General features: G+C 44.0%; 1 protein-coding gene across 3 annotated transcripts; it reads left to right on the top strand.

The window, feature by feature from the left end:
- The first annotated feature begins 32,856 nt into the window (after nucleotides 1-32,856).
- Nucleotides 32,857-60,090, top strand: LOC123994706 (D(4) dopamine receptor-like). Of its 3 annotated transcripts, XM_046297627.1 has the most exons (6): nucleotides 32,857-33,329; nucleotides 43,769-43,956; nucleotides 48,340-48,671; nucleotides 49,242-49,354; nucleotides 52,027-52,737; nucleotides 58,980-60,090. In XM_046297627.1, exons 3-6 carry the CDS (start codon nucleotides 48,387-48,389, stop codon nucleotides 59,188-59,190), a joined length of 1,320 nt encoding a protein of 439 aa, XP_046153583.1. In that variant the 5' UTR covers nucleotides 32,857-33,329; nucleotides 43,769-43,956; nucleotides 48,340-48,386; the 3' UTR covers nucleotides 59,191-60,090. The 3 variants fall into 3 exon arrangements, with proteins under 3 accessions (XP_046153583.1, XP_046153582.1, XP_046153584.1); XM_046297626.1 differs by lacking the exon at nucleotides 43,769-43,956; XM_046297628.1 differs by lacking the exon at nucleotides 43,769-43,956 and having other exon boundaries at nucleotides 52,027-52,733.
- Nucleotides 60,091-69,085: the final 8,995 nt, after the last annotated feature.

Genomic DNA, 69,085 nt, shown 5'->3' on the forward strand with positions numbered 1-69,085 from the left:
CCTGCCTGTCCTCTCCCTCCCTCCTCCACTGAGAAAAGAGGACACAATTTTCCAGCTGAAGACGAAACTTATTAAGTCGCATTGCATTCGGCCTCATGCACCAATTCATGCTGTTACTCCTGTGACCAGAGAAAGTGAAATATTCCTTGCAGCTAATAATAACAATGCAAGCACGTTATCGAAACACTGTGAGTGGAAGGAGGACGCCATTGTATGGCTTATTAAAGTGTTGAACAAAGTGTTGACAGTGCTGAATAACTTAAAAATGAAACTCACTCGTAAAAACAGCAGATCTTTAGCTGTATTCGTTGAGTCTCTTTCTAGTCATGGTTTTAAAAGTTTAGAAATCACACGTGATCAACTTTGCTATGCTTTCCAGGCTTCTTTTTACAGCCTATTGTGTGAGAAAGCTCAGATCACTGTGCCTTCACAGCTATCTGATTGGTCAGAGGTAGGCCTTTCCGTAAAGCCTTTTTGAAATCTTACACAGCGGTTGCATAAGTGTATCTATAATTCCATGCATAACACTTGTATCTTTTATCAATGTTTATTATGAGTATTTCTGTAAATTGAGGTGGCTCTCTGCAAAATCACCGGATGTTTTGGAAGCAAAACATTACTGAACATAACGCGACAATGTAAACTGAGATTTTTGGATATAAATATGAACTTTATTGAACAAAACATAGATGTATTGTGTAACATGAAGTCCTATGAGTGTCATCTGATAAAGATCATCAAAGGTTAGTGATTTGATAAAGTTAGTGATTGCTTTTTGTGACTCTCTCTCTTTGGCTGGAAAAATGGCTGTGTTTTTCTGTGACTAGGTCCTGACCTAACATAATCGCATGGTATGCTTTCGTCGTAAAGCCTTTTTGAAATCGGAAACTGTGGTGGGATTAACAACAAGATTATCTTTAAAATGGTGTATAATACTTGTATGTTTGAGGAATTATAATTGTGAGATTTCTGTTGTTTGAATTTGGCGCCCTGCACTTTCACTGGCTGTTGTCATATCGATCCCATTAACGGGATTTTAGCCATAAGAAGTGTTTAAAGTGAAAAGTATGTCCATAGGGCAGTAGCCTCTTAGGTGCATGGTAGAGTAACCAGGTGGTAGCCGTCTAGTGACAGTGGCTAAAGTTCAGGGCAGGGTATTGGGCGGGCAGCCGCCTAGTGTTGACAATTTAACTGTTTGATGGCCTTGAGATATAAATTTTTTCAGTCTCTCGGTTCCCGTTTTGATGCACCTGTACTGATCCTGTCTTCTGGATGGTAGCGGGGTGAACAGGCTGTGGCTCAAGTGGCTGAGGTCCTTGATGACCTTCTTGGCCTTCCTGTGACACCAGGTGCTGTAGATGTCCTGGAGGGCAGGCAATGTGAACCCGGTGATGTGTTGGACAGACCGCACCAACCTCTGGAGATACCTGCGGTTGTGGACCGTGCAGTTACCGTACCAGGCGATAATACAGGATGTTCTCGATGGTGTATTTGTATACGTTTGTGAGGGTCTTATGGGCCAAGCCAAATTTCTTCAGCCTCCTGAGGATGGGGGTGTGCTCCCTGTGCTCCTTCATTTTGTTGAAGAAGAGGTTATTTTCCTGGCACCATTCCGGCTAGGCCCTCACATCCTTTCGTAGTCTGTCTCATCATTGTTAATAATCAGGCCTAGCAATGTTGTGTGATCTGCAAATTTGATGATTGAGATGGAGATGTGTGTGGCCTCGCAGTCATGGGTGAATAGGGAGTACAGGAGGGGGCTGAGTAGGAACCATTGTGCGGTCCCTGTGTTGGGGGCGACCCATCAGGAATTCCAGGACCCAGTTGCACAGGGAAAGGTTCAGACTCAGGGCCCCGAGCATAATGATAAACTTGGAGGGTACTATGGTTTTGAAGGCTGAGCTGTTGTCAATGAGCAGCATTCTTACATCGGTATTCCTCATGTCCAGATGGGATAGGGAAGTGTGCAGCGCAATGGCGATTGCTTCATCCTTGAATCTATTGGGGTGGTATGCAAATTGCAGTAGGGTCTAGGGTGTCAGGTAAGGTGGAGGTTGATCCTTAACTAGCATCTCAAAGCACTTCACGATGACAGAAGTGAATGCTAGTTATTTAGCTAATTTACCATAACTTTCTTGGGTACAGGAACAATGCTGGACATCTTGAAGCAAGTGGGGACAACAGACTGGAATAGGGAGCGATTTAATATGTCTGTAAACACTCCAGCCAGCTGGTCTGTGCATGCTCTGAGGACACAGCTAGGGATGCAGTCTGGGCTTAAATGTCTTATGTCTGCCACAAAGAACGAGAGCTCACAGTCCAAGGGAGCCGTGGCGGCACTGTCCTCCCTCAAAGAGGGTGAAGAAGGTGTTTAGCTTGTACAGGAGCAAGACTTCAGTGTCCAGGACGTGGTTGGCTTTTCCCTTTATAATACGTGATGGTCTGGAGTCCCTGCCACATATGCCTCATGTCTGAGTCGTTGAATTGTGACACCACTTTGTCTCTGTATGGACATTTTGCCTGTTTGTTTGCCTTACGGAGGGCATAACTGGACTGTTTGTACTGAACCATATTCCCAGTGACCTTGCCCTGTTTAAATGCAGTTGTTCACGTTTTCAATATTGTACAAATGCTGCCATCTATACACAGTTTTTGGTTTGGATAGGTTTAAATTGTCACAGTGGAAACAACATCCCCTGTACACTTCCTGATGAACTCAGTCACCGTGTCGGTGTATACTTCAATGTTGTTCTCAGAGGCAACCTGAAACATACCCCAATCCGCGTGATCAAAATTATCTTGAAGCATTGATTCCGATTGGTCAGACCAGCGTTAAACAGTCCTTAAAAAGGGTACTTCCTGTTTGAGTTTCTGCCTATAGAAGGGAAAGAGCAGGATGGAGGAGTGATCTGATTTGCCGAAGGGAGGGCAGGGGAGGGCCTTGTCGTCAACAGTTACTTATGCGTGAGTGGCACAGGCGATGTGGTAGCGATTTCTTCAGGGTTTCTTTATTAAAGTCCCCAGCTACAGTAAATGCGGTTACCAGTTTGCACAAAGTCCAGTGTAATTCCTTGAGAGCCGTTTTGGTATCGGCTTGAAGGGGAATATACAGAGCTGTGACAATGACAGAAGAGAATTCTCTCTGGAGGTAATGCGATCGGCATTTGATTGCGAGGTGTTTTAGGTCAGGTGAACAAAAGGACTTGAGTTCCTGTACATTACCACAATCACACCATGAGCAGTTAATCATGAAACATACACTACTGTTCAAAGGTTTGGGGTCACTTAGAAATGTTCTTGTTTTTGAAAGAAAATTAAATGTTTTGTCCATTAAAATAACATCAAATTGATCAGAAATACAGTGTAGACATTGTTAATGTTGTAAATGACTATTGTAGCTGGAAACAGACGATTTTTAATGGAATATCTACATAGGCGTACAGAGGCCCGATATAAGCAACCATTCCTCCTGTTTTCCTATGGCACATTGTGTTAGCTAATCCAAGTTTATAATTTTAAAAGGCTAATTGATCATTAGAAAACCCTTTTGCAATTATGTTAGCACAGCTGAAAACTGTTGTCCTGATTAAAGAAGCGATAAAACTGACCTTCTTTAGACTAGTTGTGTATCTGGAGCATCAACATTTGTGGGTTTGATTATAAGCTCAAAATAGCCAGAAACAAATAACTTTCTTCTGAAACTCGTCAGTCTATTCTTGTTCTGCGGGAGGGATTATACGTGACAGTGAGGGAGTACGAGGGAGTATACGTGTATGAGGGAGTATACGTGACAGTACCCCCTCCCTGAGGCGTGACTCCAGCTGCAAGGACGCTGACCAGAGGAACGTCCCGGGGACCAGGAGCGGGCCGATCGCTTCTGCTGAGGTGCAGGAACATGTCAAGCCAGCTGAGGCATGGGAGCCTGATGAACCGACTGAGGCATGGGAGTCTGACAAACCGGCTGAGGCATGTGAGCCTTATGAACAGGCTGAGGCATGGTAGGCTGATGAACTGGCTGAGGCGTGCCGATCCAACCGAGTCTTATGAACCTGATGAGCCAGCTGAGGCATCCCCAGTAGCTCCGGTAGCGAAACCCAGACCCGAGGTCATCAACAAAACAAAAACAAAAAAATACTCCTTGATGCTCCCCTTTGGTGAGGTGTTCTTCTGTATGCCATTGTAACGGGTACGCAGGGAGTCGGGAGTCGGGAGGCAACATGGAACAAAACAAGAAACATGAAAAGTGTACAGACATGAAACAGAAACAGATTCAATAACACCTGAGGAAAGAAGAAAAGGGAGTGACATATATAGGGGAGGTAATCAGAAAGGCGAAGGAGCCCAGACGAGTGTCATGAGGCCATGGTGCGTGTAACGATGGTGACAGGAATGAAAGGTGAAAGGTGCATTGCTTCTATGGTATTTTTTAAAGGGTTGTTTATTCTACATGGACATGTTACTACATTTAAAAGTCATCAAAATACTTAGTTTAGAATATCTACACAAATTCGGCAATTGCATTTCTCATATATCTCTGTAGGCTACTGACCTATTCAAAGTTTCCTGTGGCATCTCACCATACATCTGCCTGTAGTCATTGATCTCAACCTGCTGGGGGTTTGTTTGTTGTGATTGAGTGGGGGGAAACAGCTGCGAGCAAGGTTCTGACAGATGGGTGTGTCTTGGTGGTGGCAAGAACACACCCAAGAAACACCCACATCAAACCACATACCCAAGCCAACTCACATTTGGCTTCTGTTATGGCTGCCAGTATTTCTTGAGGAGCAAGCCAAAAATGAGGCCAAATCCGAGTGTGCATTTCCCCTTTAAATTAAGTCACTCAAAGAGTTCCTGCCTGTCAGCCTTGCCGTCACTATGTATCCCTCCACCCATGTCCCCTTTCCCTTTTTTTATCCTCACCCAGACTATGATTAAGAATGGGGAAATGGTGCTCAGCAGTTGACTGGGCATGAAGAAATAGGTAATTAGTCCACTGGGCTGGGAAATAAGAAAAATGGCCAGCCACAGCCATCACTTTCTAGCTGCTTAAACACAAGGTACGCTCTGTGTAGTTGCATTCCACCTTGTGATGTGCTGTGTTCCACTGTTTTTTCACAAGCCAGGTAAATAAAGACAAGAGACATAGCACAGAGCACAAGCAGGAAATGGTATTTCATCAAATCAATTCAAATGTATTTATATAGCCCTTCTTACATCAGCTGATATATCAAAGTGCTGTACAGAAACCCAGCCTAAAACCCCAAATAGCAAGCAATGCAGGTGTAGAAGCACTGTGGCTAGGAAAATCTCCCTAGAAAGGCCAAAACCTAGGAAGAAACCTAGAGAGGAACCAGGCAATGAGGGTTGGCCAGTCCTCTTCTGGCTGTGCCGGGTGGAGATTATAACAGAACATGGCCAAGATGTTCAAATGTTCATAAATGACCAGCATGGTCAAATAATAATAATCACAGTAGTTGTCGAAGGTGCAACAAGTCAGCACCTCAGGAGTAAATGTCAGTTGGCTTTTCATTACCGATCATTGAGAGTATCTCTACCGCTCCTGCTGTCTCTAGAGAGTTGAAAACAGCAGGTCTGGGACAGGTAGCACGTCTGGTGAACAGGTCAGGGTTCCATAGCCGCAGGCAGAACAGTTGAAACTGGAGCAGCATACTTAAATTCACACAGGGCCCCGGATAAGACAGGAGAAATACTCCAGATATAACAGACTGACCCTAGCCCCCCGACACATAAACTACTGCAGCATAAATACTGGAGGCTGAGACAGGAGGGGCCAGGAGACACTGTGCCCCATCCGATGATACCCCCAGACAGGGCCAAACAGGCAGGATATAACCCCACCCACTTTGTCAAAGCACAGCCCCCACACCACTAGAGGGATATCTTCAATCACCAACTTATCATCCTGAGACAAGGCCGAGTATAGCCCACAAAGATCTCCGCCACGGCACAACCCAAGGGGTGGCGCCAACCCAGACAGGAAGATCACATCAGTGACTCAACCCACTCAAGTGACGCACCCCTCATAGTGACGGCATGAAAGTGCACCAGTAAGCCAGTGACTGTAATAAGGGTTAGAGGCAGAGAATACCAGTGGAAAGAGGGGAACCGGCCAGGCAGAGACATCAAGGGCGGTTCGTTGCTCCAGAGCCTTTCCATTCACCTTCACACTCCTGGGCCAGACTACACTCAATCATATGACCTACTGAAGAGATTCAGTAAAGACTTAAAGGTTGAGACCGTGTCTGCGTCTCTCACATGGGTAGGCAGACCGTTCCATAAAAGCTCTATAGGAGAAAGCCCTGCCTCCAGCTGTTTGCTTAGAAATTCTAGGGACAATTAGGAGGCCTGCGTCTTGTGACCGTAGCGTACGTGTAGGTATGTACGGCAGAACCAAATTCGGAAAGATAGTTAGGAGCAAGCCCATGTAATGCTTTGTAGGTTAGCAGTAAAACCTTGAAATCAGCCCTTGCCTTAACATTTCATCCTGGTTTCTGCTCCTGTTTGTGTGAGTCACTCACTCTGTGGGCTAATGGATCAATTGTGCAGCAGGATTAGTCATAAGAATGGTAAATAAGAGATGTGATCTCAGACAGAGCACCCTATTCCCTATATAGTGCACTACATTTCACTAGAGCCCACAGGACTGTAGTCAAATGTAGCGAGCTATATAGGGAGCTATATATATTGCCTTCTCAACATTGCCACGACATCTCTAACAACTCACTCTCCTCCTCCTGCTGTGATAGCAGGGTTGTTGTGACTCAGTGCAATCAAACAAGTCAAATACTGTACAGGAAAGATGTACAGAAAAACAACATATTGCACATACTTGCTGAGGGAAATTTAAAAATCTGCTTCCCAAATGGCACCCTATTCCCTATAAAGTGCACACCTTTTGTACACTATATAGGGAATAGGGTGACATTTGGGACATAGCCCCCACTCAGCACAGACAAACCCAATGTCATCGATTCCCATCAGTGTGGCCTTTGGCAAACTGCCAGTCCCAATGAGAGGGCTCTGACCCATTGAGTGATCCATCGTTCGTGGCGTCTATTAGGTCAGTCTCGGGACATCAAAATGGCAATGAAGCTTTAACCTTTAGCCCTCTTCCTGTCTTGGCTGAATTGAATTACAGCGCTGAATTGAAGTTGGGAAATGTTATTCACAAGGTCGACAGGGATGGAATATCTGAGGTTCTAAGGTGCAGAAACACTTGTCTGTCTGCCTCTAACTCCTTCCTGTCTGTCTGCCTCTAACTCCTTCCTGTCTCTCAACCCTTATTTTTCCTCCTCTTTTCTCTCTGGTCTGTGTTTCTTTTTATTCTTGTCTGCTTGTCTTTGTCTGTCTGTGTCTTTTTTGTCTTTATCTTGATCATCTCTCTCTCTCTCTCTCTCTCTGATGACATTGTGTGTGGGTATGATGATTGTTTATCTCAAATAGACAGCCTTGAGGTCCAGATTAATCTTCTGCCCAGGGTGAGAGAACAAAGCGGAATAGGGGAGAAGATGAGGGAGGACGTAAGGGGACACTTGGGGGTCAGTGGGGGAAGGAGAGGGGAGAAGGCGAGAGGGGACAGGATGGGGAGGAGAATGATGGTGTATGAGGGTCAGTGAAGGCTGTTAGGGGTCAGGAGGGTTGAGTGAGTGAGCACTTCAAATCTGCACTAAATCAAGAGAGTGAAGCAGAATATACTGCTATTGCCAAAGGGTCAAGTTGGTTTTATTCAGATTTGATTCAGATTGTCAAGGTTGCGAACCTTCTTGCGCATCAAGAAGGACACAGGAAGATCAGAGCCATGGACGACAGGCACATGAAGCAAATGATGAAATGTGATTACATTGTGAGAGCAATTTCACAGAGACAGAGGAGAGAGAGAAACGGAAGACAGAGAAGGAGAAAATGAGAGGGAGAAAGAGAAGGGGGCAGACAGAGAGCGAGTGAGAAAGAGAGATAAAGAGAGAGAGAGGAGGAGGTGAGACAGACACCTGAGATGCAACTGAAATTTTGCTGGTGGGGAGAGAGCGAGAGAGGATGGAGGAAGCTTGCCTTGAAGTGCTGGGCATCTTATTCTGACCTGCATTATCTGAATTAGCCCATCAGAATTATACCTACGGAGTAGCGTCTTCTATGGAGGAACTTTGAATGTCTTTTAATGTTGTACTAGAGAAAATGTTAGCTAGCTAACAAGCTTGTGTGTGCAGAGCAGCACTAGAATTCAAAACCATTATGTAGTTAATAAATACAATGAGAAACGTGATAACTATAGTGTCCTTAACTAGCATTGGAGAAGTTAATGCATTCTCTCCCTAATTTCTGAATCATGCTTGTACAGTTGTCAGTAGGCTACAGTAACCTATGCTTCGAAGGGGAGGGGCAGGTACCCTACATACACCTACTAGGAAAGTGTCATGTTTTGTCATTGATTATCATGTCTTGTCTCTGTGCTTCCCTTCTATTCGTTTCCCTCTGCTGGTCTTATTAGGTTCTTTCCCTCTTTCTATCCCTCTCTCTCCCCCTCCCTCTCTCCCTCTCTCGCTCTCTCTCTCTCTATCGTTCCGTTCCTGCTCCCAGCTGTTCCTCATTCTCCTAACTACCTCATTTACTCTTTTCACACCTGTCCCCTATTTTGCCCTCTGATTAGAGTCCCTATTTCTCCCTCTGTTTTCCGCTTCTGTCCTTGTCGGATCCTTGTTTGATGTTCGCTGTTCTGTGTCCTTGTTCCGCCCTGTCGTGTTTTACCTTCTTCAGATGCTGCGTGTGAGCAGGTGTCAATGTCAGCTACGGCCGGTGCCTTCCCGAATCGACCTGCAGTCTGTGGTCGCGTCTCCAGTCATTCCTCTCTACTGACGAGTGGATTTCAGTTTTCCTGTTTTTGCTTTTACCTAGATAATATCCAGGATTATCGCTTTTGTTTAAGACTGGAATAAAGACTCTGTTTCCGTTAAGTTGCTTTTGGGTCCTCATTCACCTGCATAACAGAAAGATTTCCAGCTGGCAGGCAGACGCTGGAATACGTTTCTGAGTGACAGAGGGAGGGCTTTGCATAGTTTTTTCCCCCCCATGGAACGTTTAAAAAATTTATTAACCCGGTTCCTATGCTTTTAAAATAACGGTTTGGTTCCGGAACAGTATAGATCACTTTTGTTTCCGGTTCGGGTTCTGTTCCTCAAATAATTTCGTTATTTTCCTGTTTTCGGGTACTGTTCCCTGAACCGGTTCCAACCCTTGCAATGGACCAAGGAGAAGTAAAAGACTGAACCTCTCAGCTGTCAGCTCCGACACCTGAGGGTAAACACGATGCCAAAGACTAGGCTTGACAGCTTCGCCACTGGAAGGACATAAGTACAGATGTAGGCCCAGTGGCAGTGATCAATGTGAAGAGCGCCAAAGCGATGTGTGGTACTGTGTGTGTGTACCGTATGTGTGCGTGAGCGCGTGTAAGTGCATGTGTGTGAATGCGTTTTAGAAGTAGTATAGTGAAGCGAGGGAATTGGATTCCACTTTTTCATTCAGCCGCAGCACACGACGTACTGTAGGGCAGAGAAAAAGGTCAGTATCAAAGCAGCTAGAGAAGACAACAGTTGAATGAACATTTCTATTTAAGAACTACTGTTTCTATAAATGTATGTTTCTAAGAATAAGAGCACATTGTCCGCTATAGTAGTTCTCTGTTGAAATTGGCTGTACCTTAAAAGCACAAACATGCAGAGCCATTTCTATACAAATGAACTAGTACTCTTATCTGTAACATCGAATGAAGCCTACACTGCATCTGCTATATTCCAGATTTGACAGAGGTTTGATACCTCTGTCCCCGCTATCCATCATCTCTTCGTTCTACCTTATGAATGGGCATAAAAAGCCCCTTTCGCTTTCATCTCCCTCAAAATGCAAATGACAGGCAGAACGGTGGCAGTCAGTGTACCGTGTTCAGGGGCCTTCAGAGCTGACCATTTGCATAGCGACTGTCACCGGGGCCGTGCACTCTAATAGAAACCCTCTGACAGTGATAAAGAAGACGGTGGAGAGACAGACCAGCAGGAGACCCTCTGTATTTTAACCTTTATTTAACAAGGCAAGTCAGTTAAGAACAAATTCTTATTTACAATGACGGCCTACCAGGGAACAGTGGGTTAACTGCCTTGTTTAGGGGCAGAATGACAGATTTTGACCATCTCAGCTCGGGGATTCAATACAGCAACCTTTAGATTACTGGCCCAACGCTCTAACCACTAGGCTACCTGACAGAATGCAACCTTCACAAAGCCTTAATGTAAAACCACAGCAGGTATGATAAGAGTGAGCCGACCTGGCACATGTTTCTTGAGGAATCAGTATGGAAAAATGTCCACATAATAACGGATTTGGATTCAAAAGCCACCAACTAAAAGGGATTGATCAAAAAAACAAAAAGCAAATTCTTATTTTTGACACATTTTTCTGTTTAAGAAGAAGAATTTATTTCAAATGTAGCCGGTGTGAGTCACTGAAAACACACACGACAACAGCAAGTCACAGCGTGTGTTAATCTCTCAAAGCAGGACCCCGATCTCTCCCCCTCTCCCTCTCTATGGCTACATATCTCATCTCCTCCTTTCTCTTTTTATCTGCCTGAATAACAGACAAATAAAGGGAAGCGGATTGGAGGCTGCCCGCCTAGATCAGAGGACTTTCAACCACACAACCAGCAAGGAACTCTGAGAGAGATACAGTGCCTTCAAAAAGTATTCATAACCCTTGACTTATTCCACATTTTGCTGTGTTATCGCCTGAATTCAGAATGGATTAAATATATTAACCATCTACACACAATACCACATAATGACAAAGTGAAAACATGTTTAAAAAAAATTAAATACAGAAATATCTCATTTACATACAGTACCAGTCAAAAGTTTGGAAATACCTACTCATTCAAGGATTTTTCATTCTTTTGACAATTTTCTACATTGTAGAATAATTGTGAAGACATCAAAACTATGAAATAACACATATGGAATCATGTAGTAACCAAAAAAGTGTTAAACAAATCCAAATATATTTTATATTTGAGATTCTTCAAAGTAGCCACCCTTTGTCTTGCTGACAGCTTTACACACTCTTGGTGTTCTCTCAACCAGCTTCACTTGGAATGCTTTTCCAAAAGTCTTGAAGGAGTTCTCACATGTGTGGAGCACTTGTTGGCTGAATTTCCTTCACTCTGTGGTCCAACTCATCCCAAACCATCTCAATTGGGATGAGGTCGGGTGATTGTGGAGACAAGGTCATCTGATGCAGCACTTCATCACTCTCCTTCTTGGTCAAACAGCCCTTACACAGCCTGGAGGTGTGTTGGGTCATTGTCCTGTTGAAAAACAAATGATAGTCCCAGTAAGCGCAAACCACAAGGGATGGTGCATTGCCGCAGAATGCTGTGGTAGCCATGCTGGTTAAGTGTGCCTTGAATTCAAAATAAATCACTGACAGTGTCACCAGCAAAGCACCCCCACACCATCACACCTCCTCCTCCATGCTTTACGGTGGGAAATACACATGCGGAGATCATCCGTTCACCTACTCTGCGTCTCACAAAGACACAGAGGTTGGAACCAAAAATCTCAAATTTAGACCAAAGGACAGATTTCCACCAGTCTACTGTCCATTGCTCGTGTTTCTTGGCCCAAGCAAGTCTCTCCTTCTTTGTGGTGTCCTTTAGTAGTGGTCTCTTGCAGTAATTCGACCATGAAGGCCTGATTCACCCAGTTTCCTCTAACAGTTGATGTTGAAAGTTACTTGAACTTTGTGAATAATTTTTTTAGGCTGCAATTTCTGAGGCTGGTAATTCGAATGAACTTATCCTCTACAGCAGAGGTAACTCTGGGTCTTCCTTTCCTGTGGTGGTCCTAATGAGAACCAGTTTCATCATAGCGCTTGATGGTTTTTGTGACTGCACTTGAAGAAACTTTAAAAGTTCTTGAAATGTTCCATATTGACTGACCTTCATGTCTTAAAGTACTGTCGTTTCTTTGCTTATTTGAGCTGTTCTTGCCATAATATCTTTAACCAAAGAGGGCTATCTTCTGCATACCACTCCTACCTTGTCACAACACAACTGTTTGGCTCAAATGCATTTAGAAGGAAAGAAATTCCACAAATTAACTTTTAACAAGGCAAACCTCTTAATTGAAATGCATTCCAGGTGACTACCTCGTAAAGCTGGTTGAGAGAATGCCAAGAATGTGCAAAGCTGTCTCATCACGTTGAAGAATCTCAAATATAAAATATATTCTGATTTGTTTTGTTTTTTGGCTACTACATGATTCCATATGTGTTATTTCATAGTTTTGAAGTCTTCACTATTATTCTACAATGTAGAAAATAGTAAAAAAATATTAAAAAAACCTAGAATGAGTGTCCAAACTTTTGAATGGTGCTGTAAGTATTCACAGCCCTGAGTCAATACTTTTAAGAAGTCTTTCTGGGTTACGTCTCTAAGAGCTTTTGCACATTTGGATTATGCACCATTTGCCTGTCGTTCTTTTCACAATTCGTCAAGCTCTTTCAAATTGGTTGTTGATCATTGCTAGACAACCATTTTCAGGTCTCGCCATAGATTTTTAAGTAGATTTAAGTCAACACTGTAACTCGGTCACTCAGTAACATTCGACCATGAACAGGGTCGAATACTTATTGATTACATTTTTTATTAATTTGATTTAATAAAAAATAAAAAGAATAACAGAATTCCATTTTGATATTATGGTGTATTGTAGTCACCTGGAATTCAGGCTGTAACACAACAAAATGATGGAGAAAGTAAAGTGGTGTGAATACTTTCTGAAGGCACTGTATGGGGTGAGTCTATGATATCACAAGTAGTACGACGCATGAATTTATCTCACTAAAGCTAGGGTTTCAAAACTGCTGGTCATTTACTAAAGTTACCGGAACTTTGAGTCATTTTGGTAATTAACAGGTAATCTATGGCAATCTATGGTTTGTAAGGTACACATAAATAATGACATAAAATGTAATAATGCATAGTATTCATTTGTGTCCATATTGTCCATTAGTTTCTAATGGATAGACCATATTGGTTCAATGATAAAAGCATCTAATCAACAATGGCATTTTTTTAAAATTAACTCTGCAACTCATGTAACTACTGAATTTAGTTCACAACTGCCACCTGGCACCTGCGCCAAAACATTTAGAACAAACACATATTGACATAGTAAAAAAATGTAAGTGTGTAAAAAATATATAAAGGATATTTCATGCTGTTACCCTCATATTAAACATCAGTGGAAATCACTAAATTGATGGTTTGCATTTAGGATCATGTTTTCCAGCTTTTTCATTATATATTTTTGAATCGGAAATCATCTTATTTGATTACTTTCTATATTGGAAATGTGAAAAGGCCACACAGAAGGACAGAGGTAATTACAGACACCTGTGATAATCTGAAGTACCGCAAAAGGCCACTAGATGTCATGTGATAAAATTCCCCAAAAATGTAAACATTACCAAAATTCTTGAAACCAGCAATATGCCCTCTCTTTGCAACCACAACTTGAGATTAAACCATGCATAAAATATGGATGGAGCAATTAATCAAAAAAGAAAATTCTAACAGGAGACAAGTAGAGAATTATGAGGAGCCTTTAAATGGCTTTTTGCAGACATTGTGGGAGCCACTAATTGGAGTAAAGCTTGGTAAAGCACACACACACACACACACACACACACACACACACACACACACACACACACACACACACACACACACACACACACACACACACACACACACACACACACACACACACACACACACACACACACACACACACAGTCTCCAGACACAACAAACACATCCTAAATTAAATAAAACATGAAAAGAACATCCGGAGCACACTGTTCAAATTGAGCATTTGGAAGTCAATGGATTCTGAAAGGTTCCATAAATATCACCTGTTCTGGGACATGTAAATCAATGTTGATGAGACTAAGTTTTGGCACTTAATCAGATGTTTGCCAAGGATGTAGTGTAATCCATTCAGATATGATCACCGAGCGGGCGCCCATCTGACCATGGCCGCGGGCCACTTTAATAAGGAGCAGGGAGCCTGTCCAGGTGAATAATGATTTGAATGACACACACACACACACACACACACCACACAAGTACGCACGTACACCACAACAACAAATGGAGCCAATTAGCGGGGGCAGTGAGAGGTTCACCTTGTAGCTGAGAGTATAGAGAGCAGACAACTCCATCACGTCATACCTCATATATGTACAGTGTACCATTAGAAGGAGCACACACAGACCAGGTGCCGATACAACGGATCTCATAGGACCAGAACAAATGCAGCATGACAGCTCCTAATACATCATATTATGTGTCCCTTGTTTTACGGCGACCTGCACAAAATGGACCGGTCGTAACATGCATCATTATTGAAACACAATGACCCTGAAAAAAGCACTATCAGTAGAGCATCAACAGTGAACATGGTTTCGAAATAGGTCGGCGTGTGGGAGGGGAGGTGACAATAGGAGCAGGAGGGAGGGCAGAAAGAAATAGAAGGAGCAGATTGAGAAAGAGACGAGAAGCGAAAGAGACACAGAGAGACAAATAGGTGGAAAAGGAGATGCAGGCACAGATATTGAAAAATAAAGTATGTGCAGTAAAGGGCGGGAGGGAACATTAAGAAAACAGAGAAACTATGACAACCATCAAGGGACCCAGGGAGAGAACTAGAAATGGAAAAAGACACACATTAGCCATGTTTCCATCCAATTGGCAACAGATTTGTATTAATCTACAATCCGCATAAAAACAAAGGCACATTTCCCTACCAGAGATTTGTTTCCATCAAACAGACTTATTGTGGATAAAAAGCTGTGTGTGATGACATAGTGCACATCAAAATAACTTTTGCAGTGAAATTCCCATGTACCAATTCAAATAATACATGTTAAATGGGTTTCCATTGCATTTTCAACTCTACTGATGGCTTTGTCAAAAACAGTAGCGTTATACACTGTGTACAAAACATTATGAACACCTGCTCTTTCCCATGACAGACTGACCAGGTGAATCCAGGTGAAAGCGATGATCCCTTCTTGATGTCACTTGTTAAATCCACTTCAATCAGTGTAGATGAAGGGGAGGAGACAGGTTAAAGAAGGATTTTTAAGCCTTGAGACATTGATTGAGTATGTGCATCGTTCAGAGGGTGAATGGGCAAGACAAAATATTCAAGTGCATTTGAACAGGATATGGTCATAGCTGCGGGAAGCAGGGGTGCAGAGGTTGCTGCAGCACCCCCTGAAAAATCAGAATATTTATATATATATATATATATATATATATATATACAGTGGGGCAAAAAAGTATTTAGTCAGCCACCAATTGTGCAAGTTCTCCCACTTAAAAAGATGAGAGAGGCCTGTAATTCTCATCATAGGTACACTTCAACTATGACAGACAAAATGAGAAAAGAAATCCAGAAAATCACATTAGGATTTTTAATGAATTTATTTGCAAATTATGGAGGAAAATAAGTATTTGGTCAATAACAAAAGTTTATCTCAATACTTTGTTATATACCCTTTGTTGGCAATGACAGAGGTCAAACGTTTTCTGTAAGTCTTCACAAGGTTTTCACACACTGTTGCTGGTATTTTGGCCCATTCCTCCATGCAGATCTTCTTTAGAGCACTGATGTTTTGGGGCTGTTGCTGGGCAACACAGACTTTCAACTCCCTCCAAAGATTTTATATGGGGTTGAGATCTGGAGTCTGGCTAGGCCACTCCAGGACCTTGAAATGCTTCTTACGAAGCTACTCCTTCGTTGCCTGGGCGGTGTGTTTGGGATCATTGTCATGCTGAAAGACCCAGCCACGTTTCATCTTCAATGCCCTTGCTGATGGAAGGAGGTGGTTTTCACTCAAAATCTCACGATACATGGCCCCATTCATTCTTTCCTTTACACGGATCAGTTGTCCTGGTCCCTTTGCAGAAAAACAGCCCCAAAGCATGATGTTTCCACCCCCATGCTCCACAGTAGGTATGGTGTTCTTTGGATGCAACTCAGCATTCTTTGTCCTCCAAACACGACGAGTTGAGTTTTTACCAAAAAGTTATATTTTGGTTTCATCTGACCATATGACATTCTCCCAATCTTCTTCTGGATCATCCAAATGCTCTCTAGCAAACTTCAGATGGGCCTGGACATGTACTGGCTTAAGCAGGGGGACACGTCTGGCACTGCAGGATTTGAGTCCCTGGCGGCATAGTGTGTTACTGATGGTAGGCTTTGTTACTGTGGTCCCAGCTCTCTGCAGGTCATTCACTAGGTCCCCCGTGTGGTTCTGGGATTTTTGCTCACCGTTCTTGTGATCATTTTGACCCCACGGGGTGAGATCTTGCGTGGAGCCCCAAATCGAGAGAGATTATCAGTGGTCTTGTATGTCTTCCATTTCCTAATAATTGCTCCTACAGTTGATTTTTTCAAACCAAGCTGCTTACCTATTGCAGATTCAGTCTTCCCAGCCTGGTGCAGGTCTACAATTTTGTTTCTGGTGTCCTTTGACATCTCTTTGGTCTTGGCCATAGTGGAGATTGGAGTGTGGCTGTTTGAGGTTGTGGACAGGTGTATTTTATACTGATAACAAGTTCAAACAGGTGCTATTAATACAGGTAACGAGTGAAGGACAGAGGAGCCTCTTAAAGAAGAAGTTACAGGTCCGTGAGAGTCAGAAATCTTGCTTGTTTGTCGGTGACCAAATGCTTATTTTCCACCATAATTTTCAAATAAATTCATTAAAATCCTACAGTGTGATTTTCTGGATTTTTTTTTCTCATTTTGTCTGTCATAGTTGAAGTGTACCTATGATGAAAATTACAGGCCTCTCTCGTCTTTTTAAGTGGGATAACTTGCACAATTGGTGGCTGACTAAATACTTTTTTGCACGACTGTATATATATATATATATATATATATATATATATACACAACAGTACCCAGTGGCAATCTTAGCATGTAAATCTTGGTGGGGCAAAAAATAGAAAAGTGGGATGCATGCCAGCAAAGCCACTACACAACACTAAACAATACGTTAATTGCACTATAACGGTGACAAACGGTGCCAACAAACTGTTAAGGTCTACATGAAGTTGTCCCAACAGCAGAGTCCCAACAGGTGTCCCACACCTTACCACTGCTACACCTGGCTATCAGCGGAGCCTTGTCTGGCAGCGAAACAGTTCATTCAGCCTCATTTACTGCCTTTAAAAAAACAGCTGATATGGCTTCTAATGACAATTGAGATGGACAAACTATGGCGTAAGTGCATGACAAGCGGATAAGAGGCAATCCGTAATTTCGATTAAGACATTAAATGAGCGAGCTAGTCAATATAGCTATATGTTTAGCACTTTTGAAATGTACAGTGACAGAATTCAGTATGGGCTGTTCTTCATGGGTAACTTTTGTCATCAAAATCTGGCATTCTCTAGATTTATGGTGCTTTCAAAACAACTGGAGGCCGGATTTACAATTACGACTTGGATGACCATTCAAAACATATTTTCCCCAGTAGGAGCTCGTTTATTCCTGACTTCCCAGTTGTCTTGAACTCACTGAAGTCATGTTTTTGCAGTTCCAAGTTAAGAGTTGTTTTGAGCACAGCACAAATCATGCTTCATTGACAACAAGGCCAATGTTGAATGTTTATCATTTAAACTTGGAAAAGAGCCCCTTTATGCCAGATTTGGGACCACATAGCCACTGTCACTGATTAGACTGATGGAAATCTGTCCTTTGTCATGTTTGTCATTTATTATCATGTCTTGTCCCTGTGCTCCCCATTCTATTCGTTTCCCTCTGCTGGTCTTATTAGGTTCTTTCCCTCTTTCTATCCCTCTCTCTCCCCCTCCCTCTCTCACTCTCTCGCTCTCTCTTCTCTCTATCGTTCCGTTCCTGCTCCCAGCTGTTCCTATTCCCCTAATCATCATTTAGTCTTCCCACACCTGTTCCCGATCCTTTCCCCTGATTAGAGTCCCTATTTCTTCCTTTGTGTTCCGTTCCTGTCCTGTCGGTTCCTTGTTTAGAATTCACCATGCTGTGATTGTGTATCGCCCTGTCGTGTCGTGTTTTCCTCAGATGCTGCGTGGTGAGCAGGTGTCTGAGTCTGTCTGGTTCAAGTGCCTTCCCGAGGCAACCTGCTGTTCACCTGCTGTTCAAGATCGAGTCTCCAGTTTGTCCTCGTCATTTCGAGTGAAAGTTGTTTTTTTTGTTTGTAATTACTTTACTGGATTAAAGACTCTGTTTTCGCCAAGTCGCTTTTGGGTCCTCTTTCACCTGCATGACAGAAGGAACCGACCAAGGAATGGACCCAGCGACTTCAGACGCTCGTTACACTGCCGTCGAGATCCAAGGAGCCATGCTCGGCAGACACGAGCAGGAATTGTCTGCTGCTCGCCATGCCGTGGAGAACCTGGCCGCTCAGGTTTCCGACCTCTCTGGACAGTTCCAGAGTCTACGTCTCGTGCCACCTGTTACTTCCTGGCCTGCCGAGCCTCCAGAACCTAGGGTTAATAACCCACCTTGCTACTCCGGGCAGCCCACTGAGTGCCGCTCCTTTCTCACGCAGTGTGAGATTGTGTTCTCTCTCCAACCCAACACATACTCTAGAGAGAGCTCGGGTTGCTTACGTCATTTCACTCCTTACTGGCCGGGCTCGAGAATGGGGCACAGCTATCTGGGAGGCAAGGGCTGATTGCTCTAACAAGTTCCAGAACTTTAAAGAGGAGATGATTCGGGTTTTTGACCGTTCAGTTTTTGGTAGGGAGGCTTCTAGGGCCCTGGCTTCCTTATGCCAAGGTGAACGGTCCATAACGGATTATTCTATTGAGTTTCGCACTCTTGCTGCCTCTAGTGAGTGGAACGAGCCGGCGCTGCTCGCTCGTTTTCTGGAGGGACTCCACGCAGTGGTTAAGGATGAGATTCTCTCCCGGGAGGTTCCTTCAGATGTGGACTCTTTGATTGCTCTCGCCATCCGCATAGAACGACGGGTAGATCTTCGTCACCGGGCTCGTGGAAGAGAGCTCGCATCAACGGTGTTTCCCTGCTCCGCATCGCAACCATCTCCCTCCTCTGGCTTTGAGACTGAGCCCATGCAGCTGGGAGGGATTCGCATCTCGACTAAGGAGAGGGAACGGAGGATCACCAACCGCCTGTGCCTCTATTGCGGAGTTGCTGGACATTTTGTTAATTCATGTCCAGTAAAAGCCAGAGCTCATCTGTAAGCGGAGGGCTACAGGTGAGCGCAACTACTCAAGTCTCTCCATCAAAATCCTGTACTACTTTGTCGGTCCATCTACGCTGGACCGGTTCGGGTGCTACATGTAGTGCCTTGATAGACTCTGGGGCTGAGGGTTGTTTCATGGACGAAGCATGGGTTCGGAAACATGACATTCCTTTCAGAGAGTTAGAGAAGCCTACGCCCATGTTCGCCATTAGATGGTAGTCATCTTCCCAGTATCAGATTTGAGACACTACCTTTAACCCTCACAGTATCTGGTAACCACAGTGAGACTATTTCTTTTTGATTTTCCGTTCACCGTTTACACCTGTTGTTTTGGGTCATCCCTGGCTAGTATGTCATAATCCTTCTATTAATTGGTCTAGTAATTCTATCCTATCCTGGAACGTTTCTTGTCATGTGAAGTGTTTAATGTCTGCCATCCCTCCCGTTTCTTCTGTCCCTACTTCTCAGGAGGAACCTGGCGATTTGACAGGAGTGCCGGAGGAATATCATGATCTGCGCACGGTCTTCAGTCGGTCCCGAGCCAACTCCCTTCCTCCTCACCGGTCGTATGATTGTAGTATTGATCTCCTTCCGGGGACCACTCCTCCTCGAGGTAGACTATACTCTCTGTCGGCTCCCGAACGTAAGGCTCTCGAGGATTATTTGTCTGTGTCTCTTGACGCCGGTACCATAGTGCCTTCTTCCTCTCCGGCCGGGGCGGGGTTCTTTTTGTTAAGAAGAAGGACGGTACTCTGCGCCCCTGCGTGGATTATCGAGGGCTGAATGACATAACGGTTAAGAATCGTTATCCGCTTCCCCTTATGTCATCAGCCTTCGAGATTCTGCAGGGAGCCAGGTGCTTTACTAAGTTGGACCTTCGTAACGCTTACCATCTCGTGCGCATCAGAGAGGGGGACGAGTGGAAAACGGCGTTTAACACTCCGTTAGGGCATTTTGAGTACCGGGTTCTGCCGTTCGGTCTCGCCAATGCGCCAGCTGTTTTTCAGGCATTAGTTAATGATGTTCTGAGAGACATGCTGAACATCTTTGTTTTTTGTCTATCTTGACGATATCCTGATTTTTTCTCCGTCACTCGAGATTCATGTTCAGCACGTTCGACGTGTTCTACAGCGCCTTTTAGAGAATTGTCTCTACGTAAAGGCTGAGAAGTGCTCTTTTCATGTCTCCTCCGTTACTTTTCTCGGTTCCGTTATTTCCGCTGAAGGCATTCAGATGGATTCCGCTAAGGTCCAAGCTGTCAGTGATTGGCCCGTTCCAAGGTCACGTGTCGAGTTGCAGCGCTTTTTAGGTTTCGCTAATTTCTATCGGCGTTTCATTCGTAATTTCGGTCAAGTTGCTGCCCCTCTCACAGCTCTTACTTCTGTCAAGACGTGTTTTAAGTGGTCCGGTTCCGCCCAGGGAGCTTTTGATCTTCTAAAAGAACGTTTTACGTCCGCTCCTATCCTCGTTACTCCTGACGTCACTAGACAATTCATTGTCGAGGTTGACGCTTCAGAGGTAGGCGTGGGAGCCATTCTATCCCAGCGCTTCCAGTCTGACGATAAGGTTCATCCTTGCGCTTATTTTTCTCATCGCCTGTCGCCATCTGAGCGCAACTATGATGTGGGTAACCGTGAACTGCTCGCCATCCGCTTAGCCCTAGGCGAATGGCGACAGTGGTTGGAGGGGGCGACCGTTCCTTTTGTCGTTTGGACAGACCATAAGAACCTTGAGTACATCCGTTCTGCCAAACGACTTAATGCCCGTCAAGCTCGTTGGGCGTTGTTTTTCGCTCGTTTCGAGTTTGTGATTTCTTACCGTCCGGGTAGCAAGAACACCAAGCCTGATGCCTTATCCCGTCTGTTTAGTTCTTCTGTGGCTTCTACTGATCCCGAGGGGATTCTTCCTTATGGGCGTGTTGTCGGGTTAACAGTCTGGGGAATTGAAAGACAGGTTAAGCAAGCACTCACGCACACTGCGTCGCCGCGCGCTTGTCCTAGTAACCTCCTTTTCGTTCCTGTTTCCACTCGTCTGGCTGTTCTTCAGTGGGCTCACTCTGCCAAGTTAGCTGGTCATCCCGGTGTTCGAGGCACTCTTGCGTCTATTCGCCAGCGCTTTTGGTGGCCGACTCAGGAGCGTGACACGCGCCGTTTCGTGGCTGCTTGTTCGGACTGCGCGCAGACTAAGTCAGGTAACTCTCCTCCTGCCGGTCGTCTCAGACCGCTCCCCATTCCTTCTCGACCATGGTCTCACATCGCCTTAGACTTCATTACTGGTCTGCCTTTGTCTGCGGGGAAGACTGTGATTCTTACGGTTGTCGATAGGTTCTCTAAGGCGGCACATTTCATTCCCCTCGCTAAACTTCCTTCCGCTAAGGAGACGGCACAAATCATTATTGAGAATGTATTCAGAATTCATGGCCTCCCGTTAGACGCCGTTTCAGACAGAGGCCCGCAATTCACGTCACAGTTTTGGAGGGAGTTCTGTCGTTTGATTGGTGCGTCCGTCAGTCTCTCTTCCGGGTTTCATCCCCAGTCTAACGGTCAAGCAGAGAGGGCCAATCAGACGATTGGTCGCATACTACGCAGCCTTTCTTTCAGAAACCCTGCGTCTTGGGCAGAACAGCTCCCTGGGCAGAATACGCTCACAATTCGCTTCCTTCGTCTGCTACCGGGTTATCTCCGTTTCAGAGTAGTCTGGGTTACCAGCCTCCTCTGTTCTCATCCCAGCTTGCCGAGTCCAGCGTTCCCTCCGCTCAAGCGTTTGTCCAACGTTGTGAGCGCACCTGGAGGAGGGTGAGGTCTGCACTTTGCCGTTACAGGGCACAGACTGTGAGAGCCGCCAATAAACGCAGGATTAAGAGTCCAAGGTATTGTTGCGGCCAGAGAGTGTGGCTTTCCACTCGCAACCTTCCTCTTACGACAGCTTCTCGTAAGTTGACTCCGCGGTTCATTGGTCCGTTCCGTGTCTCCCAGGTCGTCAATCCTGTCGCTGTGCGACTGCTTCTTCCGCGACATCTTCGTCGCGTCCATCCTGTCTTCCATGTCTCCTGTGTTAAGCCCTTTCTTCGCACCCCCGTTCGTCTTCCCTCCCCCCTCCCGTCCTTGTCGAGAGCGCACCTATTTACAAGGTACATAAGATCATGGACATGCGTTCTCGGGGACGGGGTCACCAATACTTAGTGGATTGGGAGGGTTACGGTCCTGAGGAGAGGAGTTGGGTTCCGTCTCGGGACGTGCTGGACCGTTCACTCATCGATGATTTCCTCCGTTGCCGCCAGGATTCCTCCTCGAGTGCGCCAGGAGGCGCTCGGTGAGTGGGGGGGTACTGTCATGTTTGTCATTTATTATCATGTCTTGTCCCTGTGCTCCCCATTCTATTCGTTTCCCTCTGCTGGTCTTATTAGGTTCTTTCCCTCTTTCTATCCCTCTCTCTCCCCCTCCCTCTCTCACTCTCTCGCTCTCTCTTCTCTCTATCGTTCCGTTCCTGCTCCCAGCTGTTCCTATTCCCCTAATCATCATTTAGTCTTCCCACACCTGTTCCCGATCCTTTCCCCTGATTAGAGTCCCTATTTCTTCCTTTGTGTTCTGTTCCTGTCCTGTCGGTTCCTTGTTTAGAATTCACCGTGCTGTGATTGTGTATCGCCCTGTCGTGTCGTGTTTTCCTCAGATGCTGCGTGGTGAGCAGGTGTCTGAGTCTGTCTGGTTCAAGTGCCTTCCCGAGGCAACCTGCTGTTCACCTGCTGTTCAAGATCGAGTCTCCAGTTTGTCCTCGTCATTTCGAGTGAAAGTTGTTTTTTTTGTTTGTAATTACTTTACTGGATTAAAGACTCTGTTTTCGCCAAGTCGCTTTTGGGTCCTCTTTCACCTGCATGACATCCTTTGTTCTGATGAGTCCAAATTTGAGATTTTTGGTTCCAACCGTCGTGTCTTTGCGAGACGCAGAGTAGTGATCTCCGCATGTGTGGTTCCCACGTGAAGCATGGAGGAGGAGGTGTGATGTTGTGGGGGTGCTTTGCTTACTGGTGACGCTGTCAGTGATTTATTTAGAATTCAAGGCACACTTAACCAGCATGGCTACCACAGCATTCTGCAGCGATACGCCATCCCATGTGGTTTGCGTTTAGTGGGACTATCATTTGTTTTTCAACAGGACAATGACCCCAAACAAACCTCCAGGCTGTGTAAGGGCTATATGACCAGGGAGAGTGATGAAGTGCTGCATAAGATGACCTGGCCTCCACAATCACCCTCAGAGCTACAAAATGGTATATCATACATGACAGTTGAGGAACAATGGGAAAGTCATTTTGCGTTGAAAGATGATAAACTTGTAAACTCACTTTTGAGAGAAGGGCCTTTGAATGTTTTGGTAATACTATTGTAGAGCCTTTCATTGTCTACCCCCATTCAGCATCGTTCACACCCTCTTAAGCTTTAGCCCCACCCATCTCTTTAAAGGTTGATCAGAATGTACTAACAGCAGTCAAGCACCCAAGCTAACTTGCCAGCTACTTCCAGACATCTAAGTAAGAGAGAACATCTCACTGAACATTACTCACCCTGGCAGAGCTGGTTAGGCTGTTATGGTATCCAGAGCGTTGGTGACTGTGCAACTGTGCTGTCAGATTGTCTGTTTGTAAATTCAGAGCATTTTGTGTTCAGAGTGCACACCAGACGCTCTGGCTGATGAGTTAACTGATGTTTACTGACACCCCGCCATATTCAACTGGCGTTGAAGGTTCGTGAATTCATCAGTTATTCTGCGCTCTCAGGCACACTCAGACGAGAGTGATCTGGAATCGGAGTAGATGGCCAGACTGAATTTACGAACGCACGCAAAATGGTCGCTTGCATAGTGGAGTCTTTTGTTAAGACATGTAGCTAGCTACATAATAATCACAACTCGTGACCTTACTACCCTGCATGAATCTGCAGGTTGCTAACCAACCAGGTTCAATGTTAGCTAGCTAACATTAGGCTATAGCTAGCTAAGCAAATGGCTCTGAGATACGAATAATAAGGTCATACACATAACATTAACTAGCGAGCCAGCCAGTTAACGTTAGCTAGCTAGGTAAACAATGAACCATAATCACAACTAATGATGTTACAACCCTGCATGAATCTGCAGGTAGCTAACCAACCAGGTTCAATGTTAGCTAGCTAACATTAGGCTATAGCTAGCCAAGCAAATAGCTCTTTCTGTCAAAATTAGAAATGTGTAATATCTGAAAATGTAGCTAGCTAGACTATCTTACCCATATACTGTACATCATCCATGGTTGGACGCGTCTCCTTTTGGATGCCATGTTTGCCCTTAGTTTGAAGATGTAATCCGGAGACAGGTGTTTTCTCAATCTCCTTAGCTATCATCCTCGAATTCCACTGATTTCAAACCTCAGTCCTCCAGAAAGTGGAGAGCAACACTTATGCAGTTTTAATACACAATAAAAAAAATAAAGCAGCATTAGACAGGATTACCTAGACATACTGACCAGCTCAAATAGGCAGAAGCCACTATATGGTAGACCAATCCAAACTCATCTCTTGGTATGACCAGCCCACTCATTATCTCAGCCAATCATGGCTAGCGGGAAGGTTGCTGCCTTTTTTTGGGCTAAACCAACTAGGCGCGTGATTTAACAATTTGATTTGTATTTACAGATGGCATACACGTTATTATCAAGTCACATGAAAGCTCACATGTTTGAGAAGGCATTTCTGCCCCCAAAAAATGCGTTTGGATAAAATTTTAAAAATCATGTTCGGCTCTCCTGTGAAATAGTGACTCGCGACAGACGCCTAGTTTACTGAAACGGTCACATATGTGGGAACTCCTTCAAGACTGTTGGAAAAGCATTCCTCATGAAGCTGGTTAAGAGAATGCCAAGATTGTGCAAAGCTGTCATTAAGGGTGGCTAATTTGAAAAAACGAAAATATAAAATATATTTTGATTTGTTTAACATTTTTTGGGGTACTACACGATTCCATATCTATTTCATAGTTTTGATGTCTTCACTATTATTTTACAAAGTAGAAAATAGTGAAAACAAAGAAAAAACCTTGATTGAGTACTGTAGGTGTGTCCTACATATACTCCTGGTTGAGTATATACTGTATAATTATAAAAAACACATTTTCCACAAAGGTAGTGCGCTGGGCCTTTACTAGTCCTGTATTATAGCAGACTGATATAGCTGTCTATAGAGCAGGCAACAAAATACATTCTGGAAAGGAACAAAGAGGCAGGAAGCCAGGAAAGAGGCAACCAGACAGAGAATAGAGAGGGATGGAGCTAGTCAAACGTAGGCGATCTCTGTGGAAACGGCTTAAGCGGAGAGATAAAAGGGGTGAGTGAAGAGGTGAAGGAGGGAGAGGTGGAGGAAGAGGAGGGCTCAGAGACTCAGCTCTCCTATCTGTGTGTGGTGGTGGGGGGGGTGGGTCCGCAGGAGGATGGGGAGAGAGGTGGATGAGCATTTCGCAGCTTCGCTCTCACCCCCTTCAAACATGCAGTTTACATTTACAAGTTTTCATATGACCCCTTGCTGAAATCTGTCAATTAAAAAGCAGAGCTCTTTAGAAGGGCAGGAAGTGATTTAATAGATCAAACACACTCGTCTGACACTTTAACTTCTTCTCTCTCCTTTCTTCTCGCTAAGTAAACCTTAAACATGTAAACGGCAACGACGCACATGTGTAACAGAACCTCATTGCAGCCTTGAGCTGTGATAAAGACCCTCAGGCACACATTCATCAACCAGATATCAAAGACAGACAGGAGCTGCTGTTTGAAGTCTAATTAAACTATCGTTCTCCCCCTTGGCTTGCGAGCGGCCGACGGCGAGCAACACCGTAGACTACATAGAACAGGTTGCCATTTGAGAGACCTCCATAGTGTAATCAGTGCTACTTTTATTTATGTTTTATTTCACCTTTATTTAACCAGGTAGGCTAGTTGAGAACAAGTTCTCATTTACAACTGCGACCTGGCCAAGATAAAGCAAAGCCGTGCAACACAAACAACAACACAGAATTACACATGGAATAAACAAACATACTGTCAATAATACAATAGAAAAAGTCTATATACAGTGTGTGCAAATGAGGTAGGATAAGGGAGGTAGGGCAATAAATAGGCCATAGTCGTCACGCCCTGGTCGAAGTATTTTGTGTTTATCTTCATGTATTGGGTCAGGCCAGGGTGTGGCATGGGGTTTTTGTATTGTGGTGTGTTTTGTCTTGGGGTTTTGGTGTTGGTATTGGGATTGTAGCTTAGTGGGGTATCTAGCAAAGTCTATGGCTGTCTGGAGTGGTTCTCAATCAGAGGCAGGTGTTTATCGTTGTCTCTGATTGGGAACCATATTTAAGCAGCCATATTCTTTGAGTTTGTTGTGGGTGATTGTCCTTAGTGTTCTTGTTCCTGTCTATGTGTTCAAGTGGTCCTGTGTAGCTCAGTTGGTAGAGCATGGCGCTTGTAACGCCAGGGTAGTGGGTTCGATCCCCGGGACCACCCATGCGTAGAATGTATGCACACATGACTGTAAGTCGCTTTGGATAAAAGCGTCTGCTAAATGGCATATATTATTATTATTATTATATATTAAGTATAGGCTGTTTCGGTTTTTGTTACGTTTATTGTTTTTTTGTGGTGTTTGTATTTAGATTCGTGTTAGGTTTGTTTATTAAAACATGGATCGCAATCTACACGCTGCATTTTGGTCCGACTCTCCTTCACCACAAGAGAACCGTTACAATAGTGGCAAAATAATTACAATATAGCAATTAAACCCTGGAGTGATAGATGTGCAGAAGATGAATGTGCAAGTAGAGATACTGAGGTGCAAAGGAGCAAAATAAATAAAATAAATAACAATACGGGGATGAGGCAGTTGGATGGGCTATTTACAGATGGGCTATGTACAGGTGCAGTGATCTGTGAGCTGCTCAGACAGCTGGTGCTTAAAGCTAATGAGGCAGATATAAGTCTCCAGCTTCAGTGGAGACTTCATATTTTTTTGCAATTTGTTCCAGTCATTGGCAGCAGAGAACTGGAAGGAAAGGCGGCCAAAGGAGGAATTGGCTTTGGGTGTGACCAGTGAACTATACCTGCTGGAGTGTGTGCTACTGGTGGGTGCTGCTATGGTGACCAGTGAGGTGAGATAAGGCGGGGCTTTACCAAGTAAAGACTTATAGATGACCTGGAGCCAGTGGGTTTGGCGACGAATATGAAGCGAGGGCCAGCCAATGAGAGCATACAGGTCACAGTGGTGGGTAGTATATGGGGCTTTGGTGACAAAACGGATGGCACTTTGATAGACTGCATCCAATTTGCTGAGTAGAGTGTTGGAGGCTATTTTGTAAACGACTTCGCCGAAGTCAAGGATCGGTAGGATAGTCATGTTTGGCAGCATGAGTGAAGGATGCTTTGTTGCGAAATAGGAAGCCGATTCTAGATTTCATTTTGGATTGGAGATGCTTAATGTGAGTCTGGAAGAAGAGTTTACAGTTTACAGTCTAACCAGACACCCAGGTATTTGTAGTTGTCCACATATTCTAAGTCAGAACAGTCCAGAGTAGTGATGCTGGACAGGCGGGCAGGTATGGGCAGCGATCAGTTGAAGAGCATGCATTTAGTTTTACTTGAATTCAAGAGCAGTTGGAGGCCACGGAAGGAGAGTTATATGGCATTGAAACTCGCCTGGAGGTTAGTTAACACAGTGTCCAAAGAAGGGCCAGAAGTATACAGAGTGATGTTGTCTGCATGAGGTGGATCAGAGAATCCCCAGCAGCAAGAGCGACATCATTGATGTATACATAGAAAAGAGTCGGCCCGAGAATTGAACCCTGTGGCACCCCCATAGAGATTGCCAGAGGTCCAGACAACAGGCCCTCCGATTTGACACACTGAACTCTATCAGAGAAGTAGTTGGTGAACCAGGCGAGGCAATCATTTCAGAAACCAAGGCAAACACACAAACCAATCAAAAACCAGACCCTTACTGTCTGTCGATGAAAATTCCATTCATGTTTAAAGGAAAGAATAAACCAATAGAAGTAGAGCTCTGTAGAGGATAGAGCAAGGTTTGACCTAATGGAAATGACTCACTCTGTCATACTGTTCTAACCCAACACATGGAGAGCAGAGAGGAGACACTATAAGCTCATCTGACTCAGAACAGAGAGTAATCATTTGGTACTCACACACAAAATAACCCCAAATCATACCTTCCTGTCACAGTAACCTTCCAATATACTGTCACTGTAACCTTACATTCTACACTTTTTCCCTGATTTCCAGACGTATGTAGGCATCCTGGAGTACTGCAATGTGACTTCAAGCAGAACAGCTCCCAGTTGAATTCAATTCAACAACTGTCTCATCTACAGAATAGCCCATCACTTAGAGCAGGGATGGGCAACCCCCCTTTTGTAGGCCCACGGATCCATTTCCAAAACACTCAGCCGAGGTCCCAACAGTTGAGAGTTAGAATAATAGAATACACAAGGTGCCATTTCGAAATGTGGTTGTGCATCAGCAGTTTACCTCTTGTTGTGTCTGTCACTCAATTACCTCATGTCAGCTAACATTTTAGGATTGGTAAATGAGTCCAGCTAGCTATCTAAATTTGTAGTAATCGTGGTTTAAATTACCGACCAGTGTGCACCCATTGATTTTGTTAGTCTCTCTCACTCTGCCCCGTGGAATTTCTTTACAATTGCATGAAATTAGTTATAATAATGGCAAAATCTTCTCTCTGCCCCATGGAAAAATGTGTAGCATTGCAGGACATTTACTCTAAAACGTTGTTTTTCTTTCCGCTGTCAAGCGGGGGCTGCTAAAATGTTTGCCCGCAAGGTGGGGGGAGCCCCCACAACAAAATGTCACTTAGGGCCCCCAAAAGGCTAGGGCCAGCTCTGACTGCATGTGTGGGTATGGATGCAGGTACGCAGATCCGCGGGCCACATAGGGGCAAGGGATCAGAAGAGACAAAGTGTCACAGTTATAATTTCCCTCTGTCACGGTGCTCTACTATCTATCCTACCATGCCTTTCTAAGGTCTTCGAAAGCCAAGTCAACAAACAGATTACCGACCATTTCGAATCTCACCATACCTTCTCTGCTATGCAATCTGGTTTCAGAGCTGGTCATGGGTGCACCTCAGCCACGCTCAAGGTCCTAAACAATATCTTAACCGCCATCGATAAGAAACATTACTGTGCAGCCGTATTCATTGATCTGGCCAAGGCTTTCAACTCTGTCAATCACCACATCCTCATCGGCAGACTCGACAGCCTTGGTTTCTCAAATGATTGCCTCGCCTGGTTCACCAACTACTTCTCTGATAGAGTTCAGTGTGTCAAATCGGAGGGTCTGCTGTCCGGACCTCTGGCAGTCTCTATGGGGGTGCCACAGGGTTCAATTCTTGGACCGACTCTCTTCTCTGTATACATCAATGAGGTCGCTCTTGCTGCTGGTGAGTCTCTGATCCACCTCTACGCAGACGACACCATTCTGTATATTTCCGGCCCTTCTTTGGACACTGTGTTAACAACCCTCCAGGCAAGCTTCAATGCCATACAACTCTCCTTCCGTGGCCTCCAATTGCTCTTAAATACAAGTCAAACTAAATGCATGCTCTTCAACCGATCGCTACCTGCACCTACCCGCCTGACCAACATCACTACTCTGGACGGCTCTGACTTAGAATACGTGGACAACTACAAATACTTAGGTGTCTGGTTAGACTGTAAACTCTCCTTCCAGACCCATATCAAACATCTCCAATCCAAAGTTAAATCTAGAATTGGCTTCCTATTTCGCAACAAAGCATCCTTCACTCATGCTGCCAAACATACCCTTGTAAAACTGACCATCCTACCAATCCTCGACTTTGGCAATGTCATTTACAAAATAGCCTCCAATACCCTACTCAACAAATTGGATGCAGTCTATCACAGTGCAATCCGTTTTGTCACCAAAGCCCCATATACTAACAACCATTGCGACCTGTACGCTCTCGTTGGCTGGCCCTCGCTTCATACTTGTCGCCAAACCCACTGGCTCCATGTCATCTACAAGACCCCGCTAAGTAAAGCCCCGCCTTATCTCAGCTCACTGGTCACCATAGCATCTCCCACCTGTAGCACACGCTCCAGCAGGTATATCTCTCTAGTCACCCCCAAAACCAATTATTTCTTTGGCCGCCTCTCCTTCCAGTTCTCTGCTGCCAATGACTGGAATGAACTTCAAAAAACTCTGAAACTGGAAACACTTATCTCCCTCACTAGCTTTAAACACCAACTGTCAGAGCATCTTACAGATTACTGCACCTGTACATAGCCCACCTATAATTTAGCCCAAACAACTACCTCTTTCCCAACTGTATTTAATTAATTTATTTATTTTGCTCCTTTGCACCCCATTATTTTTATTTCTACTTTACACATTCTTCCATTGCAAAACTACCATTCCAGTGTTTTATTGTGCTATATTGTATTTACTTTGCCACCATGGCCTTTTTTGCCTTTACCTCCCTTCTCACCTCATTTGCTCACATTGTATATAGACTTGTTTATACTGTATTATTGACTGTATGTTTGTTTTACTCCATGTGTAACTCTGTGTAGTTGTATCTGTCTAACTGCTTTGCTTTATCTTGGCCAGGTCGCAATTGTAAATGAGAACTTGTTCTCAACTTGCCTACCTGGTTAAATAAAGGTGAAATAAAATAAAAATAAATAAACTATGACTTGCAGTGTGGTTACTCCCTCACAGCTTAAATGCAGGAAGCGGCAGCTGAGCCTGACATGTCCAGGGAAGGTCTGACTCCCGGATTAGCTATGTGTGATTTCCATTCTAAGGCCAGGTTGAAGCTTTCTATAAGAAACATTCATGTGTTGAAAATTCCAAATTGTTTGCGTCGTCAACGTACACACAGCACTGACACACCCACTTACCCTACCAGACATGCCACCAGGGGTCTTTTCACAGTCCCCAAACCCAGAATGAATTCAAGGATACGTACAGTTTTATACAGAGCCATGATTGCATGGAACTCCCATCTCATATTGCTCAAGTGAACAGGAAACATGGCTTTAAAAAACAGATAAAGCAACATCTCACAGCACAACGCCTCTCCCCCATGTGACCTAAATAGTTTGTGTGTATGTACTGATAGATCCTAAGAATGTAAAGGTAATATATGAACATCTAAATAACACATGTAGGCCTAGAATAGTAGGTCTCTTTGTTGAGTCAGTATAGAACCTTTAAGTTGTATCTTTCTTGTTTTAAATGTATGTAGTTCTGCCCTTCTCTATTACTGTTCTATGTCATGTTTCATGTTCTATGTGGACCCCAGGAAGAGTAGCTGCTGCTATCGCAACAGCTAATGGGGATCCTAGTCAAATACCAAATACCAATTCCACAATCCATCAGGTCTGACCAAGGCAGCCAGGGAAAGGTTAGGTTATCAACCTGTAATGGATTTCGCTGGCGTTTCTCAGGGTGCTGTTTTTCCCTCTTTCCCGGTCTTATAAGCCTCGGTGCAGACTCCATGCTTTATTTCTGTCTGCCTGGAGTATAGGACCAACGGGGGCTGCATTCTGCGGCTAAAACTCACCTGATAGGATCAAACACACTCACAGGGAGCGAGCGTGGAGTGGCCCAAATGTTTAACACCCTTTCCCAGGTCCATTTCACACGCGCCTGGCTGTCACGAGATAAGGTTGCAACCCCCTCTAACACACACACGTCAATACATAGTAGTCAATAATATACACACACACACACACACACACACACACACACACACACACACACACACACACACACACACACACACACACACACACACACACACACACACACACACACACACACACACACACACACACACACACACACACACACACACACACACACACACACACACACACACACACACACACCCCCTGACACACCCTGACACACACATGAATGAGCATATGTATGTATGTTTTCAAGAACTCTCCGGTTTGCCCTCCACTATTGAATAATCCTGATTTCAATTGAGATGAGTACAAGACTCACTACTCTCCTTTGGGCAGATCACTGACAGGCAAGTGTTACTCACGCTTAAAGTGCTCACCCTTACAGCCACTTCTATTTAAGCGGTCATATTGGTGAGACTCGTTGAGATATACGCGCAGTTCATTTTCTATGGTGGGTTCCATGTAAAACCAAATAGAGTGTAGAACCATGTCTATTCTACGAGTTCTATTTTTGTAGCTGGCAAGAAGCCCTGAATCACTGATTCAGGTACAGAGGCAGTAAAAGAGGGGTGGAGTCAGAACATAGCGAGACCCAGTGATAGGGCAGCAGCTGTTCTGTGAGAGTGAAGGGAGCGGGTAGGGGTGCACAGCAGCCTTTAACTGTTAACCAATCACAGAGGCCTCAGGCAGATCATGAGTAATTAAGCAAGTGATGGTCCCTCAGCATCCAGAGAGAGAGATGTACAGAGAGACGGACAAAAGTGAGGAAGGAAAAAAAGAGAGAGAGAGAAAATAGAGAGAGATAAATAGAGAGAGCGAGGGAAAGAAAGAGAGAGAGAGAGAGAGCGAGACAGAGATACATTTAGAGAGTGAGAGGCGAGAGTTTGTGAGTTTGAGCACACTCTCTGTGGCTGAGTCTTTGAAAAGGGAGACGATGTGGGTTCAGTCTTGTTGTGTCATATCATAAATGTGAAGGCAGGGGGACAAGTTTCTGACAGACGGCTCAGCAATAGTAAAACTCTGCACAGTTGCGACGCGGGAGGAGATGGAGTAGTGAGTAGTGAGTGTGAGTGCGGAGCGGGAGAAAACAGCTGTTGACCGCCAGTTTTGTGGAGCTGAGAGAAGGAGAGCAGCGGAGCAGACAACATCAGGGCTGCCTGAGACAGTTTGGACTGGGAACCTCGGAGTGACAGGGATAACAGGATTGATAGACTTCATGGGGTCAAAGGCTTGATGTTGATGTGAGTACGTTTTTTTTTTGCCTTTTGTGCTATATTTGTTGTTCTGTGTTTTGGGATTGTTTTACTCTTGTTGAACATCAAGTCCTCTAATACCAAAAACAAACAAACCGTGTAATTGATACAAAGGTGATGACAAAAAAAAGTCTAAATAAAAAAAGATCTGCAGAAAATGGTGAAAATGGTTATTGGAAAATGGTGATATGATTCTGCATATTAATACATACAATGGTTGTTATACCCAAATGTTCAACAGTAATAAACAAGTCATTTGAGTTTTCAAAATGGAAAAGCACACGATTGGTACAGCACAATATGTTTTCTTCCCAAAGATTGTCCTATTAAGGAGAACGATTCTAATTATTTCTTAATCAAAACAGATCAGGCATGATTAGTATCAAGACAGAGAGAACGGGTGCAGAACGTTGTTGTCCTCTATCTAATCATCTTAAGGGTAGCATCTCTAATCACCACTGAGTTTGACATCAAAATATATTGCACCCTTATTTGCACCATTAAACATCTCTGTGGAGAGTGCATACGTGTTGCCTTCGACCAATAAGACAGCACACTGCTGGCCTCCTCTGACCAGTGTGAGCCTCAAGGGGAGGGGGGGGGTAGTGTCAGATTCTGTCTGTGAGATAAGACCCCCCCCCCCCCCCAGGGTGGCATGGTGCACAAAAGGAAATAACCACAGAGCCTTAAAGCCATCGAAAAACCAGCAGTTACTCATTTAGTACTTCCCAGACAATTACAGAATTATTCCACGTAGAAATGTAGTTCATAGAACACTTGTTCTCTATTAGTGTGAGGGGTGAGAAAGACCAGCGTCCCAACTATATTTCAGTATTTCCATTTCTAAGAAACCAAGAGACTCTAGCCTACTGGAACACGCTCCCATGGCGTGCTCCTACTGTCTCCTGCTACACACTACAGCTCAGCCACATGTAGGGCATACGCAGCATCATAACCCCTTGTTAATACAGTCCTGGCTCCGTTTCTATCTTCTCTAAACCCAACGCCACCATGCTTCCTAGTAAGCAGCTGTTGGCACAGTTGGTCGCAGCAGCTCCAGGGGCTTAATTTGGACCCCCTACCACCCAGGCCAACACCCAGCACCACCCAGCCCAGTTTGATGAGCTCTGGATGGGCTCCAACACAACGATAAAGACCTTTGCGTCAGCCACAACTGGTGAGCCACATGTGCAATGGATACGGAGCGATAACATGGGACAGGACAGGTGGTTCGCAAAAACACAGTTAAAGGGCAATGAAAACATATAAGAGGCTAATTCAGCAAACGTTTTTGTGATATTGATAAACACAAAGTAAGATTTAATTTCTTATCTGTCAGACTCTCAGTAGACTATATAGAGCTGTCAATGAAACTGACGGATAGCACACTCTGGAAAACAGCAATGCTTTAACGGAAAAGACTACCCAGGTTACATAAACTACGCCTAACTCGACGTCAGAACATTTAATGAGCAGAAAATAAAAGATAAACAACTTTCTTCTTTAGACAAGCTTTACCTTCTACTAGGTTCCCAAGGCACCACACTGTGCAGCTCTCTTTAACAACTGTCTCATGCGTGGAAAGATTTCCCAGACCCTCCCTTTGACAACCATGTGTTTATATTATTTAAGTTGAACTTTTGATACTTAAGTATATTTAAAACAAAAATACTTTTCGACTTTTACTCAAGTAGTATTTTACTGGGTGATTTTCAGTTTTACTTGAGTCATTTTCCAATAAGGTATCTTTACTTTTACTCAAGTAGTATTTTACTGGGTGATTTTCAGTTTTACTTGAGTCATTTTCCAATAAGGTATCTTTACTTTTACTCAAGTAGTATTTTACTGGGTGATTTTCAGTTTTACTTGAGTCATTTTCCAATAAGGTATCTTTACTTTTACTCAAGTAGTATTTTACTGGGTGATTTTCAGTTTTACTTGAGTCATTTTCCAATAAGGTATCTTTACTTTTACTCAAGTAGTATTTTACTGGGTGATTTTCAGTTTTACTTGAGTCATTTTCCAATAAGGTATCTTTACTTTTACTCAAGTAGTATTTTACTGGGTGATTTTCAGTTTTACTTGAGTCATTTTCCAATAAGGTATCTTTACTTTTACTCAAGTAGTATTTTACTGGGTGATTTTCAGTTTTACTTGAGTCATTTTCCAATAAGGTATCTTTACTTTTACTCAAGTAGTATTTTACTGGGTGATTTTCAGTTTTACTTGAGTCATTTTCCAATAAGGTATCTTTACTTTTACTCAAGTAGTATTTTACTGGGTGATTTTCAGTTTTACTTGAGTCATTTTCCAATAAGGTATCTTTACTTTTACTCAAGTAGTATTTTACTGGGTGATTTTCAGTTTTACTTGAGTCATTTTCCAATAAGGTATCTTTACTTTTACTCAAGTAGTATTTTACTGGGTGATTTTCAGTTTTACTTGAGTCATTTTCCAATAAGGTATCTTTACTTTTACTCAAGTATGAAAAGTGGGCACTTTTTCCGCCACTGGTCAGCAGCAACATCTTGACTGTTGTATAAAAACGACACTTTTTCTTTTCTACTAGCACATTTGCCAATAACTATTTTATTGAGGGAAAATGTACTTACTACGACGGTGATATTTAGTTGGCTCGCCTAGCTATCTTAATCATCCATCACCTGCCACGACCCTGTCCAATTTAAACCTTCATGGAGGGAAGAGTAGAGAAAGTATGGTTGCGTCCCAAATGGCACGCTATTCCCTATTTAGTGCTCTACTTTTGACCAGTTCTGCACCTTATGGTGAACAGGGTGCCATTTGGGACCGAGCATCCTAATACGTCCGCCTGCCGTCTCATTTGCTACTGTTTCGATGAACACGATCATTTCAGAATCAATGGGAGGTGCACTGCTGACCTACATGCCCTTGCTGGCATCATTGGTATGTATGCAGCCTCCAAGTCAAGATTCAATCAAGCCACGCTCTACACATTCCCCAACATCCCATTAAAAAAAGCATTGATAGACGAAGTCATGGCCATATATCCGCTTCCATGCTACAGAATCCCCTACTTAAGTCCTGTCAGATACCCCTGACAAACTTAATCTTCCATTCACAACTGTTGATAGATAAACATACACACACACATACATAAATATAAATATATATATATATATATATATATACTAGCACATATATATATATATATATAGGACTCATATATAGGACTTATACCTTTCTCCAAGAAGACCTGTCAGATCAGTAGGCTAGCAGTGAACAGTGACCAGTGGTGGCTTGTTTGGTGACTCATTGTAATGGTTGGACTTAAATGAACGGAACAGTACTAAACACATTTCAAACACGTTGTTTCTATGCAATGTGCTTGATACCATTCCATTCCGGCCATAACGATGAGCTGTCCTCCCCTCACCAGCCTCCACTGAAACAGACCATGTTCTGTTTTCAGACTGACTGGCTGAGACATGCAGCACATTATGCTGTTAGGTTTTTTTTGTTGGAGCATTTGTCGCCTGTTGCAGACATTTTCTACAACATCTGTGGTCTCGCATCACTTGGCGTGGACAGAGAAATGACGTTTCTATATCACGGAGAAATCACCTCTCAATAAATCTCTCACAGACCCGTGATGATTCAAATGGGTCCTCTCCTCATGCAAAACGACAGGCAGCTCATTAGCCAAGTAAATTAAATCTGAGGCCCCGGATCAGCATCATCTTTATGACAAAGGACGTTTCTAGGATACCGACCGGCTCGTCGTGTGTGTGCGGCGACTGGAGAGACACAAGTGTCCAGTTGTTGCTGCTACAGTAGTATTAAAAGACAGCCGAATACTGACCGGCAGACATCACACCGCAGTAGGCTGACGATGTACATTTTGGGGGATTTTAGCGGGTTATTTGGCACGGCTAGGGTGATGTGTTTGATAAATGGCAGCAGCAGCACTAGTGGTGGCGAGGCCTGCTGAGAGTGGTGTTGGACAAATGACCACAGAGAGAAAGAGAGAGAGAGAGAGAGAGAGAGAGAGAGAGAGAGAGAGAGAGAGAGAGAGAGAGAGAGAGAGAGAGAGAGAGAGAGAGAGAGAGAGAGAGAGGAGAGAAAGGGTTAAGAGAGAGACCACAGAGAGAGGGGGTGAGAGAATGAGAGAGAGAGAGAGAGAGAGAGGGGAAGGAAAAACTACAACCGGTGATTAGGATAGAGAGTAAGAGAGACAGACAGACAAGAGAGCGAGATAGAGGGCAAATACAGGTCAATGCTGCTGGGGGGGGCACTGTATTGGTATGCAGATGCACACACACATAGGCAAACACATGTCATACACACTCCATTCCAACCGCATATGAGCTAATAGATGTGACAGGAAGCTAACACATTGCACATACACACACCTGCAACATAAAACGATTGTCACAAACAGATGCTTTTAAATGGTTTCGTGTTCTTGTGCTTTACGCGAGTCTAAACTTAGCGTGTGGAACAACACCTCGCCCCAGGAGTCAATACAAACACCCAAGCCGACAATCATGCTATCCTCCTCTCCCAATACACATTATGTCGTCTCCATGTTAGCTGTTGCCTGTGTTCCCGCCTGGCTAATTGACAGTTCAAGTGTTGAGGGTGACGGACTGAGACAAGACGAGATGCAGCCAGTCTGTGATGTGTTAGGCGCTGTAAGCTCACACACCCATGCAGGCAGGGCTCACAGGACCAGTCCTTTCGGTCATTTCCTTCATGTAAATGGGTTGAAGAAATGACCACTTAGACTATCAACACCTCTTAAAATGCCATTACACTCTCTCTCTCTCTCTCTCTCTCTCTCTCTCTCTCTCTCTCTCTCTCTCTCTCTCTCTCTCTCTGTCTATCTTGGCTTGCAATTCTTATCTTTCTACACATATTGTTAACCCACACACACTACTCAGACAAGCAAACACACACAACAACAACTCACAGACTTACATCTGACCCCGGCATGTCTGTTTCTGTTTTCTGATTCTGACAGCTCCTTGCCCCATCTTCTACTCTTGTCTCTAATGTGTCCCAGCATGCTCTCTGGCCCAGTGCTAATGGCCTCTGTGAACAGAAATACTGTAAAAAAATATATTTGTAAAGGCATTTAAGCAACACAAAAGGATGTCACGGGCTGTCTCCTGTTCAAGTATATCTCAGAAACAGCTAAAAACACTATTAAGCAGCATCTGCTGTCAAATTTTGGCTTTCAGAAAAAGTTAGTTTCAGGCTAGACTTCGGTTGGAAAACAAATTGACATTCAGCAAAATAAGGCGTATATCTATGTTTTGTTGTCAAGGCTGCTTGATTTCCCGCTTATATCTCTCTTCATCGCTTTCACTCTGTTTTCCTCCTCTCCCTCTTTCTCTCTCTGTCCATCCCTCTCTCTCTCTCTTCCCTCTCTTTCTCTCTCTGTCCCCGCTCACTCCCTCTCTCTGTGCTATGGGCAAAGCTGGCGGGTGATTTACAGTTTTTCTCAATTGCCAAAACACAATTTCCTGAAAACATTAAGCACAAAACCTCATCTTCAAGCACTATTTACATAACCTCTGACTCAAAATGAAACATTCGCCTTGAAACAGTTCTACCTGTGTTCAAAATCTAACACTGCTCTCAAATCATTAACAAAGTGATCAAAATGATATACACTCTCAAGCAGTCAGTAAACAATACACCGAAAAAATAGAAAACACATTGTTCAAAACCTACAATTCTCAGGGAATAAAAAAAAAAAATCATATTTTTCCGTCATTATCTTTTGATGAACGAAAACATGTTCTATCATATGCTCAAAATTGATCAGAAATTACTACTCTGCTTTGCTCTTTGCAATTTTGTTTTTTGTTCTTCCTCCTCCCTGTACCCCTATTTTTACAGTACTGTACCCTGCATCTCACAAACTTGTCCTTTGTCTCTGTGATACTGTTATTCTTGTTCTTTGTTGATATGTACCTGCAACCAGTCAAAATCTATTGAGCAGTCAGTACTGTTAATAAATGGAAAGCACAATGTTCAGGGCCATACAATTTGTTCATTGTACAGTATACAGCCTACAATACCCTGTACTACAATATACAATACTAAAAGGGACAAAAAGGAGTAAACATGTGATCAATGTGCTTCTTCTTGTCTTTGGGGCTGGGTCAGGCCAGAGCACTTCGTCGACATCACAAGCAATATTGTCCCTCCTGAGGCAATGAGGGAAGAAGCCTCTTGTGTGCCGTATCCAGCCCTGACATGATTCCTCACCTACTGTATATCACCACAGGCTAAATCCATGGCTTGCAGCAGATTGACTCTGTTGTAGGGTTGTCTATCATACACTTTCCATCTCCAAGAGGAGAGAAACTCCTCACTCGGATTCAGGAAAGGCGTGTATGGAGGGAGGTACAAGTTCATAAAATGCCCATTGATGTTAAACCATTCCTTTACCTGAGCAGCTCGGTGGAAACTGACATTGTCCCACACTATCACATAGGTGGGAATGGGATTCTCATTTAGCTCTTGACCCTGCTGCTCTTGAACCTGCTGCTCAAATAAAATACCTCTTAGATTGGCAATAAATCTTAGAAAGTACTGGGTGTTATATGGCCCGAGTGTAACATGGTGATGTAGAACACCATGGTTGCTGATAGCAGCACAGATTGTGACATTTCCACCTCGTTGACCAGACTTCAACAATGGCCCGCTGTCCAATCACAACCTCTCCTTCTCCTCTTTGTTAGATTGAAGCCTGCTTCATCGACAAAGATGAACTCATGGGGTCTGTCCAAGGATTCCAAGTCAAATATTGCCTGTGTAGAAATACAATATACTGTATGTAGGATTTTGTAAGTCGTACAGAGACAGTGCTGGGCTTCTGATTCACATACATTGTATGTCCTTCAAATAGTATGTGGTAGTACTGTAGACAATCTGGATTACAGTAAGTGTATCTGAATGTACATTTAGTTGCACATACTGAGCTCGCAGTTCTTTCACCCTTGGTGAGTTGCACTCAAAAGGTACTCTGTATACTTGTTTCATTCGCATCCTGTTATGATGGAGGACACGGTCAATTGTGGAAATGCTCACACTGTCGATTCCCTGGAAGTATGTGTTGTCTTGTATCACTCGTTCCTGGATTTCTCTGAGTCGTATTGCATTATCTTGAAGGACCATGCCAACTATAATGGCCTCTTGCTCCCGAGTGAATATAGCTGTTCTTCCACCTGCATGTGGCTGCCTTGCAATTCTACAAAAAGTAGTTGTGCAGTTACAAAACATATTCATGCAGTACAATACATACAGTGATTAACTTTACAAATGTCTATTGAAACAGCTGCATATAGTGTAGTACAGTAAATTTGCAATTACAAAAATACAGTAGTATACTGTACCTGTTCTCTTCTCTGAATGTCCTTACTATGGTGGACACAGAAAATCGGCTCAAATTGGGTTGCACTCTAAGTCCTGCTTCTCTCATTGTCAGTCCATGGACAAGAACATGGTCTATAACTGTTGCTAAAATTTCATCAGATATTTCCACTCTTTGTCTTCCTCTTTGTCCTCCTCTTCCTCTTTCTTGCCCTCCTCCTCTTCCTCCTCGTTGCCCACCTCGCATACGCACTCGTCCTCGTCCTCTCACATTGTTTCTTCTATCCATTCTCAGACTTTCTCCTTCCCACCTTCAACAACCTGTTTGCTCTTTGAACTGACTTATTATATTGGTTGTGTCGCATCATTTGAAACAGGTTAAATCAATTTTGAGTGGTTGTGTTCACTCAATGACATGTCTTCTATATTTGTATTGGATTGTTGCCACTTGTGTTTACCAGTATGCATGACATGTGCATTAGAGCGCAGAATGTGTTTTGAGAATGTGTTTAGAGTTTTGCTGAAAAATCTAAGTGAGATCTTCAAATTGTGTTTTACCATGTGAAATGGTTTGAGGTATTGACAACAGACGGCATAATTAGCCAAATGAGTCCAGGCAACTGAGAACTTTGTTCAGCCAGTGGTTTTTTAGTGTTTTAGCAATTGAGAAAAACTGAGCTGGGTTGGGCAGAAACACACCAGCATCCATTATTGCTAACAAGCCAGAGACAGCATCAATACATCAACCTAAGTCCTATGAGCACCACTTATCAGTGGCTGTCATGTAACGTAAAAGTGCAAAGTGGAGGTATATAATTACAGAATTCTATTGTTCCTTTTTAAGAAGAATATCCACCATGGATTAGATTCATTGACCATAATTACTGTAATGGTCTCGTGTTCAGGGGCTGTTGAAGGTGTGTCGGTGCTTATGTTGGCGTGTCCAGAGGTGTGTGGGAGTAGCCGTGGTTGGCTGTGTGATGTATTTTCTTACAAAGAAATGATCACTGAACAACATCTCTGAACAACAGCTGAAAGTTCCTACAGCAATACAGATACACAATGACAGTGGAAAGACATCTGCGCTTCCGATGTACCATCGGTAGTTCATCCTTTCCGGTCACAATCACAGCATCTGTAAGGAAACACTTGGAACTTGCAACAAAACAATACTTCGCCTATATAAAAAATGCTCACGTGTCAACTTTATTTGACAGGGTATGCATGCAGAGATTCCACTTGCCCAAATTATAGTAACACAACAAGAAGTTTCATGGTTATCTAAAATATTTGCTGTTTAACTGAGGGCAGCAGAAGTGAAAATCTACCGATAGGTTCCTCAGTAGCCGCTACTGTAATGCGTTTTCGTGTGAGTCTAGCTCTCCCGACAATATTCACCTGAGACCACTCACCTTGATAGTGGGACTTTGGTAGGTAGGTCATCACAGTTGGGCCGTAATGGCACTTCTAGAGAAATCCCACGTCCAATTAAACAGGAATTGGAGCCGAACAATGTCCAACTCTGACAGCCTGACAGACAGAGCGAGAGGGAGGAATGTTGCTTTGACTAATGGTCTTCCGACTGGGCTCAGACGTCAGTTCAATGTTTTTATTTACATTTGGTTGCGCTGTCAATCTAACGTGAATTCAACATGAAATCAATTTTTTTTAAATCACCATGTCGTTGGATTTAGGTTCAAAGTTCGGTCAAAAAAAATGAAATGCCCTGATATTGATGGCTTATTGGCAATCTAATCAGTTTCCCACATTGATTCAACATTTGGGGGGGGGGGGGTTGAAATGGTGTGGAAACAACGTTGATTCAACTAGTTTTCGCCCAGTGGGTTGTTTGTGCACCGCAGAGTGGTTTTGCCCCGGGGGTTGAGGTGTTGTTGTAAGAGTGGCGATGGCTGTCCACGTCCTGCTTTATCAGTCCATTCCATCTGATCTGATGGACCTCAATAACTCCCACTTTATTCCCCTGTCTTGTTTTTTCCCTTTGCGCCGCTCTCATTCTAAAGCTGCAAGCTCCCGCTTGGTTTGACATTTAAGGCGGAACGCAGAGTCCTCCGACCACGTAGATGAATTACCTGCTACACAGCAGGCCTAAGAAATGCTTTGTGTGTGTTTGTGTGCATGTGTGTGTGTGTGTGTGTGTGTGTGTGTGTGTGTGTTTTTGTCCAGATTGCTCTTTTGAATTTAACCAAGATATTAAACACAGCAGTGAGCTTGAACACCCTCCAGATCACTATTCAAATTTCCACCATGGATCAAAATTCAAAAGATCAATCCGACTCTGCTTGGGACAAATGCTTCTATTTGGCAAACTGTGGCTATTATCAGGAGGGATCCCTGAAATAGGAACATCATCAATATAATCACCAATGAATACATCTGGACTGGAGTCACATTAGTTGACAACTCAAAGGTAAATCAAAACTAGGCCGAACTAGTTCTCCAAAATTGGAAAAACAACAAACACTGCTTTCATACCTCATCTATACAAGTGAAATGAGCTGGGACAGTTCGAGTGGGTCTTTTTGTAGATTGTGCGAGCTCTCATGGGTGTCATGGCAACCCTCGCCTGTAGCCCGCAGGAGAAAAAGACAGTTCCATATCACAGGAAAAACTGCTCTGATCTGGAGCACGCTCAGTGGGGAAACTGTGGGAAAACAAGATGTGTTGTTTCAGAACAACACGCAAAACAACAAACCAAAACAACAATAAGACAGGGAGGGAGGCTGCACACGATGAAATCTGAATTATAGTTAGAGTTAAAACTATGACACGAAAGAGGGGCCAAGGGAATAGTAATAAACTTTACTTTAAAATCTGTCCTAGAACTGAAAAGCATTTGGGGAATATATCAACAGTAGACTAATGGAGCAATGAAGCAAATACCAAAGGATCATTTTTGGGTGGAGTTTTCATCTAAACTGCAGATGCCTACTGTACCATCACTTGAAAAATACCGGTCACTCTGGGCTACTGAGTTGCAACACAATCAGGTTAAAGAAAATGTGCTTTTTTAAATTTTTTACACCCCACCTCTTCCATGGCAGGTGTGATCTGTGATGTCACTCAGGGAGACGAGCATGACTGAAGAGTCATCTCTATAAAACATGGATGTCACGGGTCTCAGCGAGGGGAAGCAGTTGGCTGACACACACACGCTAAACACGCGTGGTCTAGAATCAGCGGTCAGGACACACATCACGCTCTGCCCGTCTCCCGACCTCATTTCATCAAGGTATGAACAGATTTGGCAGGACTTGCACACTATCACAGATTACATGGGAGTAAGACCATTAAACAGGTTAACATCAGCAAGACCGTGGGACCAGACAGAATACCAGGACGCTGGCAAGTGTCTGGCAACCTATCCCTTTCAAGCACACCATCATAGTCCCCGTGCCCACGAATGCCAAGGTAACCTGCCTATAGCCACCTATAGCCATGAAACGCTTTCAAAGACTGGTCATGACTCACATCAACACCATGATCCCAGACACCCTGGACCCACTCCAATTCACATTCCACCCCAACAGATCCACAGATGACGCAATCTCTATTGCACTCCACACGGCCCTCACCCACCTGGACAAAGGGAATACCTATGTACGAATTTTGTTCATTGACTACAGCACAGCATTGAACCATATAGTCCCCTCCAAGCTCATCACCAAGCTCAGGACTTCCTGATGGGCAGCCCCCAGGTGGTGAGGGGAAGCAACAACATATCCGCCACTCTGACCATCAACTCGTGGGCCCCTCATGGGTGTGTGCTTAGTCCCCTCCTGTAGTCCCTGATCACTCACGTGTTTGCGGTTGACAAAACGGTGGTAGGACTGATGACAATGAGGCACCCTTTAAAGAGGAGGTCAGAGACCTGGCAGTGTGGTGCCAGGACAACAACCTCTCTCTTAACGTCAGCAAGACAGGAGGAAATGGAGGTGCGAGCACTAAAGAATGAACATGGTCATACACACCCACACAGTTATGAAGAGGGCACAACAAGGCCTCTTCCCCTTCAATAGGCTGAAAAGATTTGGATCCTCAAAAGCTCCACAGCTGCACCATTGAGAGCATCTTGACTGGCTGCATCACCGCTTGGTACGGCAACTGCAAGGCACCCGAGCGTAAGGTGCTACAGAGGGTGGTGAGTACGGCCCAGTACATCCCTAGGGCCGAGCTCTCTGCCATCCATGACTTCTATACCAGGGGGTGTCAGAGGAAGGCCCAAATAACTGTCAAAGACTACAGCCACCCAAGTCATAGACTGATCCCTCTGCTACCGCACGGGAAGTGATACCAGTGCACCAAGTCTGGAACCAACAGGGCCCTGAACAGTTTCTACCCCCAAGACTGCTAAGCAAGACTGATAAATAGCTAATCAAATGACTACCCAGACTACCTGCAAATACCCTTTTTTGCACGAATTCTCTTGCACTGACTCTATGCACACACACTGGACTCTACCCACACACACACACACACACACACATACTTACACTGACACTCCACCACACACATACACTGCATACCCCCACGCACACATAACACACGCACACATGCATACTGACGCCCACACACGCGCGCACGCGCACACACACACACACACACACACACACACACACACACACACACACACACACACACACACACACACACACACACACACACACACACACACACACACACACACACACACACACGCACACGCACACTCACACTCACACTCACACTCACACTCACACTCACACTCACACACACTTTTACACTCACCACATATGCTGCTGCTACTGTCTATTATCTATTCTGTTGCCTAGTCACTTTCTCCTACCTATGCAGATGCCTTATTCCCACCCTTTGACTTTTTCCACATTTTGTTGTGTTACAGCCTGAATTTAAAATAAATTACTTTGAGATTTTGTGTCACTGGTCTACACACAACACCCCATAATGTCCAAGTGGAATTATGTTTTAAAGAAATGTTTACAAATGAATAAAAAGCGAAAAGCTGACATGTCCTGAGTCAACAAGTATTTAACCCCTTCATTACGGCAAGCCTAAATAAGTTCAGGAGTACAAATGTGCTTAACAAGTCACATAATAAGTTGCATAGACTCTGTGTGCAACAATAGTGTTTAACATGATTTTGAATGACCACCTCCTCTCTGTACCCCAAACATACAATTATCTCTAAGGTTCCTCAGTCGACAAGGGAATTTCAAACACATATTCAACAACATGTGCCTCGCAAAGAAGGGCACCTATTGGTACATGGGTACAAAATAAAAATAACCAGACATTGAATATCCCTTTGAGCATGGTGAAGTTGTGAAGTTATTAATTACACTTTAGATGGTGTACCAATACACCCAGTCACTACAAAGATACAGATCAGTGTTCAACACCATAGTACCCTCAAAGCTCATCACTAAGTTAAGGACCCTGGGACTAAACACCTCCCTCTGTAACTGAATCCTGGACTTCCTGACAGGCTGCCCCAGTTGGTAAGGGTAGGTAACAACACATCTGCCACGCTGATCCTAAACACGGGAGCCCCTCAGGGGTGCGTGCTCAGTCCCCTCCTGTACTCCCTGTTCACCCATGACCCCATGGCCAAACACAACACCTACTCCATCATTAAGTTTGCCGATGACACAACAGTGGTTGGCCTGATCACCGACAATGATGAGACAGTCTATACTGAGGAGATCAGAGACCTGGCAGTGTGGTGTCAGGACAACAACCTTTCCCTCAATATGATCAAGACAAAGGAGATGATTGTAGACTACAGGAAAAGGAGGACCGAGCACGCCCCCATTCTCATTGATGGGGCTGTAGTGGAGCAGGTTGAGAGCTTCAAGTTCCTCGGTGTCCACATCACCACCAAACTATCATGGTCCAAACACACCAAGACACTAGTGAAGAGGGCACGACAAAGCCTTCAGGAGACTGAAAAGATTTGGCACGGGTCCTCAGATCCTCACGAAATTGCATCACCACCTGGTATGGCAACTGCTCGGCCTATGACCGTTCGCAAGGCACTACTGTGGGTAGTACATCACTGGGATCAAGCTTCCTGCCATACAGGACCTATATACCAGGCAGTGTCAGAGGAAGGCCCTACAAATTGCCAAAGACTCCAGCCACCCTAGTCATAGTCTGTTCTCTCTGCTACCGCATGGCCAGCGGTCCCGGAGCGCCAAGTCTAGGTCCAAAAGGCTTCTTAACTGCTTCTACCCCCAAGCCATAAGACTCCTGAACAGCTAATCAAATGGCTACCCAGACTATTTGCATTGCCCCCCCCCTCATTTTAATGCTGCTCCTACTCTCTATATATTATCCATGCATAGTCACTTTACCTCTACCTACATGTACATATTACCTCAATTACCTCGACTAACCTGTGCCCCCGCACATTGACTCTGTACCGGTACCTCCTGTATATACCCTCACTACTGTTATTTTACTGTTACTCCTTGATTATTCTTTTTTTAATAAAAAACAAATTGGCTTCAGTTCATTTTAGTTAATACTTTTTTAACACTTATTTTTCACAAAACTGCTTTGTTGGTTAAAGGCTTGTAAGTAAGCATTTCACTCTTGTATTTGGCACATGTGACAAATACAATTTGATTTGATTTGAGTTTGATTTGATTTGATACCGGTGTCCTTCCTGGAAGGAAATGGCTCTAGGATTTCACCATGAGGCCAATGGTGATTTAAAGCACAGTTACAGAGTTTAATGGTTGTGAGAAAACTGAGGATGGTCATCAACACTGTACTTACTCCACAACACTAATCTAAATGACAGAGTGAAAAGAAGGAAGGCGTACAGAATAACAAATATTCCAAAACATGCGTCCTGTGTGGAAAAATGCACTTAAGAAATATTGGGGTAAATCCAACACAACAGGAGTTTTAATATTTTGTGCATGGTGGTGGGCTGCATCATGTTATGGGTATGCTTGTCATTGGCAAGGACTAGGGAGTTTTTTGGGATAAAAATACATGTAATATAGCAGTCTGCTTTCCAACAGACACTTGAAGAGGATTTCACCTTTCAGCAAGACAATAACCTGAATCACAAGGCCAAATCTACACAGGAGTTGCTAACCAAGATGACATTGAATGTTCCTGAGTGGCCTAGTTACAGTTTTGACTTAATTCGACTTGAAAATCTATAGCAAGACTTGAAAATGGCTGTCTAGAAATGATCAACAACCAACTTGACAGAGCTTAAAGAATAAAATATATATATATATCATGGGAAAATATTGTACAACTCAGGTGTGAAAAGCTCTTAGAGACTTACCCAAAAAGACTCACAGCTGTAATCGCTGACAATGATGATTCTAACATGTATTGACTCAGGGGGTTGAATACTTATTTTATTAAGATATATTAGTGTTTTATTTTTCACAAATGTTTAATAAATGTTCACATTTTTCTTCCAATTTGACATTACAGAGTATTTTGCATAGATCAATGCTAAGAAATACAATTAAATCCATTTTAATCTCACTTTGTAACACAACAAAACGTACAAAAGTCAAGGGGCGTGAATACTTACTGAAGGCACATACACACCACAGCAAACACTCTCCTCTCGCCTCCTCCCTAGATGTTAACTTCAGAGCGACAGTGCAGCCCGGGGCCTCCATCATCGACATGGTCAATGTGACGACATCACCCAGCAGCAATGCCACGCCAGAGGGTCTGACTGAGAAGGGGCTGGTGGTCCTGGGCCAGAGGAAAGAGTATGATTACAACTACTTTGCCCTGGTGCTGGGTGTGCCGCTCATCCTGATCATCATCCTGGGCAACGTACTTGTGTGTCTGAGCGTGCTCACTGAGCGCTCCCTGAAGACTGCCACCAACTACTTCATCATCAGCCTGTCTGTGGCCGACCTACTGCTGGCTGTACTGGTGCTGCCCCTCTATGTCTACTCTGAGGTGAGGGAGGAGTGGAGAGTGTGTTAGTACTTCTACACCTGCATTGCTTGCTGTTTGGGGTTTTAGGCTGGGTTTCTGTACAGCACTTTGAGATATCAGCTGATGTACGAAGGGCTATATAAATACATTTGATTTGATTTGATTTGTTAGCATGTGTGAATGTGTGCGTGCGTGCGTGCGTGTGTGTGTGTGTGTGCGTGCGAGTGACCTTCCCTCCATGACCTCTTAAATTGGGCGTCAGGTAGCCTAGTGGTTAGAACATTGGGCATCGAAAGGTTGCTAGATTGAATCCCCGAGCTGACAAGATAAAAATCTGTCGTTCTGCCCCTGAACAAGGCAGTTAACCCACCGTTCCTAGGCCGTCATTGAAAACAATAATTTGTTCTTAACGGACTTGCCTCGTTAAATAAAGGTTAAAAGAATTCAAACATATGTATATATTGAAGAAACACATACTGTAGTTTTGTCCAATTTACCTGCCCTGTCTGTCTCTTCGTGGTTTAAAGTCCATTGGCGACAGGACTGACAACCTGTTGTTGGTGTTGTTGTCGTTGTTGCTGTGTTTCCCAGTTCCTGGGTGGTACCTGGACCCTGAGCACATACATCTGTGATGCTCTGATGACCATGGACGTCATGCTGTGCACCGCCTCCATCCTCAACCTATGTGCCATCAGTGTGGACAGGTGAGTCCTTCTGTCCTTTCACTTCGCCTGGACACTGTGGTAACACATGGCTGTCAGTTCACACTAGTTTTCAATACCACAATACCCTCTCTGACCTGTCTAGTTACGGTACACTGGACTCTGAAACCAAGTAACAACCCATGTCCACCCACAGGGCACAAACTGGTTGAATCAACGTTGTTTCAATGTAATTTGTCAACATATTGTGATGTGGAATATACGTGGAAAATACATTGGATTTGAAAAAAGTAATTAACTGTTGTTCTGAGGGCTACATTTCTACCACAGGATTACGTCATCATGGTAACCAGCTTGTCAACATAGGGATATCTTGTACATAAACCTTGAATTTGTACCTCTAAAACAATGTCAGATCTTCAGTGTTATATCTGCTGTCCGAATAAAATAAAAACAATAGGCTGGGCAGCACCTCCTACTGGAGAATTGATCTATCTACAGTTACCCAGTTACAGTTAGCTCACTGGTCACCATAGCAGAACCCACCCGTAGCACGCGCTCCAGCAGGTATATTTCACTGGTCACCCCCAAAGCCAATTCCTCCTTTGGCCACCTTTCCTTCCAGTTCTCTGCTGCCAATGGCTGGAACGAATTGCAAAAATAAATCAATGAAGCTGGAGACTCATAAAGTTAAGCAGCTCACAGAGAACCTCACAGATCACTGCACCTGTACATAGCCCATCTGTAAATACCCCATCCAACTACCTCATCCCCATACTGTTATTTATTTTGCTCCGTTGCACCCCAGTATCTCTACTTGCACATTCATCTTCTGCACATCTATCACTCCAGTGTTTAATTGCTATATTGTAATTATTTCACCTCTATGGCCCATTTATTGCCTTACCTCCCTTATCCTACCTAATTTGCACACACTGTATATAGACTTTTCTATGGTATTATTGATTGTATGTTTGTTTATTCCATCTGTTGTTGTTTGCGTTGCACGGCTTTGCTTTATCTTGGCCAGGTCGCAGTTGTAAATGAGAACTTGTTCTCATCTAGCCTACCTGGTTAAATAAAGGTGAAATAAAATAAAATAAATAAATAAAAATAAAAACCCTTTGGTGTCCCATCCAGGGTTTTTAACCAAGCCCTATAACTTTGATATTTGGTACTGACTATTACCAATGTGCTATCGTGAGAATGATTGTTGAGAGATCTCCACTGAAAACAAAAAAACAAAATAGATTCACTGCTGCTATCGAAGTCATTAGAAAAGGGTAGGTTTAGCAGAGTAAATAAAATGTGACCATACTCGTATCACTCATATATCATAAATGATGTTATTTAGGCCTGTAAGCTGTAGGATTTGAAAAGTCATCCACAGCTATTGTTTTATTTCAACCCAGAATTCAACAAAAAATAGACAATATAATAGGGCTAGGGTTTCAAGCTCTGGTTGATTTCTAATTTAATGATATTTAGTGATGTTGAATTGTGTAGTTGGTTGTCAGCACAACCAAACATCAACATTTGAAGGAGATGCATCTTCTGCTTGGATGGTTACATTTGTGTCACTGACTTAGTCTGCCTTTAATTCCAACAAAAAATTGCAAAGAACTACTACAATATCTCTGAGTTATTGGTCGAACAAGGAAAAGATTAATAACACAAGCTTTTCTTTAAAAAGTTTCTTTAAGAAATACCCTGTGTGTATTCTTTATTCCCACTTATGAAAGCAACACAGAGAGCCATTAAAAACACCAAAAACAATATCTTCAACTTGCAAGTTCAATATCTCTTTCTAATGTCTGTAGCGAGCTCCGTAGCGAGCTCTGTGGCGAGCCCTGTCACTCACAGTAATCCCCCAAATCATTCTGCCAGTCTGTGAGAAGAGCGTAGCTAGACTATTAGCAGATATCACACAGTGAATGCTAACTGATGGCTGTGGTCTATAGGAGGCTAATGGAACCATAGCTCTGGAACCCCCTCATCGACCCAATCATCAAGACCCACTAATTACTCAACACAGCGAGAAGCAAACTCACGCCAACCACCCAGGGGACTCTACCCGAAACAACATCTAAGGGCTTCAATAGTTTCTAAGGCAAAGCAAAAACAAACCAACTGTAAAATATAAGATAAGCACACAGCACACACTTCCTGCTAGTTAAATGTTATATCCCTAGCGTTGTGCGGCTCGTGAGACTGACAGGTTCTATAGCATTGTGGTGTTGTTAGATTTCACAATGTAATTCATTCAACGTGGTATCTAATCAATAGATTGAGATTCCTTGGATTTATTCGACAGGAGAAGTAGGGTAGAGCCAGATTGTGGAGGGTGGAGTTGAGTGGAGTTATGAATGAAGGTGAATACTATTGTAACTTTATCTGTGGCATTCTAGTGCCTCCACATCTAAGTTCACTTTGAAGCAGGATCACAGAAAAGCTTTGAACAACTTTCAGGTTTTTCAAATGCTTCCAAAACAGCCACTATGTCCTCTGAGTATTTCCCTACTGTATTGGCCTGTTTGAAGTCCCTCCATGTTAAATTGATGTATTTATGTATTGTAAATGTAGACTAAGTTATTTACTTTGATCCTTGTCCCAGCAGGTACATAGCCATGATGGCAGCAGTGCCCCTGAAGTACAACAGGTGTGCTCTATGTATTTGAAATGTATTTTATCCCCTGATGTGTGTGTCCCTGCAGGTACATAGCGGTGGTGGTGCCACTGAAGTATAACAGGAACCAGTTCAGCTTGCGGCAGCTGGTCCTCATTACGGCCACCTGGGTTCTCTCCCTGGGCGTCGCCAGTCCCGTCATCTTCGGCCTCAACCAGGTGCCGGGCCGCGACCCCACCGTGTGCAAGCTGGAGAACGACAGCTTCGTGGTCTACTCCTCCGTGTGCTCCTTCTTTGTGCCTTGCCCTGTCATGCTCTTCCTGTACTACTGGATGTTCCGGGGGTTGAGACGCTGGAGCTCAGGCAGAAGCCGCTCCCAGCTGACGAGGGGAGGGAAAAGGAGCCTGTCCCTGCACCTCAGCTCCGCCCTGCAGAGGGAGAACGCAGGGGTCAGGGCGGGTGCCAAGGAGAAGGTGGTGTACCTCATGCCCACAGCTCTCAGCCCGATGTCACCGTCGGCTGAATCGATGGCTTCGCCCACAGCGACCCTGGGGGTGGAGGACAAGCAGCAGGATGGTTTGGGGGTGGCCGTGGCGGAGAGCGACCCCATGACTACCCAGATGGACAGCGTTTCGGACGCGGACCCCACGGAGAGGCCAGCTAGGCAGGGGAAGAGCCTGAAGGAGAATGGGCTGGCCCACGCTAAGGCTAATAAGAGGGGGCGCCGTAACAGCAAGAGTAGCAGAGTGAGTGGGAGGGAGCGCAAAGCCATGAAGGTTCTTCCTGTTGTAGTTGGTAGGTATGTGTACGTGTGTGTACGTGTGTGTGTGTGTGTCTTCCAAGGTTTACACAAATCATACCAACAAAGCTAATTTAGCATCGTTGTTGCAAGAAAACAGGGGGTTGCGGTGAGCTTAAATAGTATTCATTACATAAACATGGGGGGACATGGAAATGAGGGGTTCCTGATTGTTGACACATCAACTAGGATTAAAGCGCATGGCTGTTTGTGATTGTTGCTGTTTCCGTAATCAATGCCTGTACTGGAGGGTTTCACCTCTTCTCTGAGTATACAGTATATCCAGCTTCTCATGTCATAAAGCAGTGTTTAAGGCTATATTGAGGCATTCTCATGAGACGGGAATTAAAACTCCTTCCCTGAAAAAGTACTCCTCTGACTAGACATTCACGTTATATTACATGGTGTCAGAGGTAGGAGGACAGGCTCACGTTCGACTAAGATAGTGGGCTATGGCGAAGTTTGTCCCACCGCAAAACTTTAGCTTTGATAAACCGACGGAATGGATGGATTGGAAACAAAACGTTGTTTCCAATCCATCCATTCCGTCGGTTTATCAAAGCTAAAGTCCACGTTTTTGAGATTCAAAAACGTGGACCAAGTTGGATCAGGGAGATCAAAAGTACAGGTCAGTTCCCTCATGTCATGGGCAGCGAGGCCGAGAACATTTTCTAATCGCTCACCTCTGCATCAACGTCTGCTTTCTCATCCTCTGAAAACTCTTTTCCCAAACGGAGTGTTATTCACCAGCGTGCCTGTTTCTATCAACGAGTACAGCGACCTGGGGGAAAAAGGCAGAGACATTCATCTGAGCACAAAGCGAGCTCTCAGAGCATTGTGACGTTGATGCGAATAGAGATCGGCATATTCAGAACCAAGGTGTTGTGGGCTAAACTGGATAAAGGACGGTGTCCTACACTGCAGTTGATGGCAGATCTCACGTTAGCAACTACAGTCCGTCAGTCAGAGAAGGTTAGCACGCAAGTAAGCCAGCAGGGAGAAGCCGCGTGCTATGTGCAGGAGATTGCACGGGTGGGGGGGCACAAGAAGATTGCAAAACGGCGCAATGAGAACAGAGATTCAAAGGACACGGAGAGTGCAGAAGGAAAATGCCGCAGGTGTGGGAAAATGTAACATAAAGAGCAGGGAAGATGTCCAGCTTTCAACTGGACATGCAACAAGTGTCAGTAAACAAGGCGTTGGGAAAGAATGTGTCACACAAAATCAGTTGGTGAATTTATTGTTTTCAGATCCGTTAGCAATGCCAATAGGAGTGATGACCGATGGGCAGTGCAATTTGTCATTGGTGCAACAATGACAGTGTAAAATGTTTAATTGACACTGGAGCAGATGCTAGTGGGGCGGCAGGTAGCCTAGTTGTCAGAGCATTGGGCCAGTAACCGAAAGGTTGCTGGATTGAATCCCGAGCTGACAAGGTACAGATCTGTCATTCTGCCACTGAGCAAGGCAGTTAACCCACTGTTCACCGGGCGCGGTGGATGTTGACTATGGCAGCCCACCGCACCTTTCTGATTCCGAGGGTTTGGGTTAAATGTGGAAGACTCATTCAGTTGTACAACTGACTAGGTACCCCCCCCCCCTTTCCCTAGTGTAATGCATGAAGAGACATTTGATATGCTCATTCCAGAGAAAACACTGCAGACAGAGTGTGAACAACTAACTCAGCCGGTCAACAGCAGCCGAGATTGGCCTGGTGAAACGCATCGAATGACGCATTTGACGCATATGGAGAACGTGGCTCGCTCAACACAGCCAATGAAAATACGACTGAAAGAGAACACACAGCCATATGCAGTGCACACAGCGCACAGAATCCCAATATGCAGAAGGTGAAAGAGGAGCTGTGCAGAATGGAGGAAAATGACATTGTGGAGAAGGCGATGCAGCTAACAGATTGGTGTGGACCCATGGTGCCTGTCCTGAAGAAAAAGGGAAAAATATGTGTGGGTTTGAAAAAGCTTACTGAAGCAGTGAAAAGGGAACAGTTCATCCTACCACCTCAGCAGAGCTGAGCTGAGACAGAGTATTCTCAACAAAGGGATCCGGCAAGTGGCTTTTGGCAAACACCCCTACACTGTGACAGCAGAAAGTTGACAACCTTTAGTACACCTTTTGACAGGTACTGTTTCTGCCGCCTGCCGTTTGGGATCTCGAGCCTTCCAGAAATCTTCCAAAACAAAATGGAGACATTGCAAGGCCTTAAGACAGCCCCCGTTTTTATGGATGACATTTTGGTATATGCTAATACTATTGAGGAGCACAACGAGTGACTAAAAAGAGTCCTGCAGAAGATTGAGTCAACGGGACTAAAGTTGAACAGAGAAATGTGAGTCCTCAGGCAAACAAAGCCTCGCTTCCAGGGACACCTCATTGACTCATTAGGAGTCAGGTCTGATTCAGAGGAAGTGGAGGCCATCAGGCAACTTTACCCACCAGAGAACTTGCAGGAGCTGAAGATAGTTCTTGGGATGGTTAAATAACTAGGGAAGTACATTCCCAACCTTTCCACAGTGGGTCAACCACTGCATGAGCTCCTGAGGTCAAATCAAATCAAATTTTATTTGTCACATCCACATGGCTAGTAGATGTTAATGCGTGTGTAGTGAAATGCTTGTGCTTCTAGTTCCGACAGTGCAGTAATATCTAAGTAATCTAACAATTCCACAACAACTATGTACATATAAATATATGGATGAGCAATGGCCGAGCGGCACAAGATGCAATAGATGGTATAAAATACAGTATATACATATGAGATGAGTAATGTAAGATATATAAACATTATTAAAGTGGCATTATTTAAAATGACTAGTGATCCATTTATTAAAGTGGCCAATGATTCAAATCTGTATGTAGGCAGCAGCCTCTCTGTGTTAGTGATGGCTGTTTAACAGTCTGATGGCTTTGGGCGTGGGAGTGGGATCACGCACAGCAGGCGGCGTCCCAGAGCCTCAAAGTACTTCTAACGACTTCCCCAGTTCCTGACGTTCGAGACAATTCGAGAAATATCTATATGGCCTGGAGGTTTTCAAGCCAGTGACCACAAGCCCTTGGTCCCACCAATGAACAGCAAAGACTTGGATAATGTGGCTTTACGGTGCCAGAGACTACTCCCGCAGCTCATGAGGTTCTAACCCACGGGGGAGTACACGCCAGGCAAAAGTCACAAGAGGGAATCGCATACTAGTACTACAGCCACAGCGGGCAGGCAATCTTGATAGAATACACAACAGACATCAAGGTCTGACTAAACGCAGAGATAGGGCCAACGCCTCAGTATCTCATCAGAGCTAAAGATAAATGTCTCGTTGTGAGCTTCGAAAGGAACAGCAAAGTGAGCCACTCATCTCAACGCTGTTCCCTGACAGGCCATGGAAAATAATTGCTCTGGATCTATGTGAGCATAACAAACAAAACCATCTGATTATATCTGACTATGACTCCAGATACTACACATGCCTATCACCACAGTACACAGGTCGCCCTGAAGCTGAAAGGAACCTTTTCAAGGTATGGGATTGCAGATGAGGTCGTTAGTGACAATGGGGCCCCAATTCCCTAGTTCCGAGTTCCGAGAAATGGCAAAGCATCTTGAGGTTAAGCACATTACTTCCGGCGCGCACAACCCTCAGGGTAACGGTCACGCCGAAAGGGCAGTGCAGACCGCGACGAGGATTCTGAAGCAGAAAGACCCACTGGTTGGTCTCATGTGCCACAGATCAAACCCAATGCACGACAATGGGAGCAAGCCCAGCAGAGCTCCTCATGGGTAGAGAAATCTGAATGAAACTCCCAACGTTGGAGAGAAACCTCCAACCTAAGTGGCCCAACAAAAACACAACAGGCTAAAGGACGCAGCAGAAAAGAGGTAACAAGGCTTCTACTACAACCAGCCATCCCGGGGCGAGACCATTACAGTTGCTACTGCCAGGAGAAACAGTGCTCACCGAAACGAGTAGACGACACCTGCAGGGGTAACAGGGGAAAGCACCACACCCAGGTTTACGTCGTCGAGATGCAGAAAAGAGGAACACTACGACGCAACTGTCGCCACCACCAGACAGTGCCTACCCCAACTAAAGGTTTAACGCCTTCTTCTCCTGAAAGAAGAGAAAATAGTCTACTGCCAGACAATGGTCAGCAAGAGACTGTTTCACTGACCTCGAGTGACACCACAAAGACTGCTTGTCAAGGACTTTTACTTACCAAGTCTGGAAGGGTTTGTAACCCAGTTGTCAGACTGGACCTGTAAAGAACAACTATAGGAAACCAAGAGACATTAAAAAGAGACACTACAGATCAATATACAGAGGGGGGGGGTACATGTGAAATGTTGCGTTGCTTTATTGTTCTTTCAAAACCTTTTCAGTAACATTGTTTCTGTGTATTGCTATTCTGAAGTGCGGTTGCTTTCATTATGGTTACACTCATTTGTAGAAGGTGTTAAAAAGGCAAATGTGTTAAAGTTAAAGGGGGAGATGTCATAGTATGCACCACAGTGGGAGGTCATAAAGCAGTATGTTAGTTATCTTGAGTCTTTCCGGTGAGACGCCGTATCAAAACAACTTACCTAGAATGGCTGTAGCACGACAAAATGTGGCTGTAGCACGACACAATGTGGCTGTAGCACGACACAATGTGGCTGTAGCATGACACAATGTGGCTGTAGCACGACAAAATGTGGCTGTAGCACGACACAATGTGGCTGTAGCACGATACAATGTGGCTGTAGCACGACACAATGTGGCTGTAGCACGACAAAATGTGGCTGTAGCACGACAATTGTGGAATAAGTCAAGGGGTGTGAATACTTTCTGAAGACACTGGGGAGACGATGGTGTTAGACGGTGTTGTTGTTCCACAGATTTAGCAGGATGTGTTGAGCACTGCTAGTGTTGTTGCTCCACAGATTTAGCAGGATGTGTTGAGCACAATGCTAGTGTTGTTGCTCCACAGATTTAGCAGGATGTGTTGAGCACTGCTAGTGTTGTTGCTCCACAGATTTAGCAGGATGTGTTGAGCACTATGCTAGTGTTGTTGCTCCACAGATTTAGCAGGATGTGTTGAGCACTATGCTAGTGTTGTTGCTCCACAGATTTAGCAGGATGTGTTGAGCACTGCTAGTGTTGTTGCTCCACAGATTTAGCAGGATGTGTTGAGCACTATGCTAGTGTTGTTGCTCCACAGATTTAGCAGGATGTGTTGAGCACTATGCTAGTGTTGTTGTGAAAAATAGAGGAATGAATAATACCACCCTCCACAGTATAGTCTCTTCCCACAATGCTGGACCTATTTGTATACTGTACTAATGCAGGACCGCATCTATCCACTGACAAACCAACTCCCGCTGTGTCTGAACAGACAAAGCAGGGAGAAATAGAGTCCGTAGTCTATGTGTTGTGGATCTAAGCTGTGTCATACCATATGTGTGTGTGTGTGAACAGGTGTGAGTGTTGGCACGTGCTGAATGAGTGGAAAATATGACATACACACACCCGTTGTCTACGTACATCTACGCACATCTACTCGGAGCAAGTCGCTCACACCATGACTGGCACAGGCCATGTGTACAGGCAGAGCTGACTAACTTTACTCAGTGTGACAACGTTATCATGGCATGTTTGCTGGAAAGGTGATGAAGTGTTACCAGCTCGTTCGCTTGCGACCAAATATAGATTTAACGCGTGATGTAAGTGTCTGTAAGGCCTCGTACATTATGGTAATGCAGCTCGCAGTACAAGAGGAGGATGCTATCTCCTCGGAAACAGCCACTTGATTGCAATCTTCTACCATGGTTCACATGATCTGTGCAAACACCTTCTCATGCCACATGCATCTGTTCTGCACACAGAAAATACAAATCCAGTAACTTTATATGCAGTGAGCTACAGTCTGCCCGTCATAGACAGCTTTCCCTCAATGGGACGTCACATAATATTTACCATCTCACGTTATACCAACACACTTGTATTAAACACAACCTCTATAAGCAGTGTCTGTCATGAACACCTTTTCCTCAATGTCATAGCACATTGATGTTTACCATCTCACATTATGGTAATATACTGTAGTTTTGTATCCCTTGCCATGTATTGATTCATTGAAAATATTGACTGCTTCACCTTTTCCCTCTTCCTCCCCCTTTTCCTCCCCCCTCTTCTTCTCCTCCCCTCCCCTCCGCCTCCTCCCCTCCTCTTCCGCCCTCTTCTCACCTATACCAGGTGTGTTCCTAGCCTGTTGGACGCCTTTCTTCGTGGTACATGTGACCAACGTGCTGTGCGTGTCCTGCGAAATCAGCCCCACTCTGATCTCCGTGGTAACGTGGCTGGGTTACGTCAACAGTGCTGTCAACCCCATCATCTACACTGCCTTCAACGCAGAGTTCCGAAATGTCTTTCACAAACTTCTCTGCTGTCGAGCATGAAGGCCTGAGTTCTGAGATCTCTTTGACAAACTATTCATTGAGATAGGACAACAATTATCTTTATGGTTCAACCTGAGGCCTGAATTCTAGAATGTTGCTCTCGGCCATGAGACCTGAATTAAATGATCTTTCACAAAACTCCTCGGTTGCTGGATGTGAGAGTGACTTCTTTACTGGCAGAACGTGAGGTTGTGAAAATTGCTGGCAGAACGTGAGGTTGTCAAAATGGATGAACCATACAGGGGACAACATGACAGGATTCGACTGATGCCTTAGTTGACATATTGTGAACTGAAAGACAGTGGCTCACAGTATCTGATGTTTCTACATTGAAGTTGATACTGTGCGAAATATTGCTTGGTTACAGAAGATGGTGAATACTGTTAATATCGCAGCCCAAAGGCATAAAATATGTGAACAACGTGCACACTTAAGAACATCTAACTATTTGATGTGTGAGTTTTGATCTCTCTCAGAATGAACTGTTGATGTTATGTACGGTTCTCACTTTTGATTCAATAATGTGCAGGTTTTCTGTATTGGTATTGCGTTTCATTTTCTTTCGAATTGACTTTGTCTCCATTTATCCTGAGGATTTGGGAGACTTTAGGGACATAGGGTGGCTCAAAAGGAACTTCAATTACACAGCAAACATAGTTAAATCAAAAATATAAAAAAAACACTCAATTTTCTATCTTGTGGATGACAGACATTGCCTGTAGATAATATTATGAACATTTACGCCACCAGAAGGGACAAATGACAGACTTCAGGGCCAACATTGTGGAAGGAACTATTTAAGATGATGTCATTTGTAAAGTCATACTACGACCTATTTTGACGAAAGTGCTGTGAATGTGACAAATGTAAACAACTCTCTTTGTCGTCGATGGAAAAATAATAAAACATGTTCCATATGATGATACTAAATGATACGTAGTGTGATACTTTACTATATGATGATGATGATGCGTATGATGATGCGTAGGATGATGCGTATGCCATATTTTCCCTACGTACGAAACTGAGAACACTAGTCGCAATCAGAGTTAAATCATTTCAGCCCAAATGACATAGATACAAATCTATTTGTCCATGTCACTGAGAGCGATACGGAATGTTGGTCGATTCCCTCATCAAAAGCCACAGAAGACACTGCCATATTACACAACACAGGAAATGACCATTACATGTGAAATGATCCTTGTCTGTTATCTACAAGGGGGAGAGAGAAACTCAATCATGCAATTTCACCTCAAGCGTTAAGGGTTGAGTGCTGGGCTTAGTGCGGTGTCTTTGCTGTGGCTGGTGGACACAGCTCTCACCCAGCTAGAGGAGCACATACACCCAGAGATAGGGAGCTGAGATTTGGACCAGTGAGTCATACTTAGTGACCAGCCACCATGTATGAAATCAATCCACGTAGATATGATCCACAGCCAGCCACCGAACGACCACACTAGCAATCTTCCCCAGAGCAGGACTGAAAGCCAAGGCAGAGCAACAAGAGTGATAAATCACAGTTTGGCGTTTTAATCTCTGGCCATGCTATGATGACCTGTCACAAGGAAATGTGACTCTACTTAATTTGTATTTTATTTAACCTTTATTTAACTAGGCAAGTCAGTTAAGAGCAAATTCTAATTTACAATGAAGGCCTACCAAAAGGCAAAAGGTCTCCTGTGGGGATGGGGGATTAAAAACAAAAACAAATTCAATAAAATTATAGGACAAAACACACATCATGACAAGAGAGACAACACAACACTACATAAAGAGAGACCTTAGACAACAGCACAGCATGGTAGCAACACAAGATGACAACAAAATGGTAGCGACACAACATGGCAACAGCACAACATGGTATCAGCACAACATGGTAACAGCACAAAACAGGGTGCAAACATTATTGGGCACAGACAACAGCACAAAGGGCAAGAAGGGTGCGAACAATACACCACGCAAAGCAGCCACAACTGTCAGTAAGAGTGTCCATGATTTGAGTCTTTGAATGAAGAGATCGTTCACTGTCCAGTTTGAGTGTTTGTTGCAGTTCGTTCCAGTCGCTGAAAAGATGAGCGACCCAGGGATGTGTGTGCGTTGTTGACCTTTTATAGAAAAGTTTGTGGTCATACGCACATCCTTAAAAATATACAGTGGGGAGAACAAGTATTTGATACACTGACGATTTTGCAGGTTTTCCCACTTACATAGCATGTAGAGGTCTGTAATTTTTATCATAGGTACACTTCAACAGTGAGAGACGGAATCTAAAACAAAAATCCCGAAAATCACATTGTATGATTTTTAAGTAATTAATTTGCATTTTATTGCATGACATAAGTATTTGATATATCAGAAAAGCAGAACTAAATATATAGTATAGAAACCTTTGTTTGCAATTACAGAGATCATACGTTTCCTGTAGTTCTTGACCAGGTTTGCACACACTGCAGCAGGGATTTTGGCCCACTCCTCCATACAGATCTTCTCCAGATCCTTCAGGTTTCGGGGCTGTCGCTGGGCAATACGGACTTTCAGCTCCCTCCAAAGATGTTCTATTGGGTTCAGGTCTGGAGACTGGCTAGGCCACTCCAGGACCTTGAGATGCTTCTTACAGAGCCACTCCTTAGTTGCCCTGGCTGTGTGTTTCGGGTCATTGTCATGCTGGATGACCCAGCCACGACCTATCTTCAATGCTCTTACTGAGGGAAGGAGGTTGTTGGCCAAGATCTCGCGATACATGGCCCCATCCATCCTCCCCTCAATACGGTGCAGTCGTCCTGTCCCCTTTGCAGAAAAGCATCCCCAAAGAATGATGTTTCCACCTCCATGCTTCACGGTTGGGATGGTGTTCTTGGGGTTGTACTCATCCTTCTTCTTCCTCCAAACACAGCGAGAGGATTTTAGACCAAAAAGCTCTATTTTTGTCTCATCAGACCACATGACCTTCTCCCGTTCCTCCTCTGGATCATCCAGATGGTCATTGGCAAACTTCAGACGGGCCTGGACATGCGCTGGCTTGAGCAGGTGGACCTTGTTTTCTTTGAGATTGTGGTCCCAGCTCTCTTCAGGTCATTGACCAGGTCCTGCCGTGTAGTTCTGGGCTGATCCCTCACCTTCCTCATGATCATTGATGCCCCACGAGGTGAGATCTTGCATGGAGCCCAAGACCGAGGGTGATTGACCGTCATCTTGAGCTTCTTCCATTTTCTAATAATTGCCCCAACAGTTGTTGCCTTCTCACCAAGCTGCTTGCCTATTGTCCTGTAGCCCATCCCAGCCCTTGCAGGTCTACAATTTTATCCCTGATGTCCTTACACAGCTCTCTGGTCTTGGCCATTGTGGAGAAATTGGAGTCTGTTTGATTGAGTGTGTGTCTTTTATACAGGTAACGAGTTCAAACAGGGGCAGTTAATACAGGTAATGAGTGGAGAACAGGGGGGCTTCTTATAGAAAAACTAACAGGTCTGTGAGAGAGAATTCTTACTGGTTGGTAGGTGACCAAATACTTATGTCATGCAATAAAATGCTAATTAATTACTTAAAAAGTCATACAATGTGAATTTCTGGATTTTTGTTTTAGATTCCGTCTCTCACAGTTGAAGTGTGCCTATGATAAAAATGACAGACCTCGACATGCTTTGCAAGTTAGGAAAACCTGCTAAACCGGCAGTGTATCAAATACTTGTTCTCCCCACTGTAGGTGCTGGGCAAATAAATAATACTTACACAGAACAAGAAGGGCCGCACACTGTTCAAGCTCCCAATTTACCGCCTTATTGACAACGTTTCCATCCGAAACCGAAACTCGTCAGGTCAAATACACTGAGTGTTCACATCCCAAAATATGCACATTTCACCTCACATGACCATTGTGGAAATGACGCATGGTGGGTGCAACAAACGTTTGTATATCTCTAATAATTAAATAACAATGAGATGGGTGCATGGAATGGTTCCAGAACATAATATATATTTACAAAATGACCAAGTGGGTAACCTGGAAGGCAAGACAAATCAAAGTGAAGTAACATATTCAGGTAAGAAATGGTCTGATATCAAACTCTTGATTCAGACCTGTAGGAGACATTGTACACAAACGGTGAATACAATACAATTATCTTCTCAATAATAGATTATCCGATGATAGATTATCAGTTTCTCTGCCCCTCCTAGGAGTCTAAACATGTTCGATGTCAATGTTGTGACGAGCCTCCATGAGATGCGCTGCCACGGGGTTTCTCTGGTCAAGGGTCCTGATATCCTGGTCAAGGGTCCTGATATCCTGGTCAAGGGTCCTGATATCCTGGTCAAGGGTCCTGATATCCTGGTCAAGGGTCCTGATATCCTGGTCAAGGGTCCTGATATGACTCCTGTGTTTTGCTATCCTTGCTTTCAGAGCCCGTTTTGTTTTTGCTACGTAGCATAGACCACAAATACATTTGATCAGGTATATCACATTTTTTGGGGTGGAACACGTAATGATGCCCTTAGTCGTAATGGCCTTGCCCGTAAGCGGGTGATTGAACATTGTGCATTTGTTTGTGAAGTTACACTGCACCCTCCGCCACATCTATAGTTACCGTCCGGCACATTGTCTAGAAAGGTACTGCGCGGCACTGGTGGAAGACCAGACCTCACCACCGTTTCACTGATGTTGGGGGAACGTCTGTATACTAGCCTCTGAGATTTTTTAAACGTCTTTTCCAGTTGTGGATCAGTGCTCAAGATGTACCCGTGTTTTTTTAATGATGCGGTCGAACTAACTACTGTGGTCCTTCTGTAGCTCAGTTGGTAGAGCATGGCGCTTGTAACACCAGGGTAGTGGGTTCGATCCCCGGGACCACCCATACGTAGAATGTATGCACACATGACTGTAAGTCGCTTTGGATAAAAGCATCTGCTAAATGGCATATATTATTATTATATATTAACTATCTACCAAGTGGGGAGTACTGAAGGAAGCATTGAACGCGTTGGTCAGGAGGGCGGAGAGGTTTGGGCGTGAGGCTGTCATCCCGGGTCATATGTTCCATAACATTCCCTAGCGTCATGCAGCCAAGGTCATCCAGATGGTCGCTTTATTTGACATAGTCACTCTATGTACTGCAAATCCTACGTATGCGACTGTATTGGCAAATGGGGATGTAGTGAACATGTCATTTTCAAACATGAAAAAGTTCGTAGTCAGCACAATCTCAGCCAGTTCAACAACACAGTTAGTGCTAGGGAATGTGCCAGGGGGTCGTTGACTGAGGTAGTGTGCCATGGCTTCTAGGTCTCCCTGTTGGAGGATATTAGTATACAGTGATTCAACATCAAAGCAAGCCATAAGCATCTCTCCCCATTGATATTGTGCATTGTCTTGAGAGTGTTAATCACGTCCATAGAATTGCGTACATATGCAGGGTTTTAGGAGTAAATCTACAAAAGCAGAAATATCTACAGTCAATGAGCCAATGGAGGCCACAATCGGTCTCCCTGGTGGCTTATCCAGTGGTTTTGGGGGATTTCTGGTAAGGCATTTGTGATGCTCCTGATTGGATAGTCTACTTTCAGGAACAAATATTATTTTGCATAATGTCTCCACTTTCCATAGGAGACTTCAGCTTGCAGTGAATCTCAACTTTGAACAGTGGTGTAGGGTCACGTGACAATTTCTGATACAAATTTGTGTTGTTCAATTGTCCCCAGATCTCATTCGCATAGTCATCACGGTTTAACAACACCACTATCAAAGTGGAATCATTTTTTGAAACATCCAATGCTTGCCTCTTTTCTTTAGGGAGATTATTGTAGACTCTGTATTCTCGTTTCTTATTCAAAATCCCACAACACATCTTTTTCCACTAATCTGTATTATATTTCTAGGGAGAGATTTCAGAATATGGGCGGACAAAAAGTGGATTTAGCTCAAAAAGGGGACATTTAACAGAATGTGACTGGCAGAAATGGTGTTGTATGTGGAGGATGAGGGCTGCAGTAGATCTCTCAGAGAGGGGGGAGTGAGGCCTAAGAGGGTTTTATAAATAAGCATCAACCAGTGGGTCTTGCAACGGGTATACAGAGATGACCAGTTAACAGAAGAGTATAGAGTGTAGTGATGTGTCCTATAAGGAGCATTGGTGGTAATGGTAAAGAACATCTAGTCGTTCGAGAGCATCCATACCTGCCGATCTATAAATTATGTCTCCGTAATCTAGCATGGGGAGGATGGTCATCTGAATCAAGGTTAGTCTGGCAGCTGGGGTGAAAGAGGAGTGATTACGATATAGCAAACCAAGTCTAGATTTAACTTTAGCCTGCAGCTTTGATATGCGCTGAGAGTAGGTAAAAGCAAGAGATGGCGTCAATAGAGATGGTTGCCTCGCTTCAAGTCATTAGGAAACTATGCAGTATTTAGTTTTTTATGTATTATTCACAAACACCGATGTCTTGCTTCCAGACAAACGAAACGCCTTCTTTGCCCGCTTTGAGGATAATAGAGTGCAACAGACCCGGCCCGCTACCAAGGACTGTGGGCCCCCCCTCTCCTTCTCTGTGGCCGACATGAGAAAGACATTTAAACGTGTTAACCATCGCAAGGCTGCTGGCCCAGACGGCATCCCTAGCCACGTCCTCAGAACATGGGCAGACCAGCTGACTGGTGTGTTTACGGATATATTCAATCGCTCCCTATCCCAGTCTGCTGTCTCCACATGCTTCAAGATGGCCACCATTGTTCCTGTACCCAAGAAGGCAAAGATTACTGAACTAAATTAGTATCGCCCCGTAGCACTCACTTCTGTCATCATGAAGTGCTTTGAGAGACTAGTTCGAGGATCATATCACCTCCACCTTACCTGCTACCTGCCACCGTAGACCCACTTCAGTTTCCATACCACTACAACAGGTCCACAGACGATACAATCGCCATCACACTGCACACTGCCCTATCCCATCTGGACAAGAGGAATACCAACAGTTGAAGTCGGAAGTTTACATACACCTTAGCCAAATACATTTAAACTTAGTTTTTCACAATTCCTGACATTTAATCCAAGTAAATTCCCCGTCTTAGGTCAGTTAGGATCACCACTTTATTTTAAGAATGTCAAATGTCAGAATAATAATAGAGAGAATGATTTATTTCAGCTTCTATTTCTTTCATCACATTCCCATTGTGATGAAGTTTACATACACTCAATTTGTATTTGGGAGCATTGCCTTTAAATTGTTTCACTTGGGTCAAACGTTTCGGGTAGCCTTCCACAAGCTTCCCACAATAAGTTGGGTGAATTTTGGCCCATTCCTCCTGACAGAGCTGGTGCAACTGAGTCAGGTTTGTATGCCTCCTTGCTCGCACATGCTTTTTCAGTTCTGCCCACAATTTTTCTATGGGATTGAGGTCAGGGCTTTGTGATGGCCACTCCAATACCTTGACTTTGTTGTCCTTAAGCCATTTTGCCACAACTTTGGAAGTATGCTTGGGGTCATTGTCCATTTGGAAGACCCATTTGCGACCAAGCTTTAACTTCCTGACTGAAGTCTTGATGTTGCTTCAATATATCCAAATCATTTTCCCTCCCTCATGATGCCATCTATTTTATGAAGTGCACCAGTCCCTCTTGCAGCAAAGCACCCCCACAACATGATGCTGCCAGCCCAGTGCTTTACGGTTGGGATGGTATTTTTCGGCTTGCAAGCCTCCCCCTTTTTCCTCCAAACATAACGATGGTCATTATGGCCAAACAGTTCTATTTTTGTTTCATCAGACCAGAGGACATTTCTCCAAAAAGTATGATCTTTGTTCCCATGTGCAGTTTCAATCCGTAGTCTGGCTTTTTTATGGCGGTTTTGGAGCAGCGGCTTCTTCCTTGCTGAGCGGCCTTTCAGGTTATGTCAACTCGTTTTACCGAGGATATAGATACTTTTGTACCCTTTTCCTCCAGCATCTTCACACGGTCCTTTGCTGTTGTTCTGGGATTGATTTGCACACTTCGCACCTAAGTACTTTCATCTTTAGGAGACAGAACATGTCTTCTCCCTGAGCGGTATGATGGCTGTGGAGTCCCATGGTGTTTATACTTGCGTACTATTGTTTGTTACAGATGAACGTGGTACCTTCAGGCATTTGGAAACTGCTCCCAAGGATGATCCAGACTTGTGGAGGTCTACAATTTTCTTTCTGAGGTCTTGGCTGATTTCTTTTGATTTTACCATGATGTCAAGCAAAAAGGCACTGAGTTTGAAGGTAGGCCTTGAAATACATCCACGGGTACACCTCCAAATGACTCAAATGATGTCTATTAGCCTATCAGAAGCTTGTAAAGCCATGACATCATTTTCTGGAATTTTCCAAGCTGTTTAAAGGCAGAGTCAACTTAGTGTATGTAGACTTCTGACCCACTGGAATTGTGATACAGTGATTATAAGTGAAATTATCTGTCTGTAAACAATTTTTGGAAAAATATCCTAACTGACTTGCCAAATCTATAGATTGTTAACAAGAAATGTGTGGAGTGGTTGAAAAACTAGTTTTAATGACTCCAACCTAAGTGTATGTAAACTTCCAACTTCACCTGTATGTAAGAATACTGTCCATTGACTACAGCTTAGCATTCAACACCATAGTACCCTCTAAGCTCATCTGGTTGTGAAGGTAGGAAACAACAACACTCCACAAGGGTGCGTGTTCAGCACCCTCCTGTACTCTCTGTTCACCCATGACTGTGTGGCCATGCACGCCTCCAACTCAATCATCAAGTTTGCAGTCGACACAACAGTAGTGGGCTTGATTACCAACAAAAACGAGACAGGGAGGAGATGAGGGCACTCGGAGTGTGGTGTCCGGAAAATAACCTCTTCCACAACATCAACAAAACAAAGGAGATTATCGTGGACTTCAGGAAACAGCAGAGGGTCCACCCCCCTATCCACATCGACGAGACAGCAGTGGAGAAGGTGGAAAGTTTTAAGTTCCTCGGCGTACACATCACAAACTAACTGAAATGGTCCACCCATACAGACAGTGTAGTGAAGAATGCACAACAGCGCCTCTTCAATCTCAGGAGGCTGAAGAAATTTGGCTTGTCACCTAAATCCCTCAAACTTTTACAGATGCACAATTGAGAGCATCCTGTCGGGCTGTATCATCGCCTGGTGACTGAAAAACAGCTTTTATCTCAAGGCCATCAGACTGTTAGCCAGCCATCACTAACACAGAGAGGCTGCTGCCTACATACAGACTCAAATCATTGGCCACTTTAATAAATGTTTCACTGGTCCCATTAAAGAATGCCACTTTAATAATGTTCACATATCTTACATTACTCATCTCATATGTACAGTAAAAATGTCAGTCTCTCGATGTGCAAAACTGATAGAGACATACCCCAAGCGACATACAGCTGTAATCGCAGCAAAAGGTGGCGCTACAAAGTATTAACTTAAGGGGGCTGATTAATTTTGCAAGCCCAAATTTTCAGTTTTTGATTTGTTAAAAAAGTTTGAAATATCCAATAAATGTCGTTCCACTTCATGATTGTGTCCCACTTGTTGTTGATTCTTCACAACAAAATACAGTTTTATATCTTTATGTTTGAAGCATGAAATGTGGCAAAAGGTCCCAAAGTTCAAGGGGGCCGAATACTTTCGCAAGGCACTGTGTATACTGTATCTTATACCATCCATCTTGCCTATGCCGCTCGGTCATTGCTCATCCATATATTTATATGTACATATTCTTATTCATCCCTTTAGATTTGTGTGTATTAGGTAGTTGTTGTGGAATTACTTGTTCAATATTACTGCACTGTCGGAACTAGAGGCTAAATCATTTAGCTAAACTCGCATTAACATCTGCTAACCATGTGTATGTGACAAATACAATATAATTTGATTTGACAATGTACCGTCAAG

The sequence above is a fragment of the Oncorhynchus gorbuscha genome, linkage group LG14 (assembly GCF_021184085.1).
Source record: "Oncorhynchus gorbuscha isolate QuinsamMale2020 ecotype Even-year linkage group LG14, OgorEven_v1.0, whole genome shotgun sequence".
NCBI classification, from domain to species: domain Eukaryota; kingdom Metazoa; phylum Chordata; class Actinopteri; order Salmoniformes; family Salmonidae; genus Oncorhynchus; species Oncorhynchus gorbuscha.

Excerpts from the sequence above, each read along its gene's own strand:
- LOC123994706 (XM_046297627.1), top strand. The coding sequence starts at position 48,387 with ATGGTCAATGTGACGACATCACCCAGCAGCAATGCCACGCCAGAGGGT. Across the intron at positions 48,672-49,241 it reads CCCTCTATGTCTACTCTGAG|TTCCTGGGTGGTACCTGGAC; the intron begins GTGAGGGAGGAG and ends TGTGTTTCCCAG. Across the intron at positions 52,738-58,979 it reads CTTCCTGTTGTAGTTGGTAG|GTGTGTTCCTAGCCTGTTGG; the intron begins GTATGTGTACGT and ends CACCTATACCAG.